This window comes from Ricinus communis, chromosome 6 (genome assembly GCF_019578655.1).
Source record: "Ricinus communis isolate WT05 ecotype wild-type chromosome 6, ASM1957865v1, whole genome shotgun sequence".
NCBI classification, from domain to species: domain Eukaryota; kingdom Viridiplantae; phylum Streptophyta; class Magnoliopsida; order Malpighiales; family Euphorbiaceae; genus Ricinus; species Ricinus communis.
In genome coordinates, this window is record NC_063261.1 from 3930116 (window position 1) to 4002204 (window position 72089).

At 36.9% G+C, this 72089-nt stretch overlaps 2 protein-coding genes and 3 non-coding genes across 5 annotated transcripts; 3 read left to right on the forward strand and 2 right to left on the reverse strand.

Annotated features, from left to right (window-relative positions):
• Positions 1-9306: 9306 nt before the first annotated feature.
• On the reverse strand, positions 9307-10439 carry LOC112534005. The gene is made up of 2 exons (XM_025156537.2): positions 10353-10439; positions 9307-10219 (listed from the first exon to the last, which is right to left on the reverse strand). Exons 1-2 carry the CDS (start codon positions 10372-10374, stop codon positions 9759-9761), a joined length of 483 nt encoding a protein of 160 aa, XP_025012305.1. The 5' UTR covers positions 10375-10439; the 3' UTR covers positions 9307-9758.
• A 2009-nt stretch (positions 10440-12448) lies between these two features.
• On the reverse strand, positions 12449-13720 carry LOC8285403 (cucumber peeling cupredoxin). The gene is made up of 2 exons (XM_002514387.1): positions 13543-13720; positions 12449-12921 (listed from the first exon to the last, which is right to left on the reverse strand). Exons 1-2 carry the CDS (start codon positions 13718-13720, stop codon positions 12449-12451), a joined length of 651 nt encoding a protein of 216 aa, XP_002514433.1.
• A 12982-nt stretch (positions 13721-26702) lies between these two features.
• On the forward strand, positions 26703-26808 carry LOC112534014. The gene has a single exon (XR_003078344.1). It is a non-coding gene; the product is annotated as a small nucleolar RNA R71 (small nucleolar RNA).
• Positions 26809-35218: 8410 nt separating this feature from the next.
• On the forward strand, positions 35219-35325 carry LOC112534007. The gene has a single exon (XR_003078337.1). It is a non-coding gene; the product is annotated as a small nucleolar RNA R71 (small nucleolar RNA).
• A 13814-nt stretch (positions 35326-49139) lies between these two features.
• LOC112534008 lies at positions 49140-49246 on the forward strand. The gene has a single exon (XR_003078338.1). It is a non-coding gene; the product is annotated as a small nucleolar RNA R71 (small nucleolar RNA).
• The last annotated feature ends 22843 nt before the right edge of the window (positions 49247-72089 follow it).

The window sequence follows — 72089 nt, forward strand, 5'->3', positions numbered from 1 at the left end:
CACATCACCTATATCTCTTTAATGAGAGGAAGAGTTGATATATATAGAGAATTGCTAATGTAGGAAATATCATGGCCTTTGGCATGTCTTTAGCCTTTTGATATATCATGATTAATTATATTTAATTTATGACCTATGGTAAATTATGATTAATTTATCATTAATTCATGACCTTTGACATATTATAAGACTCTTGGCATGTTGTAAGACTATTCATGTTAATACACTTTGGATATCATTTTTCGTTCATCCATAACTCATTTTGAGTGGGCGTTACTCAAAATAAGTCCTCATATATATTAGAAAAACTAACATTTTGAAGTTAAAGACCTTTAGTCAATTGATTTTCTTGCTTTCCCTTTCTTTCTTATGTTTTGATTTATTAACGGTAATATTATTTACTTTTATCCAATTTCTATGTCAATAATCACTTGGTACCATTCTTAATCCAGACGTCAATTAAGTTCTTGACACTTCAGTAAAGCGTAATGAAGTTAGACACTATAAAATAATTGCATTTTAGCAATGCCAAACAGCGACAGACATCTCCTGTAGCTAACTAGCAACAGAATAACAATGGCTCACTATTAGATTTAAGGTTGATGATAATTACAATGATTTAGTATCGGAATAGCACCAACAAGTTAGGGATGGACTTCAAGTCGTTGCTAAGAAATGTGCAAAATATTGGCGTTAATATTAGCGAACGACAGAGCGATAGTTACTGATGCTATTTAGTGACAGTACTTCATCCATCGCTAAATATTTGTGGTAACGTATTATGAGTTTTTGGCACTAAGGAATTGCATTTTGCGACAGCATCATTTATCGCTAAGTAAGTCATTTATCGACAACTATCATGCTATCTAGTTTGGTGCTAAGGAGTTGCTAAATTGATTCATTAAATACATTGTCGTTTTTGTGTATCACAATAAATGAAAAGCTGATAGCCATATCACTCAATTGTTTAATAAAATAATGCATTTACTAAATCTAAAAATTTAGCTACACACTCTATTCGTCGCTAAATTTTAGGCATAATAATGCAGCAATTCCCTTCCTCTTATTTTTCTCCTTCTACGTCTCTTTTCTCCCTTCTCACTCCCTCTCTCTCCCTCAATTTCGCTGCTTCATCACAACCATTGGGCTTCAGTTCTATCATCATTATTGGTAATTTGAATTTGTTTTATAAAGTTGCATTTTATTTTATTTTATTTTTTTTACTTCTAAAAGTCAAAATTAAAACCTACCCTTTCCTCCGCCCCTACCCCCAGCCGATCCTTTGCCGCCACATAAGTACTTCTTTTCTTCTAAATTATTTTAATAATATATTTATTGTTATTTACTAATTTATAGGTTTAGTTGTTTTTTATTGTGTTAATATATTCTTTAAATGAATCTTTTATTTAGTTAATTTATTATTTTTATCTATTAATATATCAGGTTTAGTATTGTTTCGTTCTCGATATTTTTATATTCTTGGAGGATAAAACAGATGCAGGTGTAGAGCACGTATAACTTCTTCATGCTCCCATGTTGCTTCCTTACATGAATGGTGACTCCATAATACTTTTACTAAGCGGATCATTATATTCCTCATCATACGATCTTCTTTAGCTAGAATAATAATAGGTTCTTCTTTAAGTTAAATATTTTTTCAATTCTATAGGTTGAACTTGTAGAATATGGGTCGGATCACTTCAGTACTACCTCAACATAGAAACATGGAAGACATCATGAATCTAGGAAAATTCAAGCGGCATCACTAATCTATAAGCTATTGGTCCAATCCTTTCTATGACTTGAAAAGGCCCAATAAATTAAGGACTCAACTTTTCCCTTTTTCCAAATCTCACCATACCTTTTCGAAGGGAGATCTTAAGAAAAGCTTTATCTCCAACTTCATACTCTATTTCCTTTCATTTTAAGTCCGCATAACTCTTTTGTTTATCTTGTACAACCCTCAACTTGTTTTTAATAACCTCTATCTTCTCCGTGATCATTTGAACAATATTTGGACCTGCCAGTTTTCTTTTCCTTATTTCATCCCAACATACAGGTGTTCTATACTTCCTCCCATATAATGCTTCGTACGGAGCCATATTCAAACAAGAGTGAAAGTTGTTATTATAAGCAAACTCCATCAAAGGCACATATTGATCCCAATGTCCTTTAAGTTCAATTATAGAAGCTCGAACCATGTCATTTAAAATTTATGAAAGTGCAGAATAAACGTCTAAGAGGTGAATTAGACTTCTCAAAAATTTTATGGCTTAGATGCCTTACTAATTGATCGATTATTTATGAGATAAAATTTACAGGAGTTCTATTGTGAGCTTGAAGCTACTGCACATATACTAACTAAGCTTGGAGAGCCCACTGTTAGATACCTACAATAGTAAGCCCACTATTTCAACTAATACCTCAACTGCAGTAGCTTGTCAGCTTTGATAGATTATATGAATGAGAGGATGAGAGGTAAATGTTGTCTAATGTTTATTTTAAGAAGTAGTTAGATGCCTAAATCAATGGTCTTCATGTTTAAGATGTAGTAGACAACTACTTCAACATGTATCAGAATTAGATATTTTATAAATTGCAAGTTAATAGAAATGAAGGCAAGAATTGATCCTCGTTCGGTACTATGACCTACACACAGTCCTTAAGGATTGCACTTGAAGATTATCTCCAGTATTTAACTCTATTAATTACTAGAGATAAAGTTTTACAAGGTTATAGTGCTAAGACACCTTATACAAGCTAAGATATCTCCTATTTGACTAACCAACATAAGTTAGTAGGCTTCTGTCCACCTCTCATTTGCTTCTTTAGGTGCAAATGGACCTCTCATAGACTTTTAGAAAGGAGGTTGTGTTACCCTACAAACAACAAGCTTTAATGCATGGTGCTTGAAACCTTACAAGAGATTTTCTCTTTTGAAAGTGATAAATATAATTAAATAGAATTCCTATATTGATCATATGCATTTCTAATGCAAGGAAAACTGATTTTGGAAGATCATAAATGCAAACACTGAAGAAAAAAATATGAAGATGATAAATGATAAAGCTTTTCGATTCTCGAGAGTTTTTGAGAAGTAAATACTATCTTTCATTTTTAGTTTGGTGGGTGAAGCCTTTATTTATAGACCAATGGAAGAACTAGTTGCTAGAGATATATTATAAAGAGTTTAAATATATGTATAAAGAAATCTTCTCAAAATTTGCTTTTCACTTTACAACTGTTGATTTAGACACCTGACACACTTTATACCTTTGTATCAGCAGTCAGTAGAAAACTGTTAGGAAATGCCTGTTATAATGACAAAAAACTAAAGTTGGTAGTGTGAGGCTGCTTTTACTTCACCCAATCCAAACTAGCCATTTAGACACAGGACTCAAAATTTTGATGTTGTCCTAATTGTATTAAGATTTGAACTTTTGCTTCTCTTCAAAATTCTAGATTGAGTCGCACTCTATGACTAGAGTCCTCTCAAGATACATTCTTGATATCCTTGATTTTACACATGTTTGCATGCTTGATCTTGAGTTATTTTTAGAGCAATTTATATGTTTTTAAGAGGAGTTGTACATGACGGGGTAGCAAAAGTAGGATGTGAAGTTAGAGTACTAGTCCAGGGAACAACAACAAGACCCAAGAATGGCATCCCAATATGCGGCTGCTGCTGCTGGATAAATGTAGGAGCCCATATACCACTTGTTGGAGAACTACTCTTTAGGGCATTGTTCTTGTTCTTTCCTGTATATATATCAATTCGGTTATCACCTGAAAGAAAGTCATAAATGTTTGATAGAAATTGAATATAATAGGACTTAATAGAAAAAAGAAAAAAAGAAGAATTAATTTATACCTTGCAATTGATAGTCCTCCCAGCTCAATTCATCATGGCTTTTGTTACCATAGACAGGCATGGCTGATATTGAATTCAATGAATAATTTCTGAATCCATTAGGTGAGGCATCAGGGTCTTGAGTTGGAGAGTAGGCTGCTACCCTACTTCCCAATTGCTGTTCCTTAAATGTATGCCCACATTCCGGGCAAAGGTATAGCTTGTGTGTCTGCTCCTGCAATATTATTGACCATATTGAATTTGAAAAAATAGAAAAAATAAATAAATAAACCAAGATGTAAATGAAGTCATTGCCTAAAGTAGGAGGAGAAAGTTGAGGAGGGTGGAGAGTTTGTAATGGTGGGAATTGGAAATTTGGAGTAGATTGCCTTCTCGTAGCAGTAGCAGTAGCAGTAGCAGTAGCAGTGCCAGTGGTGTTGGAGGACCCATTGATTGTGGGATGATTGAGATATGCAGCAGAGGCAGAACATCCTGAAGCGCAAAGAGAAGATAATGGATACCCGAATGCGGCCTGAGAGGATGCAAATACGCTTGGTCCTGAAACATGGCCCCCCAAAGAGGGAGCCCAATATTGTTGTTGGTGGCAAAGGAAGAGAACATGATAGTATTACAATCAGTGCCAAAACATGATGATGATGATGGCTTTGTGATGGGAAAAACAACCACAAACGGTAAACAAATAAATGCGGAATTAATCTCCGTTTGTCTAAACTTTCCCAACTTGAATGAACCCCTGAGGATGCAAACAAATAGGGTGTTCTTAATGCAATTAGAACACACACAATACCACTGCTATGCACCAAGATATTGAGCTAAAACAGTAAGCACACAACAACACAAAGACACCGAAATTTTAGCGTGGAAAACCCATAAACTAGGGAAAAACCACGGGACCATTTTGGCCGCTTAAATCCACTATCATCATCAAAGGAGCAATACAAAGTCTTCTCTAGATAATACTAGAGGCATACAAAATCATCATATCCTTGGAAGTAAGCACATCAAGGTGTATGGAATCAAAATAGAGCCAAGATAAGAAATATATCATCAGAAAATTAGCTACTGTCCAGACCAACGAAACCCGACCTCCGGACCTCAAAACCCGATCTCCACCGTCCAAAATATTGACCCAGATGCTGTGTAGCTGCTGTCTAAAAATCACGACGATCCAACGGTTCAATCTATCGGCGATGGAGCAACATACCTTCAACTTTTTCCTTGCTAGAACCTTTGTCAACATATCGGTACCATTATTATCAGTATGAACTTTATCAAGTTCAAATAGTTTGTCTTCAAGTGCATCTCTAATCCAATGATACCTCACATCAATATGTTTGGTTCGTTTGTGAAACATAGAATTTTTAACAAGGTGAATAGTACTTTGATTATCACAAAGAACCACGTAGCGCTGTTGCACAAAGTCAATCTCTTGCATAAATCTTTTGAGTCATAATAGCTCCTTACACGCTTCTGTTGCAGCCACATACTCAGCCTCGGTGGTGGATAAAACCACACACTTTTGCAGTCTCGATTGCCATGACACAGCTCCCCCTGCAAAAGTCATCAAATATCCAGAAGTGGATTTCATGTTGTCCTTATTTCCTGCCATATCAGAATCAGTATAACCAATAAGTATCGGCTTTCCATTTCCAAATGTTATACCCAATTTGGAAGTACCACGTAGATATCTGAGAATCCACTTCACTGCTTCCCAATGCTTCTTACCTGGATTTGAGGAAAACGACTAACAACACCTACCGCATGGGCAATATCAGTCGTGTGCACACCATAGCATACATCAAGCTCCCTACGGTGAGGCATAAGGGACTCTATCCATCTCTTCAATCTTCTTCTCGGAAGATGGACAATCTTTATCCTGTCAACTGAAGTTAGTAGTAAGAGGAGAACTAACCTCTTTAGCTTTATCCATGTTGAATCTGCTAAGCACCTTCTCGATATATTGCTCCTGTGACATGTGTAGCTTCTTCAAAGCTCTATCTCGAGTGATCCGAATGCCAAGAATATGTTTTGCTGGCCCCAAGTCTTTCATAGCAAAAGACTTGCTCAATTGTATCTTCAGCTGAGTAATTCTTTCTGCATTCTTGCCAACAATTAACATGTCATCAACATATAACAATAAAATGATGAAATCATCATCACCAAACCTCTGGAAGAAAACACAATGGTCTAAAGTAGTCTTTCGGTAATTTTGCTCCCCCATAACTGACTCAAACTTCTTGTACCACTGTCTTGGTGCTTGCTTCAACCCATAAAGACTCTTTTGAAGTCTACACACATAGCCTTCTTTTCCCTTAACCTGAAAACCTTTAGGTTGCTCCATGTAGATTTCTTTATCCAAGTCACCATGAAGAAAAGCTGTTTTGACATCCATCTGTTCAACCTCAAGATCAAGGCTGGCTGCCAAACCAAGAACAACATGAATAGATCCCATCTTCACGACCGGAGAGAAAATCTCATCAAAATCAATACCCTTTCTCTGACTGAACCCTTTGACCACCAATCTAGCCTTGTACCTAGGTTGTGCGGTGTGCTCTTCAGTCTTCACTTTGTAGACCCACTTGTTCTTCAAAGCTCTCTTGCCTTTAGGCAACTTCACCAACTCAAAAGTTATTCTCATGTAAGGAATTCATCTCATCTTGCATGGCTTCAACCCACTCCCTTTTGTGCTCATCTTCAATGGCCTCTGCATAACACTCAGGCTCTCCCCCATCAGTGAGTAAGACATACTCATTAGCTGAAAAATGAGTGGAAGGATGACGATCTCTTGTAGACCGCCTAAGTGGGACAAATGGTGGCACGTCTGGTACCGGTATCTCTGAATGAAATTCTTCATCCACCTCTAGCTATTCTGGAGCATCAATATCATCAGTATCATGTTGTTCATCATTCTGAACATCATCGTCAAGAGGTGGTTCTACATGCTGAGGAGGCACTGGATCCAAATCAGTAACATCATCATTATGTTGAGGAACTGTATCTTTCTTCTCAACATCTTTCAGGGTCTGATCTTCAACAAACACAATATCTCGGCTTCGAATAAGTTTCTTGTGGACAGGATCATATAATCTGTAACCAAACTCATCTTGGCCATAACCCAAGAAAACACATGGTTTTGACTTCACATCAAGCTTTGATCTTTCATCTTTAGGAATGTGCACAAAAGCTTTGCATCTAAAGACCCTTAAGTGACCGTAAGAAACATCTTTGCCACTCCAAACCCGCCGGTACATCAAAGACAAAGGAACACAAGGAGTTAGATTAATAACATGTACCGCTGTATTCAAAGCTTCTCCCCAGAATGAACTTGGCAGCCCTGCATGTGACAACAAACATCTGACACGCTCCATCAAAGTTCTGTTCATCCGCTCTGCTAATCCGTTCAACTGTGGTGTCTTGGGAGGACTCTTTTGATGTCGAATACCATGATCTCTACAATAAGCATCAAATGGGCCAATGTATTCACCTCCATTATCTGTCTGAATACACTTAAGCTTCTTTCCAGTCTGTCTCTCAACCGAGGCATGAAACTGCTTAAACACTTCAAATACTTGATCTTTAGATTTCAAGGTATAAACCCATACCTTTCTGGAGTGATCATCAATGAATGTGACAAAGTAGGAGCAACCACCAAGTGTCCTAGTCTTCATAGGACCACAAACATCAGAGTGCACCAGATCAAGTATACTCTCCTTCCCCGGAAGGAGGATGGCTCTTAAAGGAAACCACTGCTCATTTACCTCAAACAAGCGGTAAGAACACTTCTTTAGATGAATATCATGCACACCCGGTAACACATTTCTCTTCAACAAAAGAGACATCCCCTTTTCACTCATGTGACCAAGTCTCTTATGCCATAAATCAGTCATGTCAGTATTCACCACAGCATGGACCCTATCCTTGAAGATCTTCAGATGTGTCATGTACAACTTTGAGCATCTTTTACCTCTAGCCACGATCAAAGAACCATGAGTGAGTTTCCATATTCCATTACCAAAGTTGTTGCTGTAACCATCATCATCAAGTAGGCCCGCGGAGATCAAATTAAGTCTCATATCTGGAACATGTTTTACATTATGTAAAACCAACTCTATCCTAGTGTCAAACTTCAAACAAATATCTCTGATGCCTGCAATCTTTGATAGTCTATTATTACCCATCCTAACATTACCAAAGTTACCTGGAGTATAAGATGAATAAAAATCCCTTTGTGATGTTACATGACATGTAGCACCACTATCAACAACCCAGCTCGAATCAACATGTGCAATGTTGATCATATCAAGATCAGAACAAATAAGGAACTCATCGGTAGTAGTGTTAACTTCAGCATTGCCATTACCACCCTCATCTTTCTTATGGTTCTTTTAATTGCTGTAATCGCTCTTCTTCTTCTCCTTTTTCAATTGCCTGCAGAACCGTATTGTGTGCCCTTTTCTACCACAATGATAGCACTCAAAATCAGTAAACTTTCCTTTGGATTTACTTCGATGCTTCCCTTTGTTACCTGGACCTCTACTCTGACTTCTCCCCCTGCTTTCTATAACTAAGACATCAGAATGTGAAGAAGAAGCTTGTGACTTTCTTCTCATCTCTTCATTTAAAACACTGCCTTTAGCTAATTCCATGGTGATAATACCATCTGCTGCAGAGTTGGACAATGATGTTCTAAAAGTTTCCCATGAGTCCTAGGTAAAGTGCCCGGGGAGCCACAAGCCTTGTATCTCATCTTCAAACTTGATACCCATTCCTGCAAGTTGATTTATGATTCCTGAAAAGAATTCAAAAGATCGCGATGTGGAGTTCCATCATGGTATTTCAAGCTCATCATCTGTTTTATTAAGAACAATTTATTATTTCCGGTCTTTCTAGCATACAACTGTTCAAGCTTGTTCCACAAAGTGCGAGCATGAGTCTCTCCGTTGATATGGTTCAAAACATTATCATCAATCCATTGACAAATATACCCACAAACCTGTCTATGCAAAATATTCCACTCTGCATCTGTTTTACTCTCAGGTTTATCAGTATTAAACACAGACAAATAATAATCCTTCACATAAAGTAGGTCTTCCATCTTGCCTTTCCAAATATGATAATTAGAACCATTCAAATTGATCATCCTACTTGTGTTAGCTTCCATCATTCAAACAAGTTTAACCCAATACAGAAGAACCAGGCTCTGATACCAATTTGATGGGAAAAACAGCCACAAACGGTAAACAAATAAATGCGGAATTAATCTCCGTTTGTCTAAACTTTCCCAACTTGAATGAACCCCTGAGGATGCAAACAAATAGGGTGTTCTTAATGCAATTAGAACACACATAATACCACTGCTATGCACCAAGATATTGAGCTAAAACAGTAAGCACACAACAACACAAAGACACCGAAATTTTAGCGTGGAAAACCCATAAACTAGGGAAAAACCACGGGACCATTTTGGCCGCTTAAATCCACTATCATCATCAAAGGAGCAATACAAAGTCTTCTCTAGATAATACTAGAGGCATACAAAATCATCATATCCTTGGAAGTAAGCACATCAAGGTGTATGGAATCAAAATAGAGCCAAGATAAGAAATATATCATCAGAAAATTAGCTACTGTCTAGACCAACGAAACCCGACCTCCAGACCTCAAAACTCGATCTCCACCGTCCAAAATATTGACCCAGATGCTGTGTAGCTGCTGTCCAAAAATCACGACGATCCAACGGTTTAATCTACGGGAAACGGAACTTTTCTGCTGCTGTGTATTCTCTTCTCTTCTCCTCTCTCTTTTCTCTTTCTCTGTTATGTGTTTGTTATATAATTCTCCTCTCTTTTCTGTCCTTATATTTTAGATAGTGGCAGACCCGTTTTTTTTAATAATATGCTCCCAAAATAAAAAGTCTAAATAAGACTTTAATGTGCTCAATAGTTGGGCTTTCCTCATGGGTCAAAAACAAAGAAAAAAAAAAAACCCAACACTTTGATCCCAATGGAGCTAGGTGATTGGTTGTGCTGCCTGTACCAAATAGGCCTAAAACATTACCAAAAAGAGAATTATTGTTGTTGGTGTCAAAGATTGAAGAAACAGATTCTGAGTTAAAATTAACATTGCTGCTGCTACTGCTAAAAAGAGATTGATGGCTTCCATTAGTTATACTTCCCTCCGGAGGAGTAGCAAAGATGTTCGAAGGTGGAACAAAACCAACACTGTGAGGAATGGGGTTTGAAGAAGAAGATACACCAAAATCAAAACCTTGGGCGGCGGCGGACGGAGCAGCAGAGGTGTTTGAAACACCATCACCAAAAACAGACGGGGCAGTACTTGTCATAGCTTCTGCAGATGAACATAACAGACATACAAATTTAATTATTCATTAAAGCAAAATTACACATAACTTTTCTTTGACTTTACACATAACTTTTCAAACTACCCAATAATAGAAAAGCAAGAAATATTAAGAACTTACTACTAGAGGATCCAGGCGCCATTGCAATGCTGAAAGCAAACAAAAGCCTCGAGATTTTACTTGACCAACGTGCAACTGTATCAATCTTCTTATAAATGGCCTAAAAGAAGCAATGGTCTTCTATTTAGTCTCTGGATGGAAGTGGCAGCTTAGCTTAAACATTAAGCTTAAGCAAAAGCGTAAATCTTAAGCAAAAATCACAGCTTTTATCCTACTCATTTTTTGGTTATGGTGATAAAATTGCTGTAAATAATTGGGCTTCCACAGTACAATAATGTTAATTTTTAAGAAATATTTTAAAATCAATAAAAATTATCATTTTTATTGTATAAATTTTAAAAAATCGACCATGTACTTATTTTTTAGTTGTCTTAAAAAAAATTAAAAAAATTAATACGATATTTTTGAAAAAAATAAAAAAATTATATTTTAATATTTTGACACAGTAAAAATAAAAAAATTTATAATATATTTGTGATAAAAAAATATGAATATTTTTATTATTTTTCAAAAATAATTTAAATTTTTGAATATAAGAAATATATTTTTTTTTTCTATTCATGAGTTGTAAACTAGATGAGTGCATCATATAATTTGGAGCATATTACTAATTTGACATATTTGAAAATTAAATTTTATTGTTCTTAACTTTTGAAAATATGTACAATTTAGTCTTGACATTATATTTTATTCCTCCCATTTTAAAATATATTTATATTTTGCTCCCTCTTAGTTTAAAAATGACATTTTAGTTCTGTATTTGTCAATCTTTTCAAAGTTATTCAATAAACTAAAACACGAGCATGTCATTTAGATTAAAAAAAATTAAGGACCTTAAATATATATCATTTTGATAGACGGATTAATGTATACTGAAAGTGGAAAAAGAAAGGCGATTTCATTCATGTTTCAAATATGAGAGACACGAGCATAGATAAAGTTAAAGCTTAGGGAGGAAATAGTAATTTGTTCTATAATTTTTTTTGGTATGAAAGTTAGATGGATTATGAAGACAAAGTTTAAAATTTATTAGAATCAAAATTTGTTAAGCTACAAATTATGTAAACCACCTAATTACAGAACCACACTATATTAAACATAAATCTTATTTTTTTATTTCTTTTTCTAAAATAATAGCTACAAAGAGGGGTGACCAAAATTCCATAAGAAGAAAAAACCGAAAATTGAACTCAATTGATTTTTGTTCGGTTCGATTCGATTAAATCTTTTTCTTTTATTAATATATATTTTATTTTTAATATGAAATTTAATGTTTAAAATAATTTTAGATTTAATTTGATTTTATTCGATTCAATTAATTTAATTTATTTCTAAATTTGGTTCAACCGGATTCATTTCAAAAATGATTCGGTAAAACTAATTTAGTTGGATTTTGAATTGAACTTTACCCATAGTTGCAAGTGCTAATATCAAGTCTATGATCATACATAATACGATCAAATGTAGAGATTAAAGATGCATGGTCCAACGAGGAAAACATTTCTTCTAAAAAGTTATGATCTAATTCTTGAAATAAATGCGGTAGTCTCAATGGTCTTTCCCACACATATTCAAGTATCAATAAGTAATATACAAAACACTTAAGGTTTAGCTTAAATAGTAATATTATTTATTTTTTAGAGTTAGAGGTTTTGAGTTTGAATTCTCTCATTTATATTAGGTGTATGTTCGTCTTTATGACTAGTATAGAGGGACGAGTAACCCTATTGTGTAATCTATGGTTCATTGATTTTCTCAAAAAATATATAAAAGTAGAAAAATTCTTTTTTAAGTTTAGTATATACACCACAAGCAATAAGAGAATGACACATACATATGAATGTTTTACACTTTAGTATTGAATAATTGATACATATTTCATCATTTAAAACTAATAAATATGTGTCAATCATCCATCGGTTTTGTATATAGATGGGAATATACATCAAGTTTAGACAAAAAATTTTCTAAAAAAATAATATACACATAATAAAATGTAATTGATAAAGGTTACATGTTTCTAATAATAAAAACATATTCTATTAAGAATGACATTACTAAATCACACCAATAAAGATAATACCTCTAAACATAATTTACAAAGCCAAACGAAATGTCAGTCCACTAGAAATTATAATTACACCTAATGATCTCATTCTATTTTCACCGGAAACTCCATTAGAATTATCATTCATAACCGGCGATGGCGCTATAGTAGTATCAAGTACCATTGGCGATCCTGACATATTAGTCCCTTGTCCATTACCTAGAGATGGTTCTGGGGCAAGAGATGGCAGTACATGTGGTGGCGGCAACGGCAACGGGGACGGGGATGGGGACGGAGTTGGTGGATAATCTATGGAATGCTTGTGGACGACAATGGTAAGTTTTTGACCTAGGTCACAGTAGTTGGAGATGTTGCATATATAGTAGAATACACCTTCCTCATTTAATACTATAATAGCTGGACCTACAGTAAGGATCTTTGAGGGATTGTGAGTAATGCAGTTCTCATAGTCTTGTTTTGGCACTTGTATCACATTGGAAAGCTCTGATTCAAAGTCGAAAACTGCAAATTATTAAAGAATGAAATGATTATCGATTGTTCCTGTGAGTTATTTTGAAAGTGGACGAGTAATTGCAAAATGTAACATTTAAAAATGGACAGAATCCGTCTATATTTAGCCCGTAGTCCTTCGCTAATTACAGCTTCTTCTTCTTCCTTTTTTTTCTTTTATATAGTGTTATAACCTCAATAAGCATTTAGTTCTTGACATAAAGATAATATATATAATTTAGAGCAATTCTTGTACAGCTATACTGAATAATTTAAATGAGTAATATATATATACACAAGGATTTTATATTTTAATATTAAATGATTAATATCTATTTAATTATTTAAAATTAAAATTATATTATTTAATTATCAAAATTTAATATATAAATAGAGATATATACCGAATATAAATAAAAAAATCTTCTCCATAAAATATTTGAGAGAACCATTTGCATTGTGCATTCCAGATTGTATACAAGTTTTAACCATTGAATTGAGTTATTTAAAGAATAAAGATTATATTAGCTTTCATATACCAAATGGAAAAGCATTGCACTATACACATATGAGGCCCGTAAAGATGCAACTCAACTCCCATATACAAGTGAAAAAGAGGGAAGACTCACATACCTAGAGAATCACCAAGGTAGAAGACAATAGAAGAGGACCAGTTTGAGTAAAAATTAGCGGATATTGGGATGGACCAGACAGCGTCTCCTACTGTATATCGCAAACCAAAAGAGGCATCAAAAGATGAAATTGCAACAATTACATACAATGCAATGCTTAGTTCTCTTTGCAAAGCCATTGCTTTATTACTAGAAATTAAGAGAATGAGAGAGGGAGAGAGATTGTGTTGTGGGTTTATAGGAAAGCTGAAGAGGCATAAAGAGTAATTAAATAATGGGCTAAATTATTGATTTTTAAAATTAATATCACTAAAATATATTAATTTCAGTTTGTAATACTAAATCTTTTCAATTTTAATTTTAGTATCACCAAAATTCCAAACATTATCATCCGTTAAAAACTTAAACGGAATGCTGACATAATAGAACTAGTGACAAATCAGTTATTTATTTAAAAGAAAAAAATTACACATCATTTACTCTTTTTTATTTCCTTCCATTTATCTCCTCGCCTTTCTCTATTTCCTCTCTTTTATTCTTCTCACTCTCTCTCTCTCTCCTCTTAGACTACGTCACCACCATTGCAAATCAGCTCCAACCACCGGGGCATTATAACATCAACAACCAAGAAATATGCTTTAATCACCAATACTCATCCTACATCTTTGCTCCAATCAATCTAATTAAATTAATTTAAATCTATGATTGCAATTGCATTTCTTGCAGTTCATCAGATTTTCTTCAAATAAACTAATTACATACTCTTTCTTTTCCTTCTATCCTTCCCTAACCCAAAATAGTCAACTAGTTAATTATATTTTATTTTTAACAATCTCTTTTGTTATCTTTATAATAGTCAAATACAAAACATATGTAGTATCACAGGTACAAAAAATTGAAAGTAGTCAAAGACATAAAGAACAAGAGTTATTGGATGAGTAAGTGGGATTGCATACCCGCGTATGGTTGTTACCAATTAACACAATTATGAAGGAATTTCTTTTTATGATCATTAACAAAAGAAGAATTACAGTATATATAATCTACAGTACATGAAGCTATACAAGGAAAGAGAGGAAAAATCCCCTATAATCAAGGATTTACTCAATCATCTTTCTAAAAGAAAGAAATAAATAAAATTCCTACTAATTTGTCCCAATCAACTACTTAATTTCTATCACTCCCCCTCAAGTTGGTGCATGGATATCACACATGCTTAACTTGCATAAAGTTTTATAAAAAATTTTGCTAGAAATAGCCTTGGTAAGTCTATCGGCGAGTTGATCTTCAGACTTTACAAAGGGTAATGAAATAGTTCCAGCTTCCAGTTTTCTTTTATGAAGTGTCTATCAATTTCTATGTGCTTTATACGATCATGTTGAACTGGGTTGCGAGCAATCTCAATAGCTGAAGTATTATCACAATATAGTTTGATTGAGTCTTGAGAATCAATGTATAGTTCTTCAAGCAATTTCTTCAGCCACAACAATTCACATACTCCAAAAACCATGCCTCTATATTCTGCCTCTGCACTTGATCTTGCAACAACTGGTTATTTCTTGCTTCTCCAAGTTACAAAATTTCCTCCAACAAAAGTGAAATAACCTGACGTCGACCTTCTATCACCAGCTGATCCTGCCCAATCTGCATCACTATAAACATCTATTTTCAAATGATCATGCTTCTTGAAAATTAACCCTTTCCCTGGAGCATGTTCTAAGTACTTCAATATGCGCTCAACAGCCTCCATATGTGATTTTTGAGGATCATGCATAAATTGACTCACCACTTACTGCATAGGCAATATCAAGTCTAGTGTGAGATAAATAAATCAATTTTCTTACAAGTTTTTGATACATTGCCTTGTCAGTTGGAGATTCACCTAGACAATAGTATAACTTATAATTTTGTTCAATAGGAGTAGTTACAGGTTTGCAACTAAGCATTCCTGTCTCAGCTAACAAATCAAGAATATATTTTCGTTGAGATAAGAAAATACCATTCTTTGATCTAGCTACTTCAATACCAACGAAGTACTTCATATTACCATGCTTTTTCATTTCAAACTCACAGGCTAAGTATTTTTGGAGATTTTTGATCTCATCCAAACCATCACCTGTTAGCACCATATCATCCACATAGATAATCAAAGCAGTCACTTTCCATGTCTATGTTTCAAAAATAAAGTATGATCTGCGTTACTTTGCTTATACCCAAACAACTTCATGGAATTCATAAATCTACCAAACCATGCCCTTGGAGATTGTTTCAATCCATATAACGCCTTTTTTAGTTTGCTCACCATTATAGTCTTTGAGTACTTTTCAATTCCAGGAGGAGGATCCATGTAAACTTCTTCAACGAGATCTCCGTGAAGGAAGGCATTCTTGACATCAAATTGAAGAAGAGGCCAATCTTGATTAGCAGCCAAGGATAACAGTACTCTTACTATATCAAGCTTGGCAACATGTGCAAAAATTTCTTGATATTCAACTCCAAGACTGTGTATAACCTTTTGCAACTAACCGTGCTTTGAACCTTTCAACCGTTCCATCAGCTTTATATTTAACTGCAAATATCCATCTACACCCCACTGTCCTTTTTCCATTGGGGAGAGGCACCATATCCCAAGTAGCATTTTTTTCAAGTGCGGCCATTTCTTCTGCCATAGCTTAGGTCCACCTCGTGTCTCCTAAGGCTTCCTGCAATTTACTAGGAATAGAGATAGATGATAGTTGCAGTAGATAAGATGCACATGACTTTGATAAACGATGATAAGACACTTGATTAGTAATAGGATATTTTGTTTTGGTTTTAATATCAGGTTCATATCTAGCAGGAGGTATACCACAGTTAGCACGAGCTGGAATGTGGTATTCAAAAGTTACCTCAGGTGAAGATTGACATGGTTGGCCTGGTGGTGCAGGAGGATCAGTATTATCTGTGAGAAAATCACCTTGTAATTCATCACATTCATCCAGCTCAGTATCTTCTACACCTCTCCCTGCTATTTCCAACTCAGAATTTTCATCACCCGTCTTTGTAATTTCTAGAATATGTGAATCCTTTCTCGGTGCAGTAATATGCTTTTCATGCAATGGGAGAAATGTCTGCACATCAAGATTGATCCTTTCATTATGTTTCTCCCCCTGAAGTGAAGAATCCGGAGAGTAAAAAACTCATTTTCATGGAAGATAACATCCATAGAGACATGAAGTCTCTTAGAGGAAGGGTCATAGCATCTGTACCCCTTTTGATAATTACGGTATCCTACAAAAATGTATTTTACAACTTGAGATTCAAGCTTATTTCTCTGATGGGGATACAAATGAACGTAAACAACACATCTAAAAATTTTGGGGGGTAAATGAATAAGAGGAGGAAGACTGCAATGATCAAATAATACATCTAGTGGTCATCAATAATCACGAGTACTTGAAGGAGTTTGATTAATTACGTAAACTGCAGAACTTAAGGCTTCTTCCCATAAGTAAGAAGGGACATGTCCTTCAATTAGAAAAGATCGAGTGACTTCCAAGAGCTGTCTATTTTTCCGTTCTGCAATGCCATTTTGTTGCAGTGAGTAAGGGCATGTTGTTTGATGAATCATGCCAATAGATGCCATAAACTCTTTTAGTTCTTGGTTCAAATATTCTCCCCCATTATTTGATCTAAAAACCTTTATTGACATACCAAATTAAGTTAAAATCATATTATGAAAAAGACAAATAATAGACCTTACTTCACTTTTCTTTTTCATTAGATAAATCCAAGTCATTTTAGTGCAGTCATCAACAAAAGAAATATACCATTTCATTCCATTAAGAGTTGAAATAAGTGTTGGCCCCCAAACATCAGTATGAACTAAAGTGAATGGCTTACTTATTTTATTTTCACTTAAAGGAAAGTGAGTACGATGACCTTTTGCTAGAGTGCAAGTTTTACAAGTAAAATCTGAGACACTAAATCCAACAAATAATAAAGGAAATAATTTTTTCAAATAAAAGAAAGATGGATGTCTGATAGACTATTTACGTAGCTACAATCTACAGCAGTGAACCTATCGATGCAGACTAGCACAAATGGTGAGTATCAAGGTCGTATTCTCGGGAAAGGGTGAACCTAGACCTACTGTAGCGTCTTATGTTATATAACCTAAAGAAATCAATGAAGTGTTGTTTTATGATTAATTATGGACAAACAAGTAATTAAATATCAAACTATCTGAAAGGATTTAGGAAAACTCTCGAAGGAAAAGCAAACCCTAGGAAACTTAAGTTATTGGATTTTTGTGAAGATAGAGATTAAATTGAGTATCAATTGCAATTACCTGTGGACGAAGTCTTAACTGAATTCAGTCTCCCTCTCGAGATAACTGAATTCCTAAACCTAATAACCTAAAGTTGGAATCTCTTCCTAATGATCGATTATTCGATTAGCATTAAGGTTTAACCCGCCTCTATTAAGCTTTGTTAATTCTTAATCCAGCTAGTCAATTACCCTTATCTCTAAGTGTTTATTAACCAGTTCTTGCTATTCAATTTTTCGATTACTAAACGAATCTCTCAATTACATAAAGCAATTGAAATTCCACAATTCACAACATCTCATGAATAAAGTGACTTCTCATTAATAATAAAAGCAAGAAGAATCAAGAATTGAAAATCAAAATCTCATAACATTAAGATCAATCCAACAACATAGGAACCCCAATTGGGTTCAACAATTTAGCTACTCATACTAATAAGCATCACAAAATAAGGAATAAAATCAGAAAAGTAAATTAAAGGCATGTACACCTTTCTCTTTCAAGTTGGATGAGAAACCCTAATTTTCCAATTCAAAATATCAAACCCTAATTTGCCTCTTGAATGCTCCCAAATCTTGTCTTGATCTTTAAATCGATGTTGAAACAAGTGTAATCCTTCCTTCAATTGATGAAATTGATCTCCCAAAGTCGACAATTGAGATATGGAAACAAATGATTTAAGTTCTTATAATGGAAATCAAGTCAGAAAATCGAACCCTCATTCACCAAATCATTTTTGCCTATATAGTCCTTTCAGCACGGCCGTGATCAAGCCTGGGCTGGTCAGCACGGGCAGAGTCCAGGCCGTGCTGAACCTGGGCATTCAGTTCTGTTGACCTCTTCCAGGCCGTGCCCTAGCCGGTGCTGAGCCACCACGGGCCATGGTGGAGGCCGTGGTGGCTACGGAAACCGTGCCAAAATGGCACTCTTGGGGGCAGCTCATTGACAATTTAGCACGGCCAGAGTCCAGGCCGTGCTCAACCTCGGAATGCTAGTCCTTGCTCAATTTAATGGATTCTGGTCTGTAATTGCGCGTATTTCCCTCGATTATTGGCAATGTCCTTCGATAATGACCTGAAACGTGAAAAGAACCAAAAGACAGGTGATTCTAGCATAAAAAGAGATAATTATGCATAAGAATGTAAACAATTGGGCATGTAAATATGTATAATATGATGCCTATCAAATCACCCCACACTTAAGCTTTTGCTTATTCTCAAGCAATCAATAACTCAATACATGCACAAGCAACAATCATCCTTCAGGATCCATGCTAAAGTTCACAACTCAATCCTAGTCAACATATAAAGAATGAAACTCAAGTAACTAACAAGTTATACACCTTTAAAAAAGAACTATAATGATATAATTTCGAAACACAACTTACATAACAAATCAACATTAAAGACTAAGAACCATTGCCTCACAAGAATCTCTCAAATCACTCACAGTGTTTACAGGTAAATAAGGAAATTCCCTCAATATAGCTGCACAAAACCTGTTTACCATAAGCTTGCCCATAAATCTCATCTTTACTACCACGAATAATTGAATACCAAAATCAAAGGGTCTTTTCAAGGGTTGTAATGAGGCTGAGGTAAAGGTACGAATATTTGGATAGAAGTGTAAAGTATACTGAAAAATTATGCACTTAATTGAACTGAATGCTTCAGGAACTGAGTGCTAAACAATAAAAGTATTCACTAAGCCGTATTTGAAGTAAAGGATGCTCACAAGAGTTAGATTCAGAAGAGCTAAAAGCTAAGAAGTAAGTAATAAATTTTTTTCCCTTTTTTTTTTGAATATATACTATGTATATATATTACAACAGCTTATGTAGGGGCTGCTGTGGTTATTGACATAAATAGTAAGAATAAATATCCAATTGTGGATTGAAAGGAGCATCAAAGAATGACTGAAAAGATTAAGTGAATTAAAAATAATGTTAGGCACTATGATTCCATAAATAAAGAACAAAATACATAATTACTCAGTATACAGGGTGAAAGGAAAGACAGATGTAAAGAATGGTGTATGCATAGTGATTAGGTGTAAATTATGAAGAAAAGATTACGGCTCAAATTGGCTGACTAATGGAAATAGAGGGTAGGCTTTTGGCCAGATGTGGTGAAATCCTAAGTTGCACAAATCATCTAATGGTATTCAAAAATTCATGTAATCGCAACAAGCATTATAGAGCAAGTTCTAGAAATGAAAGTAAGTACAACACACACTCAAACAAGAAAATTCATGAGCATAATGTGCAATGGATGCTCAATTTTTTTGGTTCCAAAACTCACGTTTGAAGTGACTAAAATTTGCAATTGGTTCCCAGACTTATCAATTGAATCATCACATAAATTAAATACGAGATTGACATAATCGAAGGTCACAGTCTAAGGTTGTAAATTCACAAGGAACTCAAGTAACACCGGTTTAACCCAGCCAAATTGACATGTTGAATACAGTGAAATTGCTTTCAAGAATAGAAGATAAAGAGGGACAATTAAGTACTACTTTGTGAATTAAGTCATTAATTACGAAAGAATAAACTAAACTTGAATGTCATGCAAACCCTAGGTCCTAGCATCCTAAGAATGGTCCATTATCATTGCTTTTAAACAATTAAGGGATACCCATCCCACACTTGAGTATAACATTGTCCACAGTGTTAGAAAAATTAAAACTGGGTATAGCATATGACTCACACATCATAGTTCTTGAAGATCATACTTAGTGTTCATTTCAAAATGGGAAAGCATAGTGTTCTACTAAAACAAATTAACATGAAAGGAAAAATAAAAGGAAATAACATAACACTAAGCATGCAAAAAGCAAGAAAATAAAATAAAGGAAAGAAAATAAAAAGAAAAAGGAAAAAGAAAAGTAGCACAAGTTTTTGTTTCACTGCTGGGAGTCTGCTGATGGTGTATCCTCACTGGTTGGATCTGCTGAAAGATGAAGAGTAGGGAAAGTCGCTGAAGGAGGGGGTGGTGGTGGCTCAGGGTTCGTGAAGCATCCTGCCAGATCGAACTCCATATCATCGATGAACCACTGATTTTGTGCTCTAGCGTTTATCATCTTTTTCATCTGCTCCACTATTAAGTTTGTCTAGGTGGCCTGCCTCTCCAACCCTCTCATAAGCTGCTGAAGCATACTGTTCAAACTGCCAAACTGTGCCTTAGTCTTCTCTTGAAACTGCCCAGACTGAGTATAGTGCTACTGCTATAGATTGCAGACTCGATCTAGTTGGCATAAACACTCTAGCTGGGTTAAGAATCCTAACATCCGGGATCCCAGCCGACGGATCTTGGGCTCCTCTAGCCGCTACCTCTCTAGCCTCCCTGACTATTGTGTTCACAAGCCTGTATTATATACTATGTGGATGTTTAGTGGTCGTGATCATCTGCATGTTGATCATCTGTCTGATCCCTAGTGGTGTCATGTCACCAATATTTGAAAGCTCTGAGAGACAATCGTCCAATACATCCAGTCTCTTGGCTAACCTAGTCACATACGGGCCAAAACAATAATGCATCTTCTTCTGGGCGTCTACTATAAATGAGCAGATTTGTCGAGCCAACAAATATACTATGTCAAGCTTCTTCTAATGTTGCATAGCCCAGAGGATGAAGACATCAGTCTGTGTTACCGCTCCAAAACTGTCTCCTCTGCCCGTAATGGTGGAAGCTAATAGGGTATGGAGATAGCAGAGATGATTCGGAAGGCTAGACGCCTTAGACCTGCTTGGGTAGTACGATTTCGGCCTAAGCTCATTCAATAAATCGTATTTGCCTATATAAATCTCTCAGCATGGCCGTGGTCAAGCCAGTGGAGTCCAAGCCATGTTGGACCTCTACATCCCGCAACTCATGACTTCTTCCTGGCCGTGCCCTCGCCGGTGCTGAGCCACCACAGGTCGTGGTGGAGGCCGTGGTGGCTTCAGAACCCGTGCCAAAATGGCATTCTTGAAGGTCAATTATTTGATGGTTCAGCACGGCTAGAGTCCAGGCCGTGCTTAACCTTGGAATGCTAGTCCTTGCTCAATTTTGATGGATTTTGGTTCGTAATTGTGCGTATTTCCCTAGATTACTGATAATATCCCTCGATAATGATCTGAAATGTGAAAAGAACCAAAACACAGGTGATTCTGGCATAAAACAAGATAACTATGCATAAAAATGTAAACAATTAGGCATATAAATATATATAAAATGATGCACATCAAATCATCCCACACTTAAGCTTTTGCTTGTCCTCAAGCAATCAATAACTCAATACATGCACAAGCAACAATCACCCCTCAAAATCCATGCTAAAGTTCACAACTCAACCTTATTCAACATATAAAGAATGAAACTCAAGTAACTAACAAGTTATACACCTTTAAGGAAAAACTATAATAATACCATCTCGAAGCACAACTTACATAACCATTCAACATTAAAGACTAAGAATCATGGCCTCACAGGAATCTCTCGTGTTTAAAGGTAAACAAGAAAATTCCCTCAACGCAGCTGCACACAACCTGTTTACTATAAGCTTGCTCATCAATCTCATCTTCGATACCTCGAATAAATGAATACCAAAATCAAAGGGTCTTTACAAGGGTTGAAATGTGGCTGAGGTAAAGGTAAGAATATTTGGATAAAAGTGTAAGGTATACTGAAAAATCCTGTACTTATTTAAAATGAATGCTTCAGGAGCTGAGTGCCAAAGCAAAAAAAATACTCACTTAGCCTTATTTGAAGTAAAGGATGCTCACAAGAATTAAATTCAAAAGAGCTAAGAACTAAGAAATAAGTCAGAAATTTTTCCTTTTTTTTTATATATACTATGTAATATGTTACAACAGCTTATATAGGGGCTGCATGATTAGTGACATAAACAATAAGAATAGTTATCCAATTTGGATTGAAGGGAGCATCAAAGAATGACTAAAAAGACTAAGTGAATTTAGAACAACATTAAACATTATGATTCCATAAATGAAGAAGCATAACATATAATTACTCAGTATACAAGGTGAAAGGAAAGGTAGATGTATAGAATGGTGTATGTGTAGTGATTCGGTGTAAATCATGAAGAAAAGGTTAAGGCTCAAACTGGCTGACTAATGGAAACAAAGGGTAGGCTTTTGGCCAGATGTGGTGAAATCCTAAGTTGCCCAAATCATCTAATGGTATTTGAAAATTCATGTAACCCCAACAAGCATTACAGAGCAAGTTCTAGAAATGAAATTAAGTACAGCGCACACTCAAACAAGAAAAGTCATGAGCATAATGTGTAATGGATGCTCAAATTTTGGTTCAAAAACTCACGTTTGAAGTGGCTAAAATTTGCAATTGGTTCCTAGACTCATCAATTGTCATAAATTGAATACAAGATTAGCATAATCAAAGTTCAAAATCAAAGGTTGTAAATTTGCAAGGAACTCAAGTAACACCGATTTAACCCGGCCAAATTGACATATTGAATACAGTGAAATTGCTTTCTAGAACAAAAGATCAAGAGGGACAATCAATCACTAGTGTGTGAATTAAGTCATTAATTACGAAAGAATAAACTAAACTTAAATGTCATGAAAAACCTAGGTCCTAACATCTTAAGAATAGTACATTATCATTGCGTTAAACAATTAAGGGATAAAGCCACATATACCTACCCCACACTTGAGTATAACACTGTCCACAGTGTTAGAAAAATTAAAACTGGGAATAGCACATAACTAGCACATCATAAAAAATGAAGATCATATTCAATGTACATATCAAGACGGCAAAGCAAAGTGTTCCACTAAAATACAACATAACATTAAAGGAAAATAAAAGAAAATAACATAAAAATGAAAATGCAAAAAGAAACAAAAATAAAGTAAAATAAAAACAAAGAAGGAAAATATAAAGGAAAAGGAAAAGAAAAATAGCACAAATTCTTGTTCCACTGCTAGTAGTTTGCCGAAGGCGCATCCTCACTAACTGGATCTGCTGGAGGGTGAGGAGTAGGGAAAGGCGCTGCAGGAGGGGGCGGTGGTGGCGGCTTAGGGTCCGTGAAGCAACCTGCTAGATCAGACTCGATATCATCGATGAATCGCTGATTTTGTGCTGCGATCTCCGCCGTCTTTTGAATCTACTCCGCCATTAGGTCTGTCTGTGTGGCCTACCTATCCAGCCCATGCATAAGCTGCTGGAGCATATCGTTTAAACCCTAAAAATGTGCCTTAGTTTCCTCTTGAAACTGCCCAAACTCCTTTCTATGCTGCACAAACTCAGTATAGTGCTGCTGCTGTAAATCGCAGACTCGATCTAGTCGATCAGCCAAAGCACTAATCTGAGCACTCAATGTCCCTGCAGAATAAGAAGAGGAGGCTCTAGATGTAGGCATAAACACTCTGGCTGGGTTAGGAATCCTAACATCTGGAATCTCAATCGTCAGGTCTTGGGCGCCTCTAACTGCTGCCTCTCTAGCCTCCTTTACTATTGCGCTGACGAGCCTGTACCCTATGCCATGTGGGTGTCGAGTAGCCGTGATCATCTGCATGTTGATCATTTGTCTAATCCCTAGTGGTGTCATATCACCAATCTGTGAAAGCTCTGACAGATAGTCATCCAATACATACAGTCTCTTGGCTAACCTAGTCACATACGGACAAAACAACAATGCATCTTCTTCTGGGCATTGACTATGAATGAACGGACTTGCCGAGCCAATAAATATCCTAAGTCAAGCTTCTTACGATGTTGCATAGCCCAGAGGATGAAGACATCGGTCTGTGTGACCGCTCCAAAACTATCTCCCCTGCCTGTAATCATGTAAGCTAATAAAGTATGAAGATAGCGGAGATGATCTACAAGGCTAGACGCCTTAGATCTACTGGGGTAGTATGATTCCAGCCTGAGTACTAATGAATCCCACACGGTGTCGTATGAGATTGGGTTGACGTAGATGCATCCCTGATACTCCTCGCTCGAGGTCTCCTGCTCAGTCCATAATCCCAAATGCATGCCAAATTATGGAACTGACATTGCGAATTCCCTTCCCCTGAGTCTGAAGTAAATTGCATAAGGCTGATGCTAGTTTGTGATCTGTTGCTGTAGAAAGCAGGTGCTGAGGAATTCAATTGTGAGCTCGCGGTAGGTTGGCTCAATGATGTCAAAGAATCGTGCATATGGCAGAGTTTCGAACAGGGCATGCACATCCTGAGCCAATCCCACTCTCTCTAGGGATACAAAGTCGATGCAACGTCCAACCATCACTTGCTTCCATCTCATGACTTGGAAGCGGCTCTTGTTATCTGCATTCTGAAATATCCATAAGGGATGACGACCAGGTGCGGTTGGATTTGCATCTGGTGCTCTTCGTACTCAGACTAGTTGTTATTATGGTAGAGGTGCTGGTGCTAGTGTTAATGAAGGTGAAGTGGAGGAAAATGTTCCTTCGCCACATGGGCGCTTGCTGGTAGCGGCGCGTTGCGGTTGCTTTCGACGTGATTGATCGCGGTCCCTCATATTGCATAATGAAATGAATTATTAGTATTCGAACAAGAAATCAAGTTAACATAAATTATACTAAAAATTAAACATCATAACAACTATAATTTGACTAACAGAAAACTTTAGACTTAAAACTAAGACTAAAGCCTCAATCCTGTAGAAAACTAATTCAGGATTACATTCCAGCCCACTTTATCGCGCACCAAATAAATAAACTTTATGCTATTAATTGTTCATAATAAAATGCCATAAATAAACTTTATTGCTGCCAAACCCCACACTTAACATTTCATTATTCAAAATCACATAAACATAGCAACTAGTCTTAACTAAATCTAATCTAAGTCAAATTTAAGTAGTGTACAAAGCAAACTACTAAGCATATCAAAATGTCCTAAATAATAAAAAATGCATAAAAGAAAAATCAAATTTAATCAAATAGAAGCAAAAGGCGAAGAGACTTACTTAAAATTGTCGTGACAAGTAAGAAAAATCAAAGACAAAGAAGAAACAACACCTTAGAGCTTAGAGAGGGAAACTAACTTACCCAAACACAAAGTGATGGTTTTCACGTGCTCCCTCGGGTTAGACTCAGTGGTGCTGGGGAGCGCTCCTTGTTGCATCTCAGACAACATCTTAGAAATCTGCCCAATCTGACTTTCCAAGTTCTGAATGGACGCCTGCTGATTTCTAAGAGCACTGTTAGTCTGCTGGAACCTCGTTTCAGTAGACGTGACAAACTTCATCATCAGCTCTTCCAAGTTAGATTTCTTCTCGGCTGGTAGTGGAAGCTTTGATGGTCCAGCTTGCTGCTGCTGCTGTGGTGGTTGCTGATGCAGTCTCTGAAAGCCTGGTGGACCCTGGGCATTATTATTGCGCGAACTAAAATTGGGGTGATTTCTCCACCCAGGATTATATGTGCTGCTATAAGGGTTGTTCTGCTGTTCGGGTGTATTCCCCATGTAATTAACCTGTTCATGGTCAGTAGAAACAATATATGCAATAGAGGATCTAGCAAACATACCTCCCACATTACAGTTTGCACCATAGTGCGGGCCACCGCAAAACTCGCAACTTATTTGGGCTGCTTGAACCGGCATCTGAAGCTGGTCTAATTTCTTGGTCAGAAGCTCCACTGTCAAGGCTGCTGTGGAGTCTAGCTGGTTGACCATTCCCTGTTTAACTGGCCGACTCCTAGAGGATCGCCACTGGTAGTTGTTCATGGCCATCTCCTCTATCAGATTTTACGCCTACTTCGGCGTCTTACTGTTCAAGGCCCCACCTGCTGCAGCATCTACCATTTGTGTAGTAGCAAGGTTCAAACCGCTGTAAAAGGTTTGAACCTGCATCCATATTAGTAGACCGTGGTGTGGCAGCATCTCAACAAGTCCTTGTACCTTTCCCAGTCATCATACATGCTCTCGTCGTCCATCTGCACAAAAGAAGAAATGTCATTTCTCAATTTAGCAGTCTTAGCTGGAGGAAAGTACTTGTAAAGAAATTTTTCAGCCAAATATTTCCAAGTAGTGATAGTATTCGGTGGAAGGGACTGCAGCCATCTCTTTGCTCTATTCCTTAAAGAAAATGGAAATAATCTCAACCGGATGGCATCATTGGTAGTTCCATTTATCTTGAATGTGTCGCATATCTCCAAAAAGTTGGCTATATGGGCATTGGGATCCTCGCTTGGCAGCCCTCCAAACTATACACTCTGCTGTACCATTTGGATCACATTTTGCTTTATTTCAAAGTTGTTAGCTGCCATTGCCGGTCTGAGTATACTCGTCTATGTCCCATCCAATGATGGTCTATCAACAGGTATCTCAACCTCAATCTCCTCCTCTACCGATTGCAAACGCTTTCTTAAAAGTCTGAGGAATCGCTCTGGATTAGACAAAGGCTCTACAAGATCAGAGCTAGAGCTCCTCGTCATAAACTATCTAAGAATGGAAGGTAGTAACCAAAGAATAGAAGTAATTAAAAGAATAAAAGAATAAAATAAAGTAAAATAAAGACAGAACAATAAAAGTGGCTAAATTAACACAAGTACAAATTCACTCCACTTCACACAAAAAGTTCCTCGGCAACAGCACCAAAAACTTGATAGGCTATTTGTGTAGCAAAAATCTAAGGTAGCAAACCTATCGATGCAGACTAGCACAAATGGTGAGTATCAAGATCGTATTCTCGGGAAAAGGTGATCCTAGAACTACTGCAGCATTTTATGTTATCTAACCTTAACAAAATTGATGAAGTTATTATGCTATGATTAAATATAAACAAGCGGTTAACTAAGTGTCAAATAATATGAAAGGATTTAGGAAAACAATCGAAGGAAAAAGCAAACCCAAGGGGACCTAAGCTAGTTGGATTTTAGTGAAGATAGAGATTATATTGATTACCAATTGCAATTACCCGTGGATGAATTTTTAACTAAATTTGGTCTCCCTCTTGAGATAACCGAATTCCTAAACCTAATAACCTAAAGTTGGAATCTCTTCCTAATGATCGATTATTCAATTAGCATTAAGCTTTAACCCACCTCTATTAAGCTTTGTTAATTCTTAATCCGGCTAGTCAATTACCCTTATCTCTAAGTGATCATTAACCAGTTCTTGCTATTCAAATTTCCAATTACTAAATGAACTTCTCAATTACATAAAGCAATCTAAATACCACAACTAACAACGTCGCATGAATAATGTGATTTCTCATTAATAATAAAAGCAAGAAGAGATAAGCATTGATAATCAAAATCTCATAAGCATTAGAATCAATCCAACAACATAGGAACCCCAATGGGTTTGACAAATTTAGTTACTCATACTAATAAGCAACACAAAGTAAAGAACAAATTCAGAAAAGTAAATTGAAGGTATGTACACCCTTCTTCTTCAAGTTGGATGAAAAACTCTAAATTCCCAATTCAGAATGATAAACCCTAATTTGCCTCTTGAATGCTCCCAAATCTCCTCTTGATCTTCAATTTGATGTTAAAACCAACGTAATCCTTCCTTTAATAGATGAAATGGTCTTCTAAGGTCGAGTATTGAACTCTGGAAAAAGATGGCTTATGCTTGTATATGTGAAATCAAGTCAGAAAATCGAACCCTTATTCAATAAATCGTATTTGCCTATATAAATCTCTGAGCATGGCCGTGGTCAAGGCCGTGCTGATCAGCACGGGCGGAGTCCAGGCCGTGCTGGACCTCTTCGTCCCGCAACTCACGACTTCTTCCTAGCCGTGCCCTCGCTGATGCTGAGCCACCACGGGCGATAGTGGAGGCCGTGGTGGCTTCGGAAACCATGCCAACATGGCACTCTTGAAGGTCAACTATTTGATGGTTCAGCATGGCCAGAGTCAAGGCCATGCTCAACCTTGGAATGCTAGTCCTTGCTCAATTTTGATGGATTCTAGTCCGTAATTGCGCGTATTTCCATCGATTACTGATAATGTCCCTCGATAATGATCTGAAACGTGAAATGAACTAAAACACAAGTGATTCTGGCATAAAACAAGATAATTATGCATGAAAATGTAAACAATTGGGCATATAAGTATGTATAAAATGATGCGCATCAATGATGCTCGATTATCATTAGTTCCCCTCTTGCCTAAGAGTATTTATGCTTGGTTACCATGCTTGTTAGAGATCGTACATTTTATATGTGAATGAGCTTTAACATGGAGCTTCTTCTAAGAACGCTCTTGAAACTAGATCGGGGTATGCGCAGTAGGTCTGCTCGGCATAAGGTTTTGAATTTCAAATGCATTGTTAGGTAAAACACATGACATACCTTTTGACACTTTGTACCAGCGTTCGAGAACATTCCTTTGCTGAGTTTGAGGAAATTATCATCAACTAAAGTGGCTTATACATTTTCACTTTCTCCTCCTCTCCACCAATTTTCCATCTCTATAATTTTCATCCTTTTCCTATACTTCACGTTATCCTGAATCCTATGCTTATGTCTCCAAGTTTCTTTTGGCATCTAATTTCTTCTTACATTAGTAAGTACTCCTTTATTTATTTTTTTTGTCTTTTCGTTATTTCAAACTATCTTTCTATTATCAAGGATTCAACACAGACCCTTTCTCAAAATCCTTGTATCGAGTTTGTTAATAAGGAGGAACCTGATGTGTGCTATCTGTGTTAGCTACAATCTAAGGCAGTGTACCTATCGATGCAGTCTAGCACTAATGGTGAGTATCAAGGTCGTATTCCTCAGGAAAGTGAAAGCCCAGACTTACTCCTTTGTTCTTTGTTATATTAACCTAAAATGAATGATGAATAATTTCTAAACTAACTAATAGCTACAATCTAAGTTCTAAGGGAGATGCAAGAGTAATTGATAACTAAAATAACCAAGACAAGAAAGCAAACCCAAAGGGAATCTAAACTAGTTGACAATCAAACAAAAGATAAAGGATTGGTGAGTCTAATTATGCTACCCGTGGATGAATTCTTAACTGAATTCGGTTTCTCTCTCGAGATAACCGAATTCCTAAATCTAATAACCTAAAGTTGGAATCTCTTCCTGACGATTGATTCTTAAATTAGCATTAAGCTTTAATCCGCCTCTATTAAGCTTTGTTAATTCTTAATCCGGCTAGTTAATTATCCTTATCTCTAAGCAATTATTAACCAGTTCTTGCTATTCAAAATTCCAATTGCCAAATGGACTTCTCAATCACACAAAGCAATCTAAACACCACAATTCATAACGTCTCATGAACAATGCATTATCTTATTAATACTAAAAGCAAGAAGAATACAAAACTAACCCAAACAATCAAACAATATAAAACTAAGCCAACATAGTAAAGAAATCCCAATGGATTTAATCAATCTAGATAATCATGTTCATTATCAAAATCCACAAGAATTCAATTACAACAATGAGTAAAGGTAGAGAAACCCGATTACACCCTTGGATGAGAGTAAACAGCCCCAATTCCTCTTGCTCAAATTGAATCGATTCTTGTTCCTCTTGCTCGATTTGAAAACCAATCAACGAACCTCGCCCAATCTTCAATCCTTGAAGGGAATCCGATTGAAACCTTGATCCAAGTCTCCTTTTCCCTTGGTTCCAGCTCATAAAACCCTTAGAGAGAGAAATATTAGGGTTTGGGACGTTCTCCCCCGCTCTCCTTCTTTCTTTCCTCTCTTCTTTCTTTTAATTAATTCCCCCTGTCGTCACCAACACAGCCGTGTTGAGGCCCGTGTTCCCAACACGGGCTGGTGTTCATGCCCGTGTTACTCTCTATGGTCGTGCTCCCTAAAAACTTCTTTTTCTTTGATGTTTGATGCACCCCCACGACCGTGTTGGGAACACGGCCAGTGTTGAAACCAACACGGCCATGTTCCGCTTCCTCATGCGCATACTTAGCTTGTTTCGGGAGCTTTGACGTCTAATTATGCTCCAATTTTTCCCTTTATCATTCTTTGACTTCTTTTGGACCTAATGCACACAAACAGACGCATAGGGTGACTGTTGGGACCAATTCACATCCAAATGTCCATAAAATCAATCTTAAAAACCCTATTTAGATGTGTAAATTTTACGCACATCAAATAACCCCACACTTAGCTCATTGCTTGTCCTCAAGCAATCAAAACTAAAATAAGGAAAATAAACCACTAAGGAACAACACTTAAACTGACAGACAAGCTAGAGAACTCCTGCACATATCCTTAACAAGCGTAAGTCGAACAAAAAGAACTGAAGCAGTCAATTCAAGTATCACAACCAAGATGCCAATAATTTGCAAAATACTGTCTCAACAAAATTACCCAAGTCCTCACCAGATTCACTCTAAATCACTCAAAGTGTTTAAAGGGTAGAGTTTAATCACTTAATGCATCAACTACTGCCTTACTTACTATATGCTTGCTCTTAAATCCTACTCCTACCACTTATGGAGAGTCAACAACCATGTCAAGAGGTCTTTATAAGGGTTGTAATGGGGATTAGGTAGGGGTAGGTAAATTTGGTAAGAGTTGAACCTATGGTGTTCTGCAATGAAATACAAGACCTGCACACAAGTCACAATGATCATAAGGGGTAAACAGTGGACAATAGTCTAAGGTGGGAAACAGGAATCAAGTCAAAATGTTTAGCTCACTTACTTTCTTTCTTTTCATCACCTTTCCCTCTTATTCTTCTTTTTATATATTTTTCTTCTTTATTTTTTTTTCTTTTTTCTTTTTTTTTTTCATAAGGGAAGAACATTCACATAATAGAGTGAATTTCTTTTTGGATTGAAGTAAGTTGCTACAAGATTCCAAAGCTATTCCTAAGATAAAAATTCCCAATAAAAACAACTCATGTGCAAAATCATAACCCAAAGCAGAATAAAACTAAGTAGTAATGGAATATGATAAAAAAAATGGTGAAAGAAGGGGTTATCTACAGAATCAATAAACGAATGAAGGCTATTCGGCTAAAATGAAAAACCTAAGTGCCTCTATCATACCAAAGTGTGAAACTCTCCTTGTGGCCCTCATAAGCATTACCGTAAGTTCTAAAAGTAAAGACAGTAATTGGCACTCTCAACAAGAAATAAATACAAGCATATAAAGTGTATGCTTACAATTTAGGCTCAATTTCTCACAAGTGTGCTTTTGAGTAGGTTCCAAACAAAAATCATCAAAACAGAATTAAATAAACCAAAGCAACTTAGTACAAAACTCAAACTAATTATCTTACATTCTTCCACAAGACTCAACACTATCAGTTTTACCCGATCACATGGACATAAAAAGGATTTCCAAAGGGAACCTAAACTAGTTGGCAATCAAACAAAAGATAAAGGATTGGTGAGTCTAATTATGCTACTTGTGGATGAATTCTTAACCGAATTCAGTTTCTCTCTCGAGATAACTGAATTCCTAAATCTAATAACCTAAAGTTGGAATCTCTTCCTAACGATTGATTCTTAAATTAGCATTAAGCTTTAATCCGCCTCTATTAAGCTTTGTTAATTCTTAATTCGGCTAGTTAATTATCCTTATCTCTAAACGATCATTAACCAGTTCTTGCTATTCAAAATTCCAATTGCCAAATGGACTTCTCAATCACACAAAGCAATCTAAACACACAATTCACAACGTCTCATGAATAATGCATTATCTTATTAATACTAAAAGCAAGAAGAATACAAAACTAACCCAAACAATCCAACAATATAACACTAAGCCAACATAGTAAAGAAATCCTAATGGATTTAATTAATCTAGCTAATCATGTTCATTATCAAAATACACAAGAATACAATTATAACAAAGAGTAAAGGTAGAGAAAACCCGATTACACCCTTGGATGAGCGTAAACAGCCCCAATTCCTCTTGCTCGAATTGAATCGATTCTTGTTCCTCTTGCTCGATTTGAAAACCAATCAACGAACCTCGCCCAATCTTTGATCTTTGAAGGGAATCTGATTGAAACCTTGATCCAATTCTCCTTTTCCCTTGGTTTCAGCTCAGAAAACCCTTAGAGAGAGAAATATTAGGGTTTAGGACGTTCTCCCCCGCTCTCCTCTCTTTATTTCCTCTCTTCTTTCTTTTAATGAATTCCCCCTGTCGCCGCCAACACGACCGTGTTTATGCCCGTGTTCCCAGCACGGTTTGGTATTGCTGGCCGTGTTACTCTCTATGGCCGTGCTCCCTAAGAATTACTTTTTCTTTGATGTTTGATGCACCCAACATGGCCTTGTTGGTGCCCTGTTGGGAACACGGCTAGTGTTGAAACCAACACGGCCATGTTCAGCTTCCTCATGCTCGTACATAGCTTGTTTCGGCAGCTTTGACGTCCAATTATGCTCAAATTCTTCCCTTTATCATTCTTTGACCTCTTTTGGACCTAATGCACACAAACAGACGCATAGGGTGAGTGTTGGGACCAATTCACATCCAAATGTCCATAAAATCAATCTTAAAAATCCCATTTTGATGTGTGTATTTTACATACATCAGAACCCACTTCTCAACATAAGGAGGTGGATAATCCTAGTTCCTACTCGGAGGGGGACGAAAATGACCACCACCTCTATCCTTCAAAAGTTAACCTGATTTGCTTATGGTATGTTCAAAATAGATATAGAATCCCTACCGATATAGCTTTAAAGAATGCCCAACTGACTTTCTAGGTAATAACACACCAGAATCTGGTCATATCGTGCTTTACAAAGAATACCTTAAGGCTGGGCTTCGCTTACCTCTGGATCCATTCATTAAGTTGGTTATCTAATATATGAACATGTTCATTGTCCAATAACATCCCAATTCTAATTGTGCACTCGTAGCATCTAGATAGTTATGTAAAAATTATAAGATCATACATTTTCCATACTTCTTCTTTAGTTTCTTTTTTATTGCTCGAGCATCTGAGTATTCCTTTATCTATCTTCAAGGTTGGGCTAGGAATAATATTTTGGGTGAGCTCGTGTCCTCTACACATAACTGGCATGGCTGATTTTTCTTAGTTGTCCATTCCACCAAGTTCACTAATCTTCTAAGGAGACAACACGTTCCTCCCTTAAGAAGCCAACTAATCTTACCTTGAAAGATGATATAATGAATAGAAAAACTTCATTGAGTGTTCGGAAGAAAGAAGTCCCTTTTCTTATTTCTTCTTTGATTTCCCAATTCCTGGACAAGCTAAACACTATCGAACAAGAGGCTGAGTTAGGTGTCAACTCTTTAGATATACCTAATCGACATTTCTTATTTGGCATGCTTTCTTTTTCTAATGTCTGTAATCAATCTTATCCATGCTTTCTTTTATGCAGTGATTGAGTTAAAGAAACTTAAGAGAACCAAAGCCAACAAGGGTAAGAAGACTGTCGAGTCATCTTTTGCTCCGTCTTTAACTAATGTTGATAATGGTTGATAAGTGCTAAAAGCACTTACTATTGAGCCTTATTTTGTATTGATTTTAATTTCAATTAAGTTTGATTTGTTTGTTCAAGCTTGGATTTCAATAATCAATCCTTTGATTAAGTAGTAACTCATTAAGTTTTCTCTGCTCAACATTTGTATAAAGATTTTCATATTAGTTTTTCTCATCACTTGCACCTTAATGGATCTTATCCATTTAGATGGCTCCACCATAGTCTTCACTTGGTTAAATAATATGGTATTTATAATAGAATCTTATGGCTTGATGCCAACTCTAAGAATTAATGTCAAACATTAGTTCTTAATGTAGTAGTCTCATCAATAATGAGATATAATTACATATTTAATAAGAGATCTCCATTTCTTATAAATATGTTATATCCTACTACACATAAAAAATTGTGTATATGATAAGCTTAAGGTTGTGCATCTCATGCTAAGCACCTTCAAGCTTTGTTGCATTTTAATTTTAGTTTGTTTATCTTGATCTCTATCATGATCTATCAAACTCCCACTACTTCTTTCAGAGAACTTCTATTCTTGAAAGACAACATATCCCAAACAAACATTTTTGTTTCAAGAGTATGATAGTGTTGATATCCTAAAACCCTTTTGGATATTTTACAAACTTACATTTATTAGATCAAGTCTTTTAGCTTTGTATAATTCTGCATGTTTCTCTTAAACATCACAAACTAGTCTATATTTTATAAAGCATCCATCTTCTTATTCATGGCCTCTAACTTTGCATTTACAGCCACCATAGGATCTATTGCATGGATCCCAACACCTTTCACTCTAACATGTTCTCTTGGATTTTACCATTGATAGTTCGTGACTGCCATATCCTCAATAGAATCCATAGCCTATTCTGGAGGCTTATTATTCAATGATCCACCTGCTACTATATTAATAGATTATTTACTAGCATAATTCAATCCATTAAAGAATGCTTGAATTTGCAGCCATAGGGCTAAACCGTGATGTGGACAGCTCTTCAACAAATCCTTGAACCATTCCCAGTAATCATATAAAGTTTCATTCTCCTACTGAAGAAATCCTGCTATGTCATTCCTCAACTTGGCCGTCTTAAGAAGGTGGAAAGTATCTAAAAATTTCTCGGCCAATTGATTCCAACTTGTAAACGTTCCAAATGAAAATGACTTCAACCAGTTCTCGGCTTATCCCCTAATGAGAATGAAAATAGTCTTAACCTACTATCTTCATTTAATACCCTATTAATCCTAAAGGTATCACAAATCTCAAGAAAATCATCCAAATGAGTATTTGGACCCTCATTTGGAAAACCATCAAACATGCAATTATTTTGCACCATCTGAATAATATTGGGCTTAATCTCAAAATTGTTTGCCGCTACATTCGATCTAACAATACTAAAGGTGCCCCTATTTAGAGTTGTACGTGCATACTTTTGCATGGTTCTCTCCCTAGGTGGAGCTGCCATCCTTAATTGATCTTATCTCATATTTGGATCCTCAACAACCTCTTGATCTTGATCTTGTAAATCTGCCACTATTTTGGCTAAAATTCATTCTCTTTTCTTCTTTTTGTTGATTCCTTAAAGTCCTTTCTAACTTAGGGTTGTAAGCGAGTAGATTTGTAGAACTAGTACGGGTCATGCATAGATTAAAATACCTATATAAAACAAAAACCATAAGAACAAAAGATAATCAAATAAAAATAAAAATGATAAAGCACTAGCTTTTGAATTACTAATGATAAATCACTATCAATATAAAGCTCCTCGACAACGACACCAAAAGATTGATATGCGTTATCCGCATAATGCAAAGTGTACCAATCATAATAAGTAATAAAGAAAATAAGTACGAATATCGTTCCATTGAGACTTAATTATGAATACTATGTTCAAACTTGGACTAATGTTTAGCAAATAGAATGTTGGTTTATTGTAAATAAATAATAACTAAGTTGAAAGCAATAATAAAAATGATTAATGAGATTTATCAAGAAAAAATCTATTCACGCGTAGAATCCCATAAACAAGTTAAACAATCCAAGAAACAAATAGCAAAAAAATCAAATCCAAGAGATTAATTGGCATTTTACAAAATTAGGTAAAAATCTTTCTCAAGTGCTTAAACCCCTAAGTCCTAAGATGAGGGAAAGGAATCTCTTCTCAAACCCACTCAAACGAAAGAAAGCTGACCATGAGTTCCAATCCACCTTAGTATCTTCATCTTTATGAGAGAAACTTCTTCTTATTTGATCTTATTGGCTTAGCCTGAAGAGTTAGCTGATGCCCCCGCAAGCAAAGAGGTTTCAAAATATCAGGCGACCAAGTGAAAGTGAACAGCCCCGAGCAAATCTTCGAGTATAAACTTCTCTTTTCATACGTATTTCATACATTCCATATCTATGGAGTTAGGTAAAAATGCATTGGTAGGGGAGCGTTCCGCCTTAGAGGGAAGCACCTGCGCGAGCGGGGGTGGATGAAGCAGAAGCTCTAGCTTTGAAACAAGGTTTAGGTTGGTTAGGTTATGCATTAAGATCAATGAACTATTAAATCAAAGAATCTTGTAGATCTATCTCTAGTATCCCAATCAATTTTCAATCCTTAACAGTGATCAATACATAAAAGTTTTCTCTAATCAATTTATAGAAACAATACCCAATCAATACATCGACTTATCAATTGAGATAAACAATAAAACAATCAATAGGAATAAGACAACTCAAGAAAAAGATCTAATTGCATAAAACTTGAATCAATTCATGTAGAACAAGTTAGGATTCATCAACACCCAAATAGCAAAGAGATTAGTTCTTACACATTACAATAAAGAAAGAAGAAATCGGGAAAGAAGATTGCAAACTATTCGTAGATGAAAAGCAAGGGAAATCCTCAATCTTGAATCTTCAATTCTTAAAAACAAAGAAGGAAATTGATGTTCTTCCTTGAATAACTTTGATAGACAAAACCTTAGAAGTCGAGAGAATTTGGATTGCTAAAGCTTTCTCTCTCTAAAAATAATGTAAAAATCATAATCCCTAAAAATAAAACTCAAAAACCCTTAAATAGTGAAAGTAAAACATTCGACACGGGTACCACACAACGGTGTAGTGTGCATTCACTTTCGTAAAATTTGAGTGAATATCAAGTCACATGGCCAAGCCACACGAGGGTGTAAGCTCCCCATGTGGAGTCTTTTCGCTTCGGTCCCTTTTGGTTTATGTACACAGGAAGGCACACGGCGGGGTAAGCTTGTCATGTGGAGGCATCTTACATTCGGCCATTTTTCACAACTCACACGGGTAGGGCACATAGCAATGTGCTCCTCGTGTTAGACTAAACTTGGATAAATATGCTTTCCTTTACTCGATTCTCATGCTTTTTGATTCCATTTTACTTCTTGACATGTATTATCCTTAAAATGCCTAAAAATGTCAAATAGAATAAACAAGTGTATATGAATGGGTTAGTGGGAGTATAATAATGTTTTCTAATATTGTATGTTGTGGAAATGTATATAAAGGGAAAGTGACAAGTCTTTTATTGTGAGTCTACCAACACTTAAAAATTCATAAAGAGTTAGAACATGCACTTTACTTTCTAGGATTGATATCTATAGAGATAGATCTTCAAACTGCATGAATGTTCTAAACTTCATGTACATAGACATATATGTTAAAAGGTTTAACATGGAAGAATCAAATAAAGATTCTTGGTGATGTCTCATGACATATCTCTTTCCAAAGATACGTGCCATAAACATTCATTGAGAAAGAGGTGATTAATAGAATGATTTATGCGAAAGTATATTATGTACATATGTCATGTTATGTACTAGATTTTATGGTTATTCTAGATATTGGTTATGAATCACATAGAATAAACTCATAAGATAGGTTCATTTCATTTTTAAAAGGAAAGCATGACTTTTAGAAAGAGTTCTAAAAAACTCATTCTTACAACTTGAGCTGAATACATCTCATTATATTTGAGGCAATATATGAGAGATATTTGGATCTTTAATATTCTTTTTCAAAGAATAAGGTGTGGTTCTTAAGTACTATTAATCTAAATAGTTAGATAGACAATAGAGCCATTTTCAAAGAACCAAGGTCATTTGCGATCCAAAATATTATATTGAAGCATTACTAATAAATGACTTATTAGTAAAATATAAAGATAAAACAAATACCCATTGAGGATAAAAAGATTGATCCTCAAACAAATTCCTTTGACTTAGCAAGAACATGATCACCATAAGAAAGAGTTTGGTATTTGATGCCATGATGATTAGCTTTGATTGTGCTTTAATGCAAGTGGGAGATTGTTAGAGTATGCCCTAAAGACAAAGAGTTGTCAGATGATCTGTGTTAATTTATACATCACAATTGATGGCATACAATTATATTATTGTTCAACTCTAATGATACGAGTAGTCGAGTGTTATCAAGGAATAATCCAAACCTTTAGAGATGAACACCATGCAATATAAGCACAAATGTAAGAGAAATTATAAAGTGAGTTTATAATGATGAGGCTCTCATTACGTACGTTCCTAAACTTTATACATAGTCGATGTTTGATCAGTAATTAGATATTGATTAGTGATATTGGTCAAACGCTCGAGATTACCATAATGCGTTATCACTTACTTATGAAGTAGGCAATTTGTCTTATATGGTTGAGGAATAGGGATTCCAAGACAAGCATATGGGTGCTTGTTACAAGAACAAGTTTATTGAACACGATCTTACTGAGTAGTCCATATAGAATTTATCCCAAGTATCTATGGACAATACTCTTGTGACAATTATGTAAGACGTGATCCTTAGACTTAAGATAACAATATATTTTCTTAGATGAGGATTACTATATTTTAATATTATCTTATGTTCTCACATTCATGGAGCGCTCAAGGGATAGTCATTGGGTATAGTAAGAGTCATATGAAGATAATAAGTTATTAATAAAGAATTTATTGTCCAAGGTAATATGTCATAAGACCTTATCCTTATGATTCTTGATATGCTTTGACATGGAAATCCTTGGCCAATGTTGTATGAATGAAGATTATGGAAAGTGTTTCATAGATCTTATTCAAAATGTTATATTCAATTATCAAGAACAAATATGATTAGGTCAATTATAGAGTTGGCACTTGCATCCAAGCTCTATGAATCAATTGGGATAAAAATATAATGAAAGGATTGAATTACATTATAAGATTGTTCACTGCAAAGGTTGATTAAAGCATTTTGTCATTCCTACACATTTGGGTGGTCATGATGCATTGCTAGATGCCAATCCTGATATATGAATATGAATTAAGTTACATTATAGAATTAACATTGAATTAAAAGAGTTTAATTCATAATCCATATTCATCGCCAACATGTTAGGAATCTTATGGGTCACATACAAATAGGCTTTAAGTGAGGATTAAAATGAGGCTTTAAGCTTTGGGCTTAAGCTCATATATATTAGGCCTAATTAAAGGTTAGTTAATTAAGACCTATGGGCCTTATATAATGGGCCTATGATGGGTTTTATTATCCATTGATTAGTTCTTATATTAATTAAAGCCCATTTAGGATAATAAAGCCCGACTTAAAGTACGTTAGGATTTTTCAGAAATCCTAAACCTTTTAGGACTTTGATTAAAAGGCCATTTATATAGAAAGAGATGAATATGGGGCAATAAGGATAAAGGTTGACGAATGGTTGCACAACTAAGAAAGACAAATATTTTCTTTGAGATACATATGATAGGCTATTTACGTAGCTACAATCTAAGGTAGTGAACCTATCTATGCAGACTAGCACAAATGGTGACTATCAAGGTCGTATTCTCAGGGAAGAGTGAACCTAGACCTACTGTAGCGTCTTATGTTATCTAACCTAAACAAATCAATGAAGTGTTATGCTAATTAATTATGAACAAACAATTAATTAAATGTCAAATAATCTGAAAGGATTTAGGAAAACTCTCGAAGGAAAAAAGCAAACCCTAGGGGACCTAAGTCAATTGGATTTTAGTGAAGATAGAGATTAAATTGATTATCAATTGCAATTACCCATGGATGAAGTCTTAAATAAATTCGGTCTCCCTCTCGAGATAACCGAATTCCTAAACCTAATAAGCTAAAGTTGGAATCTCTTCCTAACGATCGATTATTCGATTAGCATTAAGGTTTAACTCGCCTATATTAAGCTTTGTTAATTCTTAATCTGGCTAGTCAATTACCCTTATCTCTAAGTGATTATTAACCAGTTCTTGCTATTTAAATTTTTGATTACTAAACGAATTTCACAATTACATAAAGCAATCTAAATATCACAATTCACAACGTCTCATGAATAAAGTGACTTCTCATTAATAATAAAAGCAAGAAGAATCAAGAATTGATAATCAAAATCAATCCAACAACATAGGAACCCCAATTGGGTTTGACAATTTAGCTACTCATACTAATAAGCATCACAAAATAAGGAATAGAATCAGAAAAGTAAATTAAAGGCATCTACACCCTTCTTCTTCAAGTTGGATGAGAAACCCTAATTTTCCAATTCAGAATAGCAAATCCTAATTTGCCTCTTGAATGCTCCCAAATCTTATCTTGATCTTCAATTTAATGTTGAAACAAGTGTAATCCTTCCTTCAATTGATGAAATTGATCTCCTAAGGTCGAGAATTGAGGTTTGGAAACAAATGATTTAAGTTCATATAATGGAAATCAAGTTAGAAAATCGAACCCTAATTCACCAAATCGTTTTTGCCTATATAGTCCCTTTAGCACGGCCGTGGTCAAGCCTGTGCTAATCAGCATGGGTGGAGTCCAGGCCGTGCTGAACCTATGCATTTAGCTGCTGTTGACCTCTTCCAGGCCGTGCCCTAGCCGGTGCTGAGCCACCACAGACCGTGGTGGAGGCCGTGGTGGCTACGGAAACCGTGCCACAATGGCACTCTTGGAGGGCAGCTACTTCACAATTCAGCACGGCCAGAGTCCAGCCTGTGTTAAACCTCAGAATGCTAGTCCTTGCTCAATTTGATGGATTTCGGTCCATAATTGCGCGTATTTCCCTCGATTATTGATAATGTCCTTCGATAATGACCTGAAACGTGAAAGGAACCAAAAGATAGGTGATTCTTAGCATAAAATGAGATAATTATGCACAAGAATGTAAACAATTTAGCATGTAAATATGTATAATATGATGCCTATCAAATCACCCTACACTTAATCTTTTCCTTGTCCTCAAGCAATCAATAACTCAATACATGCACAAGCAACAATCACCCCTCAGAATCCATGCTAAAGTTCACAACTTAACCCTATTCAACACATAAAGAATGAAACTCAAGTAACTAACAAGTTATACACCTTTAAGAAAGAACTATAATGATACCATCTCAAAACACAACTTACATAACAAATCAGCATTAAAGACTAAGTACCATTGCCTCACAAGAATCTCGCAAATCACTCATAGTGTTTATAGGTAAATAAGAAAATTCCCTCAATGCAGCTGCACAAAACCTGTTTACCATAAGCTTGCTCATAAATCTCATCTTCGCTACCGTGAATAAGTATACCAAAAAATTATGCACTTAATTGAACTGAATGCTTCAGGAACTGAGTGCTAAACAATAAAAGTATTCACTAAGCCTTATTTGAAGTAAAGGATGCTCATAAGAGTTAAATTTAGAAGAGCTAAAAGCTAAGAAGTAATAATTTTTTTCTTTCTTTTTTTTTCTATATATTTCTTCTCTTTTTTTTTGATATATACTATGTATATATATTACAATAGCTTATATAGGGGCTGTTGTTGTTATTGACATAAACAATAAGAATAAATATCCAATTTGGATTGAAAGGAGCATCAAAGAATGACTGAAAAGATTAAGTAAATTAAAAATAATGTTAGCCACTATGATCCCATAAATAAAGGAACATAACATATAATTACTCAGTATACGGGGTGAAAGGAAAGACAGATGTAAAGAATGGTGTATGCGTAGTGATTAGGTGTAAATTATGAAGAAAAGGTTACGGCTCAAACCGGCTGACTATTGGAAACAGACGGTAGGATTTTGGCTAGATGTGGTGAAATCCTAAGTTGCCCAAATCATCTAATGGTATTCAAAAATTCATGTAACTATAACAAGCATTATAGAGCAAGTTCTAGAAACAGAAGTAAGTACAGCGCACACTCAAACAAGAAAATTCATGAGCATAATGTGCAATGGATGCTCAATTTTTGGTTCAAAAACTCACGTTCGAAGTGGCTAAAATTTGCAATGGATTCCCAGACTTTTCAATTGAATCATCACATAAATTGAATACGAGATTAACATAATCAAAGTTCATAATCAAAGGTTGTAAATTCATAAGGAACTCAAGGAACAACGGTTTAACCCGGCCAAATTGACATATTGAATACAGTGAAATTGCTTTCAACAACAGAAGATAAAGAGGGACAATCAAGTACTAATGTGTGAATTAAGTCATTAATTACGAAAGAATAAACTAAACTTGAATGTCATGAAAACCCTAGATCCTAACATCCTAAGAATGGTCCATTATCATTGCTTTTAAACAATTAAGGGATACCCACCCCACACTTGAGTATAACACTATCCATAGTGTTAGAAAAATTAAAACTGGGTATAGCACATAACTAGCACATCATAATCGTTGAAGATCATACTTAGTATTCATTTCAAAATGGCAAAGCATAGTGTTCTACTAAAATAAATTAACATGAAAGGAAAAACGAAAGGAAATAACATAAAATTAAACATGCAAAAAGACAAGAAAATAAAATAAAATAAAATAAAAGGATGGAAAATAAAAAAAGAAAGGAAAAAGAAAAATAGCACAAGTTTTTGTTTCACTGCTGGTAGTCTGCTGATGGCGTATCCTCACTGGTTGGATTTGCTAGAAGATGAGGAGTAGGAGAAGTCGCTGAAGGAGGGGGTGGTGGTGGCACAAGGTCCGTGAAGCATCATGCCAGATCAAACTCCATATCATTGATGAACCGCTGATTTTATGCTCCAGCGTCCATCATCTTTTTCATCTGCTCCACTATTAAGTCTGTCTAGGTAGCCTGCCTCTCCAACCCTATCATAAGCTGCTGGAGCATACTGTTCAAACCGTGAAACTGTGCCCTAGTCTCCTCTTGAAACTGGCCAAACTCCTTTCCTCACAAGAAACTCAGATAGTGTCACTGTTGTACATCGAGACTCGATATAATGGCCGCCCAAAGCACTAATCTGAGCACTCGATGTCCCTGCAGAATAAGAGGAAGAGGCTCCAGATGTAGGCATAAACACTCTAGCTAGGTTAGGAATCCTAACATCCGGAATCCCAGCCATCGGATCTTGGGCTCCTCTAGCCACTGCCTCTCTAGCCTCCCTGACTATTGTGTTCACAAGCCTGTATTCTATACCATGTGAATGTCGAGTAGTCGTGATCATCTGCATGTTGATATTCTGTCTGATCCCTAGTGGTGTCATGTCACCAATCTTTGAAAGCTCCCATGCATACCGTCCAATACATCTAGTCCACATTAACCTAGTTACATTCGGGCCAAAACAGCAATGCATCTTCTTTTGGGCGTCTGCTATAAATGAATGGATTTGTCGAGCCAACAAATATCCCAAGTCAATCTTCTTCTGATGTTGCATAGCCTAGAGGATGAAGACATCAGTCTGTTTTACCGCTCTAAAACTATCTCCCCTGCCTGTAATCGTGTAAGCCAATAAGGTATGGAGATAGTAGAGATGATCCAAAAGGCTAGAAGCCTTAGACCTGCTGGGGTAGTACGATTCCAGCCTAAGTACCAATGAGTCCCACATGGTGTCGTACGATATTGGGCTGATGTAGAGACATCCCTGATACTCCTCCCCCGAGATCTCCTGTTTAGTCTATAGTCCTAAGTGTTGAGAACTCCCTTCCCCCAAGTCTGAAGTATACTGCATTAGGCTGATGCCAGTTTATGATCTATTGCTGCAGGAAGAAGGTGTTGAGGAATTCAATCGTAAGCTCACGGTAGGTTGGCTCAATGATGTCGAAGAATCGCGCATATGGCAGAGTTTCGAACAAAGTGCGCACATCCTGAACCAATCCCACTCTTTATAGGGATACGAAGTTGATGCAATAACCCGCCATCACTTGCTTCCATCTCTGACTTGGAATCGACTTTCGTTATCAGCATTAATGAATGTCCATAATGGATGACATCCAGGCGCAGATGGATTCGCAGCTGGTGCTCTTCGGGCTCAGACTAGTTGCTGTTGTGGTGGAGGTGCTGGTGCTGGTGAAGTGGAGGAAGATGTTCCTTTGCCACGAGAGCGCTTACTGGTAGCGACGCGTTTCAGTTGCTTTCTTCGTGATTGATCGCGGTCCCTCATATTACCTAATGCAATGAATCATTAGTATTCGAACAAGAAATCAAGTTAATAAAAAATTCTATCGAAAATTAAACAGCATAACGGTTATAATTCGACTAACAGAAAACTTTAGACTTAACAAAAGACTAAAGCCTCAATCTCCTGCATAAACTAATTAACAAATACATTCCAGACTACTTTATCATGCACCAACTAACATAAATTTATGCTAACAATTGTTCATAATAAAATGCCATAGATAAACTTTATTACCGCCAAACCCCACACTTATCATTTCATAATCGAATTCACAGCAAACATAGCAACTAATATAAATTAAATCTAACAGAGGTCATATTGAAGTAGTGTAACAAAGTAAAACTACCAAAACATACTAGCATGTCCTAAATAAAATAAACGCATAAAAGAAAAACCAAATTAAAACAAATAAAAGCAAAAAGTGAAGAGACTTACTTGAAATTGCTAAGAAAAAACAAAGAAATGGAAGAAAACAGCACCTTGGAGCTTAGAAAGGGGGGTAGGAAAATTTTGAAAACTCCCCTTTTTATAGGCACGGGGGTCAGCACGGCCAGGACTCGGCCCATGCTGAGCCCTAAAGCTTTAATATTGCACCATTTGGCATGGGTGGGGGCACGGCCATGCTGACCAGCACGGCCTGGTGTTGCTACCCGTGGTGCCTTCAGAAGCAGGGCTGAATTCCTAAGTTCCATATGTGTTTCCTTATCATGGGCTTCATGCAGCCCGTGATGGCCACAGAAACCGTGGTGAAAGGGTGGATTCCAGGCTTTCCTTCGGCATCTTGAGTTGCCAAACTTCCTACCTGTATTTGACATATATACGCACACATTTAGGCCGTAAATCAAGTAAATAAATCAAGCGGACTTCACCAGTTGCCAAAGTTTCGACTTAAATTTGTCAAACCTAGATTCATACAACTATGTTTAATTATTAAGTAAGTGTTCTAACTACTATCAAGCATGCAAACGACTCACAAAACAAAATTTTTAATAAAAGCATAAAATTAAAATTTTAGGGTGCCTCCTAAATAGCGCTTCTTTTTGGTTGAGTCCTTAGCTGGACTCTACAGCAGCATCCCTGCCCCGTTGGCAAATTGAGAAGGTGGGCCCATTGTAAGCTGGGGCCCGAGGCATATAACCACAAGGAGGCATTCCAATGGGTGTAGTAGATGGCCACGGAGGTGCTCTCCATGCCGAGTTGGGATGTCCAATCATCCACTCCTAATCCTATCTAGATGACCTGTCATAAACAAACTTGCAACTACCCTTCTCGGGTGTATCATAGCGCGAAGTTTCAAATTGATGCAAGTTGTTTTCTTTAAAAAAGTGACACACATCAATAGGCAAAGAAGCATGCAGAGCAGAATCTATTAGTATATCCTGTGGTGGTTTATCATATGCAAAACTAATCCCGTCAATAGCGCAAATGGCATGAACATGATTGGCGGAAGGACTCTTGAATGGGGGTAAACTGAAAGTAACACAGTCATCCCCTACATTAAGCTCTAACTTTCCCTCGAATGGCTCTAGCCGTGGCAAGGAAAGGTCTCCCTAATATCAAAGGCACACCATGCTTGATGGGTACTAATCGTGTTAGCTACAATCTAAGGCAGTGTACCTATCGATGCAGTCTAGCACTAATGGCGAGTATCAAGGTCGTATTCCTCAGGAAAGTGAAAGCCCAGAGTTACTCCTTTGTTCTTTGTTATATTAACCTAAAATGGATAATGAATAATTTCTAAACTAACTATTAACTACAAGCTAAGTTCCGAGGGAGATGCAGGAGTAATTGATAAATGAAATAATCAAGACAAGAAGACAAACCCAAAGGGAATCTAAACTAGTTGGCAACCGAACAAAAGATAAAGGATCGGTGAGTCTAATTACGCTACCCGTGGATCTATTCTTAATCAATTCGGTTTCTCTCTCGAGATAACCAAATTCCTAAACCTAATAACCTAAAGTTGGAATCTCTTCCTAACGATTGATTCTTAAATTAGCATTAAGCTTTAATCCGCCTCTATTAAGCTTTGTTAATTCTTAATCCGGCTAGTTAATTATCCTTATCTCTAAGCGATTATTAACCAGTTCTTGTTATTCAAAATTCCAATTGCCGAAAGGATTTCTCAATCTCAGAAAGCAATCTAAACATCACAATTCACAACGTCTCATGAATAATGCATAATCTTATTAATACTGAAAACAAGAAGAATACAAAACCAACTCAAACAATCCAACAATATAATATCAAGCCAACATAGTAAAGAAATCCCAATGGATTAAATCAGTCTAGCTAAACATGTTCATGTTTAAAACAATCTAGGAAATCAATTACAATGAAAGAATAATGAAAATAAAACATGTACACCCTTTTCTCTCGAATTGGATGAATACCCAAACTGGATCTACACTTTGATTAATCTCCCAAACTACCTCTTGGATTGCTTCCACTACGGTTTTGCACTCGGAACCTTGCGATTCCGGGATTCTTACTCCTCGCAACTCTCTCTCGCACTCAATACTGTGCAGAAACCGAACCAGCCGACAGGGCTCTATGTCACTCCTTTTCCTCCTCCCCTTTTCTAAGAAAAATTCATTTTTCTTATATATTTAACTCAAGACGGCCAAGTCCAGCCGTACGAAACCGTGGATCTCACTAAGTAGGGTTTCACCACTACCGCAGCATTCTGTTGGCCACCACGGGCCGTGCTGAAGGCCGTGGTGGCTACGAAAACCGTGCCCAAAGTGCCAATTTCAAGAATCGAAGCTAATGGTTGAGCACGGCCAGAGTCCAGGCCATGCTCAATGTATGCATTGCGGGCTCTTGTCCGATCTTGATGAATTCTCGTCCGTTTCCGCACGTATTGATCTATAATTGCTTAAACATCGATGATGGTCCTATAAATGTTCCTAAAATGAAAAAGAACACAAAACACGGGTGATCTGGGAATAAAAGCACAATAATTGCTAAGAACATACGCAATAATATGCAAGCAAATATGTGTAAAACTATGCTCATCAATGCTCATTATCCATATCCATAACCACAAAGTCCACAGGAAATATGAATTTATCTACCTTGACTAGCACATTCTCTACAATTCCCCTAGGAAGCTTAACAAAATGATCAGCTAATTGAATACACATCCTAGTGGGTTTTGCTTCCCCTAAACCTAGCTTATTAAACATACTTGTGGGCATTACATTTATGCTAGTGCCTAAATCAACTAATGCATCATCAACACACAAGTTACCCAAAGTGCAAGGAATAGTAAAACTCCCTGGGTCGTGACGTTTCTCTGGTAACTTGCTCTGAAACACTGCTGAGCACTCTTCATTGAGCTTTACGAATGCTACCTGTGACCGCTTGCTTTTGTTGCTAAGTATGTCCTTCAAGAATTTGGCATACTTCGGCATTTGCTTCAATACATCAACAAAAGGCAAGTTAATATGCAGTTGTCTAAAAATATCCAAAAGCTTATTGAACTACTCTTGTGCTTCTACTTGCTTCAGTCTAGTAGGATAAGGAATCTTGGGTTGATACTCCCTGACTAGGATTGGTTGCAACTTTTGCCTCTCAGGTTTCTTAACCTTACTGCTTGCCTTGATCTGCACATCAATAGTCGCATCATCAACAACAGGCTTAGAATGAGCTGAAACTAACTTACCTGAACGCAAAGTGATGGCATTCACGTGCTCCCTCGGATTAGACTCAGTGGTGTTGGGGAGCGCTCCTTGTTGCCTTTCGGACAACATCTTAGAAATCTGCCCAATTTGATTTTCCAAGTTCTGAATGGATGCTTGCTGATTTCTAAGAGCACTGTCGGTCTGCTAGAACCTTGTCTCAGTCAACGTGACAAACTTCATCATCAGCTCTTCCAAGTTAGATTTCTTCTCGGCTGGTGGAGGAAGCTTTGATGGTCCAGCTTGCTGCTGCTGATGCAGTCTCTGAAAACCTAGTGGACCCTGGGCATTATTGTTGCGCCAGCTAAAATTGGGGTGGTTTCTCCATCCAGGATTGTATGTGCTGCTATAAGGGTTGTTCTATTGTCCGGGTGCATTCCGCATGTAATTAACTTGTTCATGGTCGTTATAAACAATAGATGAGTAGAGGAACTAGCAAACATACCTCTTGCATTACAGTTTGTACCGTAATGCAGGCCACTGTAAAACTCGCAGCTTATTTGGACTGCTTGAACCGGCATCTGAAGCTGGTCTATCTTCTTGGTCAGAAGCTCCACTTGAGCTGCCAAGGCTGCTGTGGAGTCTAACTGGTTAACCATTCCTTATTTTACCGGCCGACTCCTAGAGGATTGCCACTGGTAGTTGTTCATGGCCATCTCTTCTATCAGGTTCTGCGCCTGCTCCGGCGTGTTACTGTTTAAAGCTCCACCTATTGCAGCGTCCACCATTTACCTCGTAGCAAGGTTCAAACCACTGTAAAAGTTCTGAACCTGCATCCATATTGGTAAACCGTGAGGTGGACAACATCTCAACAAGTCCTTATACCTCTCCCAGGCGTCATACATGCTCTCGTCGTCCATCTGCACAAAAGAAGAAATGTCATTTCTTAATTTAGCAGTTTTAGCTGGAGGAAAGTACTTATAAAGGAATTTTTCAGTCGAAGATTTCCAGGTTGTAGTAATGTGCGGTGGGAGGGACTGTAGCCATCTCTTTGCTCTATCCCTTAAATAAAATGGAAATAATTTCAGCCAGATGGCATCATTAGTAGTTCCATTTATCTTGAACGTGTTGCATATCTCCAGAAAGTTGGCTATATGGGCATTGGGATCCTCGCTTGGCAGCCCCCCAAACTGTACACTCTATTGTACCATCTGGATCACATTTAGTTTTATCTCAAAATTGTTAGCTGCCACCACCGGTCTGAGTATACTCGTTTGTGTCCTATCCAATGATGGTCTAGCAAACTCGTACATCGTTTTGTTGGCGTCTGCCGCGGCATTTCCGTTATGATTCTCCATTCCTTCTAGTTTATTAATAGGTACCTCAACCTCAATCTCCTCCTCTTCTAATTGCAAACGATTCCTTAAACGTTTGAGGGATCGTTCTGGATCACACAGAGGCTCTATAAGATCAGAGTTTGAGCTCTTAGTCATAAACTACCTACAAATGGAATGTAACGACCGAAAAACAAAAGTAGTTAAAACAATGAAAGAATAAAATAAATCAAAATAAAGTCAGAAAGATAAATATGGCTAAATTAATAAAAACACAAGTTCGTTCTAGTTCACACAAAAAGTCTTCCCCAGCAACGGCACCAAAAACTTGATAGGCTATTTATGTAGCTACAATCTAAGGTAGTGAACCTATCGATACAGACTAGCACAAATGGTGAGTATTAAGGTTGTATTCTCGGGGAAGGGTAAACCTAGACCTACTGTAGCGTCTTATGTTATCTAACCTAAACAAATCAATGAAGTGTTATGCTATGATTAATTATGAACAAACAATTAATTAAATGTCAAATAATCTGAAAGGATTTAGAAAAACTCTCGAAGGAAAAAGCAAACCCTAGGGGACATAAGTTGATTGGATTTTAGTGAAGATAGAGATTAAATTGATTATCAATTGCAATTACCCGTGGACGAAGTCTTAACTGAATTCGGTCTCCCTCTCGAGATAACCGAATTCCTAAACCTAATAACCTAAAGTTGGAATCTCTTCCTAACGATCAATTATTCGATTAGCATTAAGGTTTAACTCGCCTCTATTAAGCTTTGTTAATTCTTAATCTGGCTAGTCAATTACCCTTATCTCTAAGTGATTATTAACCAGTTCTTGCTATTCAAATTTCCAATTACTAAACGAATTTCTCAATTACATAAAGCAATCTAAATATCACAATTCACAACATCTCGTGAATAAAGTGACTTCTCATTAATAATAAAAGCAAGAAGAATCAAGAATTGACAATTAAAATCTCATAACATTAAAATCAATCCAACAACATAGGAACCCCAATTGGGTTTGACAATTTAGCTACTCATACTAATAAGCATCACAAAATAAGGAATAGAATCAAAAAAGTAAATTAAGGGCATGTACACCCTTCTTCTTCAAGCTGGATGAGAAACCCTAATTTTCCAATTCATAATAGCAAATCCTAATTTGCCTCTTGAATGCTCCCAAATCTTGTCTAGATCTTCAATTTGATGTTGAAATAAGTGTAATCCTTCCTTCAATTGATGAAATTAATCTCCCAAGGTCGAGAATTGAGGTCTGGAAACAAATGATTTACGTTCGTATCATGGAAATCAAGTCAAAAAATCAAACCCTAATTCACCAAATTGTTTTTGCCTAGATAGTCCCTTCAACACGGCCATGGTCAAGCTCGGCCGATCAAAGACGCGGAATCTAGGCCGTACGAACCTATGCATTCACTGCTGACCTCTTCCAGGTGCTGAGCCACCACGGGTCCTGGTGGCTACAGAAATCGTGCCAAAATGGCACTCTTGGAGGGCAGCTACTTGACAATTCAGCACGGCCGGAGTCCAGGCCGTGCTCAATTGCTCAATTTGATGGATTCTGGTCCGTAATTGCATGTATTTCCCTCAATTATTGATAATGTCCTTCGATAATGACCTGAAATGTGAAAGGAACCAAAAAATAAGTGATTTTTAGCATAAAACAAGATAATTATGCATAAGAATGTAAACAATTGGGCATTTAAATTTGTATAATATGATGCCTATCAACATACCCTCGATGAATCAATTAATAAGATTTATTGATTCATCCCCCTTGCTTGGAACTAGCATTCAATCTCTAACATCGCTTCTCAATCTCCTAAAAGTGGTTTAGTGAGATCTTTGCTTAGAAGCTTGTGTATATCAGCAAAAGAGGCTGGTAACTTGAGTAGCTTTAAAGTACATCAATTATCCTTGAGGAATCAAGAATCAACAAAGCAAGAAGCACTCCTTGGATTGTCCGAAAATTCTCTTTGTAAGCCTTCTCCATCTTTTGCTTGTTTTGTGTGTTATGACTATCTTAATCAATGAGATACTAAGTGGAAATTGAGAAAACTTTTAAATTACTTCTATTGTGTCTTTCCTTATGATTTTAATATCAATTCCCAAGAATGGTATCAGAGCCTCCATTGATGAATTTGGTCATAATGGTTGCATAATTACTAATTAATCATAAGCATGTAAATCTGGAATTTCTGGGCTATTTTCGAGACTTTGTTGGTTGCCATAGCTATACTTTAAAATTTTGGGTGATTCTTATTGCATATGAACCCTAAGGGATAGAATTTATAATCTAGAAGATCTTAGACTCTTTTGATCTTGTTTGATTAGGGTTTGGGCATTCAAAATTTATGTCATGCGCATAGACAACTTTGATGTGATCAACAACACCCAATCTCTAATCAAATTTGGATAGGCAAATTAATTGAAATAAAAGTATGGGTAATTGTTACAGTAAATATTCTTAAATATTTGATGTTCAAAATTCGTTCAAAATAATTAGGAATTAGATTCTTGTTGAGCAAACCAAAACTGCGCACATACTACACATCCTAAGGATTTTTAATGTGAATACGTGTATGGGTTTTGATTTGATTTGATTTTGAACAGCAATGAATATGATTTCTAGAAATTTAAGGTTTAATCTTCATGAACACCATATATGCACACAACATATAAATCAAGTGTTGATTTGATGAGTTATACGTATAGTATGGGTATTGCTTGTTAAAATTTGGCATATGTATGCTTTTTGATCTAATGGCAAGCCTTTTGAGGAAGAACATCAGGTCTAGATCATGCATAAGATAAGTTCTTGAAGCAATCTTGAAGGTTGATTTGAATCTTGATCATGTTCTTTGCATAGTTGCCTTGTCTCTTGATGATTGCCATGTAAATCTTGATTATTTTGAAAATCTTGATTATTTTGAATTGTTTGATAGAAAATTTTATTTTCTTGATGAATCTTGATGAACTCAATTAATTCTGAAATTAATGTGATTAATTAGCCTTGTTAGATATTTAAGTCTTGTTAATAAAGAGTGTCCTTATTTATAGAGATTTCTAGATGAAGTATCCTAATTGGCATATGACTCCTTGTCTGAAGCCATCCTAGTTGTCTTAGGATTATAATTGCTTGTCCTAATATAGTTAGGAGATTAATTAAAAGGTTGTTTTAATTAATACAAGTACTATTAATCTTTTAGGACAAGGATCTTATAATTTTATAATCCTAGTTGTACTAGGATGTTGTCTAGATTAAAACAAGAGTTTGACTCATGTCCTAAATTCTAGACATGGCCGAAAATTGCATTAATTATAAGAGAATTTTTATTTTTAAATTTGGTTTAGTTAATTTAAATTCTCATTAATTTATGTTATCCTATGACTTATGTTTTAATATCTTAGTATGACTAGATTTTTTATCTTAATTAAGACATAAGTTTGACTTTATGTCTTAATGTTTAACTTTGTATCCTAAAGGGCATAAAATTAAAATTATAGATATTTTAAAGGGAATCAGTTATTAATTAAATCTGATTTAGTTAATTTTAATTCATTACAAATTTCTTCAACTAAGATTAAATCTTGGTTTCCTAGTATGATTGGGATTAATAAAGTTTGTTTGGTCAAAGGTTGAGTTTATGTTAAAGAATAAAAAATCAATAAAGTAAGAAGCACTTCTTGGATTAGCTGAAAACTCCCTTTGTAAACCTTTATCTTTTGCTTGTTTTGTGTGCTATGACTATCTTAATTAATGAGATTCTTGGTGGGAATTGAGAAAATTTTAAATTTGATTCCATTATGCCTTGCCTTATGTTTCAAATATCAATTCCCAACAGCTGCTACCGCTACCACTGCCAATACTAAAAACCCTGCTAGGAGAAGAGTGCCCTAGAACCTATAGGACTTTGATGAGTTCGTGTTAGAACAAGCCAAAAGGGAGACTACCCTTGCCACTAATGAAGCTATAAGTGGCTTGAGTGCTAGACTTGACAAGATGCAAGGCATGCTGCAAAGCAAAGGGTTGGACCTAACCTATGATTTCGAGGAATTGGTACCGACAGGCGAAGATAAGCTGCCTGCAAAGTTCAGGATGCCTAAGATGAACAAGTTCAACGAGACTGGTGATCCGAAGGTTCATCTAAAGCAATATGTTACTATCATGGGAACTACTCAGCTAAGTAGGACCCAAATTGTCAAGCTATTTATATTGTCGCTAGAAGGACCTATTGTAAACTGGTATCATGGTTTGGAGAAATCCACCAAAGCTGAATGATGTGATTTGTGAATTCATTTGTTAAGCAATATGACTATAACACCAGTTGGAAGTATCAATTAGGGACCTCGAGTCCACTAAGCAAAAACCAAATGAGTTCTTCTCCCATTTCTTAACCAAGTGGAGGAATAAAGTTGGATTGATGAAAAACAAGCCCTCTGGAAAGGACCAAATTCGTATGGTGGTCCGGAATGTTCTTCCTGGATGGGTCGAAAGGCTTCCAATAATGTGCTCGAAGACTATCATGGACCTATACAATGATGGGCTTCAAGTCAAAGAAATCCAAAACCACAAGAGGAAGACTGTGCAAACTGGTGGAAGGTCGAATTATCAGGCTGGAAGGAGCAGGACTTTAGATGTGAATGTTGTCCAGCAATCAAGGAAGTTCTCCAACTTTAGGCAACTTCTCTCAAAGATCTTTGAGATGTTAGTACAGAATGGCATGCTCCAGCCAATCACCCTTAAAAACCCACTTAGATCTAATGCAACCGGTTACAAACCCAACACCTACTGCAAATTCCACCAAGCACCTTGCCACCATATAGAGAACTGCATCCAACTGAAACACAAAATTCAAGACTTCATCGATGCTGGAAAACTAACTGACCCAATAGTATTAGAAGAAACCCCCTGCCAAACTACAACACACCATCGCCAAACCAAGTGTCCATGATCACCCCTGACTTCTATGAAGAGGATGTCATGAACTCTTTCCAAGACATATCCCAACCCGAGCTAGAGTCGGAGCTAAGTAGCCCACAAAGAGCCTTCACCTAGTTGTGGGCACCATTATCTATGCTGTTCCAACATCTAAAATGGAGTGGGAAACTCAAGTTTCAATCATTGAAAAGCAATTCAACTCCTCAAAATGACTAATATTATGAGTATCACCAGGCTTTCGAACATGTAACAGATCAATGCAACCGTCTCAAGCACGAGATTCGAGACTTGATAGACTATGGAGAATGGCAAGTTGAGCAACTTTCTCTGTATGAATATGAAGAGCTATTGGGCAGCCCTCGAGCAAATTTCATTTTCAAGGTTCGCTATTTGAGGGCTCCTTCTACTAACAATGGAATTAAGAATATTGCGCCAAGTGGTTGGGAGTCAGATGATGATCAAGTGCGTTGTGAACCTTGTCTTCTAGAGGTTGGGAAGGAGGGTAAGAAGATGTCAGTTATGGCTATTGACATCTGGTACGACTCTAGGGGTGAGTGTGAAGTCTAAGACACTAATGGCGAGTATCAAGGTCGTATTACTCGGGAAAGTGAAAGCCCAGAGTTACTCCTTTATTCTTTGTTATATTAACCTAAAATAAATTATGAATAATTTCTAAACTAACTAATAGCTACAAGCTAAGTTCTAAGGGAGATGCAGGAATGAATGGATAAATGAAATAACCAAGACAAGAAAGCAAACCCAAAGGGAACCTAAATTAGTTGGTAAAGGATTGATGAATCCAATTATGCTACCCGTGCATGAATTCTTAACTGAATTCGGTTTCTCTCTCGAGATAACCGAATTTCTAAACCTAATAACCTAAAGTTGGAATCTCTTCCTAACGATTGATTCTTAAATTAGCATTAAGCTTTAATCCTCCTCTATTAAGCTTTGTTAATTCTTAATTCGGCTAGTTAATTATCCTTATCTCTAAGTGATTCTTAACCAGTTCTTGCTATTCAAAATTCCAATTGCCAAATGGACTTCTCAATCACACAAAGCAATCTAAACACCACAATTCATAACGTCTCATGAATAATGCTATCTTATTAATACTGAAAGCAAGAAGAATACAAAACCAACTCAAACAATCCAATAATATAATATTAAACCAACATAGTAAAGAAATCCCAATGGATTTAATCAATCTAGCTAAACATGTTCATGTTTAAGACAATCTAGGAAATCAATTACAATGACAGAATAATGAAAATAAAACATGTACACCCTTTTCTCTCGAATTGGATGAACAGCTCCAAATCTGGATCTACACTTTGATTAATCTCCCAAATTGCCTCTTGAATTGCTCCACTACAGTTTTGCACTCGGAACCTTGTGATTCCGGGATTCTTCCTCCATGCAACTCTCTCTCACACTTAATACTGTGCAGAAACCGAACCAGCCGCCAGGGCTCTATGTCACTCCTTCCTCCTCTTTTTTCTCTTTTCACCCTAAAAAATACATTTTCCTTATATATTTGTGCTGGTCAGCACGGCCAGAGTCCAGGCCGTGCTGAAACTGTGGATCTCACCAAGTAGGTTTTCACCATGGCCGTGCCCCCGCTGGTGCTGGCCACCACGGGCCGTGGTAGAGGCTATGGTGGCCTCAGAAACCGTGCCCAAACCATTATTTTGAAGACCAAGTTCCGATGGTTTGTCACGGCCAGAGTCCAGGCCGTGATGGTCAGCACGGCCTTGACTCAGGCCGTGCTCAATGTGTACAACGCAAGCTCTTGTCTGATCTTGATGAATTCTCATCCATTTCCACACGTATTGATCTATAATTGCTTAAACACCAATGACGGTCCTATAAATGCTCCTGAAATGCAAAAGAAGACAAAACATGGGTGATCTGGGAATAGAAGCACAATAATTGCTAAGAACATACGCAATAATATGCAAGCAAATATGTGTAAAACTATGCATATCAAATTACCCCACACTTAAGCTATTGCTTGTCCTCAAGCAATTAACAACTCACCTCATAAAACTGCAGTTAGCAATTCCTTATAGTTTATGCCCCTAGTCCACAACAGATAGTATCAGACACATCTCAAAGGATACTAAATCATAAATCAAATTGCAAATCATTAACAGATAATGGAAATAATATTAATGCATGAATAACTTAAATGATAACTCAATACAAACATCACGAACCAGTGCCTCACTGGGATCACTCAAGTCGCTCAAAGTGTATATTAGGTGAATAACAAATCCCTCAAAACAAATGCACAAGACCCGCTCACCATAAGCTTGCTCATAAGTCATATCTTTGCTACTGTGAACAAGTAAATACCAAAATCAAAGGGTCTTTACCAAGGTTATAATGGGGCTAAGGTAAAGGTACGGAGATTTGGACAGAAGTGTGAAAATGCTGGAATTTGTGCGATAAACAATAGTATATGCTCCAAGGATTAAATGCCTAAGATCACAAAAAGAATCATTCACTAAAATCCCTACTTCATAGAATAACGCACGCAAATGCTCTAAATCTAATAAAGAGATAAATAATTAAAGAATTTTGTTTATTATATTTTTTTTTCTTCTTTTTTTTTCTTTTTTCTTTTTCTTTTTGTTTTTAATAATGAACTAGCAGCTTATTAGCGACCGCTGCATACAACTCGAATAAACATAAAGAATAACAAATACAAATTGGATCAAAGGGAGCATTTAAAATATCAAAAAGATTTAGTGAATTTACCAACATAGCAACTGGCATTTTAATCCCACATAAAGTTGAACAAATCACAGAAAGAAATTCTAGCATAAGGGTAAAGGAAAGATAAATGTAAAGAATGGTATAATTGAAGTGTATAGGTATAGATTATGAAGAAAAGGTTAAGGCTCAAAACTGGCTAACTAATGGAAACATAAGGTGATAGGCTTTTGGTCAAATGTGGTGAATCCTAAATCGCCCAAATCATCTCATGGTATTCACAATATTCATGTAACTTCAACACGCATTACAAAGCAAGTTCTAGAAGCAAAGTCAAGTACAATGCACACTCAAACAAGAAATATAAAGAGCATAAGTATAATGAATGCTCAATAGGCTCAAAATCTCACTTTGAGGTGTGGTATTAGGTGCAATTGGTTCACAACATCATTAATTGAATCATTACTTAAGAAACACATGCATATGACATTATCAACGTTCTAAGTTAAAATTCGACAATTCAAAAAATAATTAAATAACACCAGTTTAACCCGGTAGGGTTGATGTGTAAAACACCATCAATTGTTTTCCAAGGACAATGAACAACAAAGAAAAGTAACTACAATTCTATAAATCAAGTCATCAATCAGCTCAAAAATAGCATATTCAAGTGCATAAAAACACAGTGTTTTAACATCCTAGCAATACACAACACCTAGTGATAGCAATTTCAGATATATCTAAGAATTATATGAGAGAGTAGGATTATAAGGTTTACCCACAACCACCCCACACTTGAAAAACACACTGTCCCTCGATGTAAAATGTCAGGATACCCCGCATGGGATGCTCAACTAAGAGAGCAAAGGCAATACAATCCAAGTGCATGACATGTATGAAAAATAAAGTAAATAAATATAGAAAAATAAAAAGATCTAGGGGACTGCCGTGATCATCCATCGAGGCTGATGTTGTGGAAATTCAGTGCCTCCTCGGTAGAATATGAAAATAATAAAATAAAGAAATAAAATCGAAACTGAAACGAAAATTAAATAAAACATGAAAACTAAAACTAATAAAATGTTTCAAAACAAAAGGTTAAAATATTAGAAATTAAAGATAAAAATTGGGGTGCCTCCCAAAAGCGCTTCTTTTTGATGTGATGAGTCTTCTTAGCTGGACTCATGGTGAAAGGCAAATGGGCATAATCAATGACCATCCATCCTTCTTCCAAGCAAATGGCTTCAAGTATCCGCTTAAAGGGATAATCATCAATTTCCTCTTCCCGACTATCAAGCAAGCTGCCAGTATGATGGGCAAAACTCGCTCCTCGTATAATTGCACGTAGTCATGATGCTCTAGGGGCTCTTCCAATTTGAAAGCTGAAGTTTCACCAATTGGAAGGATCGACAGTTGGGCAATTTCTTCAAGAGCGTCAATGGTTTTCTCTAGTCCTTGGCTTGGTTCACTTGCTAGAAGAAACTCGAGCTCCTCCAAGACTTCTTCATTGGATAACTCGTGCTCATCTTCCATCATCGATGGGACTTGTGGAAAATCCACCAAAAATTCCTCTAACTGCAACTCAAGATCATCAATCAGACGCTCCCCGTTGATAGTCTTTCAAAGGAATCATGTTCGCCTCTTCCTTTTCTGGTTCCATCTCCATGTTCAAGAAATCGTCCTGCATAGAAGCATCATCGTCAAACATAGTAGATAAACCAGAAAAATTCTCACCTGAATGCAAAGTGACGGCGCTCAAGTGTTCCTCGGATTCAGTAGCGTTTGATGGAGTTCCCAATTGCTCTTTAGCTACTAACTTGAAGATCAAGCCTACTTGATGCTCTATGTTCTTAATGGAGGCTTGTTGACTTTCAAGTACCCTCTCTGTTTGTTGGAATCTATCATCAAGACTTGTAATGAACCTCATCATCAGCTCCTCCGACACTAACTCTTCATCTTAAGTTGAAGGTGCAAGATTAGGCTGCTGATGTGGTTGCTGAGATTCTGGTGGTTCTGGGCCATCTAAGCTCCATCCAAAGGTTGAATGAGTGCTCCACTCTTGATTGTAGGTGCTTCCATACGAGTCATTTGGCCAACTTCCCGTATAATTCACCTGTTCATAGTTATAAGAACAATGAGCAACATCATTATACAATGGACAATCATTACTCAAATGTAAACCACAACAAAATTCACAAAAAACTTGAGATGAAAGGATAGGAGTGGAGAGTTGATCGGTAGCCCTGCAAAACGATTCCACTCGAGCTTCTAAAGATGCATGGGTATCCTAATTTTTAGCACTCTCTTGGTTCCTAATCCCATTTTCCAACGCATCATACAAAGAGTTTGAATTTAACATTGAACCTCCTTATCATTCACTACCTGAATCATAAACTTAACTAAATAAATATATACAAACAAAACATAAATAAAATAATAAAAAGAATGGCTAAATTAACAAATAGCAAATTTTACTCTAGTTTTCAAACATTCCCCAGCAATGGCGCCAAAAACTTGATGGGTGCTACTTTGTGTTAGCTACAATCTAAGGCAGTGTACCTATCGATGCAGTCTAGCACTAATGGCGAGTATCAAGGCCGTATTCCTCGGGAAAGTGAAAGCCTAGAGTTACTCCTTTGTTCTTTATTATATTAACCTAAAATAAATGATGAATAATTTCTAAACTAACTAATAGCTACAAGCTAAGTTCTAAGGGAGATACAGGAATGAATGGATAAATGAAATAACCAAGACAAGAAAGCAAACCCAAAGGGAACCTAAACTAGTTGGTAATCAAACAAAAGATAAAGGATTGATGAATCCAATTATGCTACCCGTGGACGAATTCTTAACTGAATTCGGTTTCTCTCTCGAGATAACCGAATTTCTAAACCTAATAACCTAAAGTTGGAATCTCTTCCTAACGATTGATTCTTAAATTAGCATTAAGCTTTAATCCGCCTCTATTAAGCTTTGTTAATTCTTAATTCGGCTAGTTAATTATCCTTATCTCTAAGTGATTATTAACCAGTTCTTGTTATTCAAAATTCCAATTGCCAAATGGACTTCTCAATCACACAAAGCAATCTAAACACCACAATTCACAACGTCTCATGAATAATGCTATCTTATTAATACTGAAAGCAAGAAGAATACAAAACCAACTCAAACAATCCAACAATATAATATTAAACCAACATAGTAAAGAAATCTCAATGGATTTAATCAATCTAGCTAAACATGTTCATGCTTAAGACAATCTAGGAAATCAATTACAATGCAAGAATAATGAAAATAAAACATGTACACCCTTTTCTCTTGAATTGGATGAATAGCTCCAAATCTGGATCTACACTTTAATTAATCTCCGAAATTGCCTCTTGAATTGCTCCACTACTGTTTTGCACTCGGAACCTTGCGGTTCCGGGATTCTTCCTCCCTGCAACTCTCACTCGCACTCAATACTGTGCAGAAACTGAACCAGCCGCCAGGGCTCTATCTCACTCCTTCCTCCTCTTTTTTTCTATTTTTACCCTAAAAAATATGTTTTCCTTATATATTTAATTCTACACGGCCATGGTCAAGGTCGTGCTGAAACTGTGGATCTCACCAAGTAGGTTTTCACCATGGCCGTGCCCCCGCCGGTGCTGGCCACCACGGGCCGTGGTGGAGGCTGTGGTGGCCTCAAAAACCGTGCCCAGACCATTATTTTGAAGACCAAGTTTCGATGGTTGGTCAGGGCCAGAGTCCAGGCCGTGATGGTCAGCACGGCCTTGACTCAGGCCATGCTCAATGTGTGCAATGCGAGCTCTTGTCCGATCTTGATGAATTCTCGTCCATTTCCACATGTATTGATCTATAATTGCTTAAACACCGATGACGGTCCTATAAATGCTCCTGAAATGCAAAAGAAGACAAAACACGGGTGATCTGGAATAAAAGCACAATAATTGCTAAGAACATACGCAATAATATGCAAGCAAATATGTGTAAAACTATGCATATCAAGGTCAGTTATGGCTATTGACATCTGGTACGACTCTAGAGGTGAGTGTGAAGTCTAAGACACTAGGGGAAGGATATCTATGTAGACAATGATTTTGACAAAGAAGCCGAGCAAGTGTGTAAGGGTAAAGATACAGGGGTACAAGAGTTGAAGCAAGTGGAGAAAGCATTTGAAGGATGGGATAATGGGTTATTAAAGCAGTTGAAGAAAGACAAGAAGATGGTCGACCTTTAGGAACTACTGATGCACTCATCAGATTACAAAAAGGCTTTAATCCGGGCCTTATCTGGTATAAGTATCAGCACATCAGCTACCGCCAATGAGATGATCAAAACGGTAACTGACAAGACCACCAGGATGATCACTTTCTCGGATTAAGACCTACCACTAAAGGAAAGAGACTACAACAAGACTCTCCATATAGCAACAAAGGTCAAAGGAAAAAAGAACTCCATGTATGAAGGTGGATGATGGGTCAACCATCAATGTGTGTCCCTCTCTCATACTCTTTAAGCTGGGGATGACTGCAGAAGTCCTGAAACCATCGAATATGATTATAAAAGCCTATGACGAGACAAAGAGAGATGTGGAAGGGACATTTATAACACTGGTGAAAATGAGTCCTATTGAATCTTAGGTGGAATTTACTGTCCTAGACATCCTAGTAACCTTTGGTTTATTATTGGGAAGACCATGGTTTCATGCCTTGGAAGGAGCCCCTTCCACCGTACATTATAAGGTCAAGTTCCCTCATGAAGGCGAAATAATGGACTACATGGAGCTGAAGGTGGTAAGGGTATCTCGGCTATTTAAGAAGTTGTTAAGGAGCTGGAAGCCCCTATTGGATTCCAAGTTTTTATTCTCTATGAGGACTACATGGATCCTAAAGTAGCCAACATGTTCAAAAAAATGGACTTCAAGCCTAGAATGGGGCTGGGAAAGAACCAGCAAGGTATCACAGATTGTTGGACTTCAAAGGTCAAAAGACTCGACATGGGCTGGGTTACAACCAGATCATATTCATTAACAATATTTTAGGAACATTTTAGGGCACACACAAATAGACTTTAAGTGAGAATTAAAATGAGGTTTTAAGCATTAGGCTTAAGCTCATATATATTAAGCCTAATTAAGAGCTAATAGGCCTTGTATAATGGGTATATGATGGGTTTATTGATGTGCGTAAAATACACACATCTAAATGGGGTTTTATAAGATTAATTTTATGGATATTTGGATGTGAATTGGTCTCAACACTCACCTTATACATATGTTTGTGTGCATTAGGTCCAAAAGAGGTCAAAGGATGAAAAAGGAAAGAATTGGAGCATAATTGGACGTCAAAGCTGCCGAAACGAGCTAAGTATGAGCATGAGGAAGCTGAACATGGCCGTGTTGATCTCAACACTGGCCGTGTTCTCAACACGGTCACAAACATGGGCCGTGTTACCAACACGGGGACAAACACGGCTGTGTTGTACATCAAAGAAGAAGTAGATTTTAGGGAGCACGGCCACAGAGAGTAACACGGCCAGGAACACCATCCCGTGTTGAGAACACGGCCAGGAACACGGCCGTGTTGGAGGTGACAAGGGGTATTAATTAAAAGAACGAAAAGAAGAGAAGAGTAGGAGGCTAGGGTTAGAACGTCCCAAAACCCTAATTTTTCTCTCCCTAAGGGTTTTCTGAGCTAAGACCAAGGGAAAAGGAGACTTGGATCAAGGTTTCAATCGGATTCCCTTGAAGGATCGAAGATTAGGCAAGGTTCGTTGATTGATTTTCAAATCGAGCAAGAGGAACAAGAATCGATTCAATTAGAGCAAAAGGATTTGGGGCTGTTTACTCTCATCCAAGGGTGTAATCGGGTTTTCTCTACCTTTGCTTATTATTGTAATTGAATTCTTGTATATTTTGAGAATGAACATGATTAGCTAGATTGATTTAATCCATTGGGATTTCTTTACTATGTTGGCTTGATATTATATTGTTGGATTGTTCGAGTTGGTTTTGTATTCTTCTTGTTTTCAGTATTAATAAGATTATACATTATTCATGAGACGTTGTGAATTGTGATGTTTAGATTATTTTATGAGATTGAGAAATCCGTTTGGCAATTGGAATTTTGAATAGCAAGAACTGGTTAATAATCGCTTAGAGATAAGGATAATTAACTAGCCGGATTAAGAATTAACAAAGCTTAATAGAGGCGGATTAAAGCTTAATGCTAATTTAAGAATCAATCGTTAGGAAGAGATTCCGACTTTAGGTTATTAGGTTTAGGAATTCGGTTATCTCGAGAGAGAAACCGAATTCGGTTAAGAATTCGTCCATGGGTAGCATAATTAGACTCACCGATCCTTTATTTTTTGTTTGATTGCCAACTAGTTTAGATTCCCTTTGGGTTTGTCTTCTTGTCTTGATTATTTCACTTATCAATTACTCCTGCATCTCCCTTAGAACTTAGCTTGTAGTTAATAGTTAGTTTAGAATTTATTCATCATCCATTTTAGGTTAATATAACAAAGAACAAAGGAGTAACTCTGGGCTTTCGCTTTCCTAAGGAATACGACCTTGATACTCGCCATTAGTGCTAGACTGCATCGACAGGTACACTACCTTAGATTGTAGCTAACACGATTAGCACCCATCATTTATTATCCATGGATTATTTTTTATACTAACTAAAGTCCATTTAGGATAACAAAGCTCAACTTAAAGTAAGTTAGGGTTTTGTAGAAATCCTAAATCTTCAAGGACTTTGATTCAAAGCCATATTTAAAGAAAGAGATTCATATATATAGGGCGGCAAGGGGCCCGGTAGAAGGATGGTAGCAAATCTAAGAGAGAAATTTTTTTTCTTTGAGATACATACCCTAGATGAATCAATCAAGAATATTAATTGATTCATCCCCTTTGCTTGGAACTAGCATTCAATCTCCAACATCTCTTCTCAATCTCGTAAGAGTGGTTTAGTGATATCTTTGCTTAGAAGCTTGTATGGATCAACAAAAGAGGCTGGTCACTTGATTAGCTTTAAATTACATCCATCATCCATGAAAAATTAAGAATCAACAAGGCAAAAAGCACTCTTTGGATTGGCGAGATACTCCCTTTTGTAAGCCTTCTCCATCTTTTGCTTGTGTTTGTGTGTTATGACTATCTTAATCAATGAGATCCTTGGTGGGAATCGAGAAACATTTTAAATTGCTTCTGTTGCACATTTCATTATTTTTTAATATCAATTTTGAACAGTGACTTGGTGCTAAAGCACACAAGACCTACTGTATTTAACCCAAAGGGGAAGTTCAAACCTAATTAGGAAGGCCCATACTTGGTGGAGAAAATTTTGCCTAATGGTGCTACTAAGATCTCGGGCTTGGAATGGAACGAGTTCTTTGAGCCAATTAACTTGGATCTTCTCAAGAAATACTATGTATAAAAATAGTAAAAATAGCCTACTAATGAGAAAATCTGAAAAGACTAGTTAGGTAAAAATCAGCAATGAGAGAAAATGACCAGCTAGAAAATCTAAAAGGACTAGCTGATGACAAGAGTCGTATCATGAGAAATCAAAATATACCCATTTGGGCCTTTACTAAATGAATAAATTGTTTAGAATTTTTATCAAACATACATATGTCTGTTTATTACTCTACGCACTAACTAAAAGAAAAACTAAGCTAAAAGTCCTAAGCAAAATAAATGAGATCTAAAAAGAAGCATATTTTCATTTTCTTCTCCTTTTTACATTTGCATCTGCATTCTTAGAATCAGCAGCTAGCTCTCGAGTTCGCCTTGAACTTTGAAAATTCAGGAGAAGTGGTAAACTGAAACTCGACCTAAGCTTTAAAATTGTCATCTGTGGTTAGATCACTAAGCTTTAAAATTGTCATTTGTGGTTAGATAACTCTCAAAATCAAGATAAACTCTATATCTCGATGGGGCGAGAGTCTCTCCATCTTATCTAAGAAATCCTATCTCAAGGGGAAGCCTTTGAATTCATGAGGGAATTCCAAAATCTATTGCTTCTGCTGTATTGACGATAAAGCTTTACAAGTGTGTAGAAGGTGGATGCCCGCAATCTAGGTAAAGGTATGCAGTTGCTGTACAGCATGAGCTTGACATGCTTGATTCTCCACTAGGGGCAAGACCAGCAAATAAGTCTGGCCGGAATGCCCTTCATCTAAGAAATCTAGTCATCTTTGCTCTATCCCTCAAGGAAAAAGGAAACAGCCTAAGCCGAATGGCATTATTAGTAGTTCCATTAATCTTGAACGTATCACAAATCTCCAAGAAGTTTGTGATGTGGGCATTAGGATCTTCATTGGGCAAGCCCCCAAACTGTACACTCTCCTGCACCATCTGAATGACATTTGGCTTAATCTAAAAATTATTTGCTGCAACAGGTGGCCGCAATATACTAGTGTGCGTCCCCTCCAAGGAAGGTCTAGCAAAGTCGTACATCGTCCTGTTTGCTTCAGCAGCGTTGTTGTTGTTGTCTTCCATGTCTACTGGTATATGGACAGGAATCTCAATCTGCTCCGCCTCCTCCACGTTTAAACGCTTCCTCAACTGCCTAAGGGATCGATTTGGTTCAGGCAGAGGGTCTATTGGTGCAGGATTAGAACCCCTGGTCATAAACTACCTGAAACGAACAAGGTAGCAACAACCCAAACAAATAAATAAATGAATAAAAAGCAATGATAAAAATAGAAAAGAAAAATGGCTAAAGTAATAAATAGCAATTTCACTCTAGTTTTGAGACAAAGTTCCCTAGCAACGGCGCCAAAAACTTGATACGATGCTTATGCAACTACAACTAAGGCAGTGAACCTATCGATGCAGCCTAGCACAACGGCAAGTATTAAAAATATTGTATTCCTCGAGAAAGTAAAATCCTAGAGTTACTACTCATTCCTTGTTATTTAGCCTAAAACTAATAACGAAGGTTTCTAAATTTACTAATGACTAAAAGCTAAATTCTAAATGTAATGCGAGAGTGAATGAGAAAAGGGAATAATCAAGACAAGAAAGCAAACCCAAAGAGGACTTAGACTAATTGGCAACCAAACAAAGGATAACAAATTGTTGAGTCCGATTATGCAACCCGTGGATGGATTCTAAACTGAATTCGGTTTCCCTCTCGAGAAAACTGAATTCCTAAACCTAAGAACCTAAAGTTGGAGTCTCTTACTAATAATTGATTATTAAGTTAGCCTTAAGCTTTAATCCACCTCTATTAAGCTTTTTTAATTCTTAATCTGGTAAGTTAATTGACTTTATCTCTAAGTGAAAATTAACTTGTTCTTATAATTAAATTTCTGAATCTAATTAGAATTTCTCAATTACTAAAAGAATTCTATGAACAGTAATCAACACATCCAATGTAAAGAAAATTAGGTTTTTATTATTAATTACAAAAAGAATACAAGAAAAAAAACTCAAACAATCTTAACAATCCAGTACAAAAGCCAATAAAGGAAGGAACCCATTGGGGTTCAATCAATCTAGCTATGCATGTTCATCTCTAAAACAAATAGAAATTCAATTACAATGAGAGAATAAAGAAATTGAAACATGTACACCCTTTTTCTTAGAATTGGATGAACAACTTAAAGCCTTAATCTACACTGCAAATGATCTCCAAAATGCCTCTTGAATTGCTCTAAAACTCCTTTCCAATCTTTAATTAACTCCCAAGAGTCACGAGTCCGACGTCAAAAGGGTGAATCAGTCTCCTGGAAGCCGCCTCGTGATGTCTAAAACACATCTAGAGAAATTACAGAGGAAGATAAGAGTCAAAATCGCGGAACCTTTTCTCTTTACTGGCTTGTTCAGTTTTATACTGTGCACCAACACGGGCATGTTCTAGCCTGTGCTCTTAAACACGGGCCTCGTCCAGGCTGTGTTGGTGTCTAAATGACGAAATGAACTAAATCTCGCAAGGGCGTGTTTTGGCCCTTGTTAGACAACACGGGCCGTGCTCTAGGGCGTATTTGTCTCGGGAACCGTGTTGCTCCAAAGTGCATAAGCACACGGCTTGGGAATTTCTACACAGCCCGTGCTCAGGCCGTGTTGACTTTCCAAAAGTCAACCTAAGGTCAAACACTTCTGATTATGTCCTTTTTCGCCCGGAATTGATCTAAAATTGCTCGAACACTGATGATGGACCTATAAAATCTCCTGCAATACAAAAGGACACATAACACGGGTGATCTTGGAATAAAAGCGCAATAAAGGCTAAGAAAATGCACAATAATATGTAAGCAAACATGTGTAAAACTATGCACATCAGGCTCATACCTGTCTGTGTTCCGCGGATGGTCAGTATCTGAAGCTTCTCACGCAACCAAATCTATAAAGAGAAAGGAAATAATAAAAAAAAGAAAGAAAAGCAAATAAAAAAAAAAGAAAAATCAAAGTTGCAAACACGAAAGGGCAGCTTAAGCAAAAATAAAGTCTGCTAAGTTGAAACCCGAAAGAGCAGCTTAGGCAAAAGTTATGACATTAGGTTACTAAGTTGAAAACTCAAAAGGATGAGTTAAGTAAAAGAAAAAAGGCAAAAATAATAAAAGAAAAAAGAAAGGAAAGTTGGTTGCATACCTACAAGAAAACAAGGCTGCCAGCAAACCATTGATGGGTTCTGTACATGTCTAACCCAATGATGGTTTCAACTAAGATGACTGGAACTCGATCTGCTCCATGCTCCACTTGGTCAATGATGTCAGCAATCATGATTTCTCCCCTTCCTTGAGGAGCAATTATTAGAAATTGGGAATAAAGGCAAAAGCCTGGCATCCTAACCCAAGCATGTATACCCCTTTCTTTATTCTCACAATAAGAAATCAAGAAAGTGAGAGTAATATATTCAGCAATAGAATCAGAAAGTACCTTAGTAGGGGGCATATCGAATAGCTCTACCAATTTGCTAGGAAAAGTCATCAAGCCTTGGCAAAGCAATTGGATGAGTAGAATCCATAGGATCTCCAAAAATAGTAAAGAATTCTTCAATCATGGGACATAACTCATGGCCATTTAATCGAAAAATATGGTCTTTTGGGCTCCAAAAATTGACAACATTGTGAAAAAACCCATAATCAAGCTTGTTATATTGCATAGCTTTGAAGGAAGAAAGGTGAAATTTCCCAAGTTTGATCCATTCATCACCAATCAGGGTTTTGAGAAGAGTTTAGAGGGCTTTAGTGCTTTTTTGAGTCATATATTTTGAACTTTAGGGTGGTGAATCATGTATGAGAATGTGTGAGAAGTGTACATATATTTATAGGCCTCGAATCAGTGTTTAATTTAGACTTTCCGATTGCAGAGTCCAATCGCCTAACCATACGGATGATCGACTTAGCACATAGCCGAATGGGCTATGTGATGTTATCAGGCCATTTTGCAGCTCTTTGAGGGATTTTCAGCATATTTTCTGCCCGGTCATATGTACACCCAAAATATACAATGTTGAGAAGAAAATAATGGCAATGCATGGATTTAATATGAAAGTGCAAGATTTTATATATTAAGAAGTCGAGTTTTATAGAAAATCGGTAAAAAGCAAACGTACATAATGGCAGAAAGATCAAAAGTCGAGGCTCTCTCCTGAGTCTCCCATCCCCTCATCGGAGTTGGTGTCCATCCCCTAGGTCTGCAAAGTAGATAGCTAAAGTGTCAAAGTGTCAATCCTGTGCTGCTGGGCCTCGATCTGATGTTGTCAATCATCTACCTGCCCTTGCATACTCTCATGGTCCCTCTGAAAGACTACCAACAGGAACGTACAGTTGATGATGCTGAGTTGCAGTTAGAGGAATTTTTGGTGGATTTTCCACAAGTCCCTTCGGTGATGGAAGATGAGCACGAGTTATCCAATGAAGAAGTCTTGGAGGAGCTCAAGTTTCTTCTAGCAAGTGAACCAAGCCAAGGACTAGAGAAAACCACCGACGTTCCTGAAGAAATTGCCCAACCGTCGATCCTTCCAATTGGTGAAACTTCAGCTTTCAAATTGGAAGAGCCCCTAGAGCATCATGAGTATGTTCAATTATACAAGGAGCGAGTTTTGTCCATCATACTGGCAGCTTGTTTGATAGTCGGGAAGAGGAAATTGACGATTATCCCTCTAAGCGGATACTTGAAACCATTTGCTTGAAAGAAGGATGGATGGTCATCCATCCCCACCGTTTGCTTTTCACCATGAGTCCAGCTAAGAAGACTCATCTCATAAAAAAGAAGCGTTTTTGGCAGGCACCCCAAATTCTATTTTTCAATTTTAATAATTTACCCTTTCATTATGAACTTAGTTTGATTAGATTTTACAGTTTTTTTTTGTTAAGTTTTATTTATGTTGAGTGTATGAGTTGAGGACTTATTGGTTGTGTAGGTGAGAAAGAGTGAGAAAGTGCTGAGAATCGCAGGTTTTGCATTTTTTGGAGCTCAACACAAGCGTGTTTAAGACTGTGTTCATTATCACAGACCGTGTTCTAATTGAAGAAAATCAAATTAAGATGAACACGTTCACAGAAGGCAACACGGGAATTTATGCCCGACCGTGTCCCCAACACGTTCCCGTGTTCCATAAACACGGGTGTGGTCTCAGAAGTTGGTAAGTCAGCATGTTTAAATTCTCTTAACACGGCCCGATATCCAGACCGTGTTCATGAACACGGCCCCTGTTGGTGAACACGGGCGTGTTCCGTACACTGCTATATATACCACTTCATTTTAAAATGGCCAAAAAATTTTCTCTCTCCCTTTAGTTTTTGCAATTCTCTCCTCTCTTACTCTCTCACTTCTTATTTCTCATCTTGAAGGCTTTGGATATTGCGTTTGTCAAGTAAGTACCCTCCAACATCATTTTCCATTTTTTTTTATTTTGATATTAGTTCGAATTTGTGTTTTCTTTGTGTTTCAATTTTTTTAGTTTATTTCCTTATTTTATTATTTGGTGCATGCATTTACATTCATGTTTGTGCTTAATTTTCTTTTGTTTTCTTTATTTAGTTTATATACTTAACTTGCTCATATTTTCCATTTTTCTTTTCTACCATTATTCATGATTGTGATTAATTCTTTATTTTCCTCTTTATTATTTTTGTTGGCCACTAAACAATAGGCTCTGTCATATATAGTCGACTCTGTTGTATCTGTTTTATATTAGCATTTTGGTTTGCCTTGTGATGGATTATGGCGAAGTTAAACTCCATGTGAATGAATTGAAAACTTAATTGGTTAGCATTGGTTGGCAGTGTTGTGGATTGAATTTTCTTTGCAGGACATTGAGCGGTTTAATTTTATCAAGTTAAATCATTCGATTTGTCCATTTTATGCCGTTATGCTGCCAGAATTTCGTTGATCCTTAGTACTAAAAATTCCTTTTTCAGGTACCATGTCCACCAGACGAGGATCAGGAGTTTACAAGAGGAGGCGGACCGATGGTTCCTCTTCCTCTCGATCGTCAGGCGCTGCACCGACTAGTTCAGGCCAAATTAGACCACCGCAGCGCCATCGATTCCTACTTTTCCAAGGGCAGCCCACCTTTGAGCAGAGATATCAATCAATGAGGCACAAAGATTTGGGAAAGGGGCATAGGATAGATCGGCCAAGATCGGAGACCGTCGGACTTGCAACAATTCACCGATATTTTAAGACGCCCCCATTTCAAAGATTTCTTTGAGATAGTTGAACCAACATATAGGGAGTTGAGTGTGGAGTTTGCCAACACTTTCTTTCTATAGAGCCAGTTGCGGGACTTCCAACAACCGGATGCGATCAGTTTCAGACTAGCAGAGCAGACTTTCACGATGAGTGTACAGCAGTTTGGGGTACACTTGGGCTTGTGGACTGACGAGGATGCAGCTGGGGAGGTTTACAATCGCTGTATACACACGCCTGGTGTATCATATCCGCAGATATGGACCGAGATTTCTGATGACACTGAGGGGTACAGTGCCAGCCAGTCCAAGGCGTCTAACTTGCCTGAGGGACTGCGGTACTTGCATGCATTGCTGGCTAGGACCATCACTGGCAGGGGAGATAGCAGTGGTGTAGTTACCCAACCGGACCTATTTATACTTTACAACATGCATCAGCACCAGTCCGTCGACATGGGATATTTGTTGGCCAGACAGATCAGTGCCTTCTGCAACAACTCAAAGAAGGTATTTTTCTATTTTGGGACTTACATTACTCGACTGGCTAGGAGCTTAGGAGTTTTAGAGGAGGCGATACCACATTTGACAGAGCTGGGGGTGATGGAGACTTTGGGACTTCCCCAGTTGATTAGTATAGGGATGGTGACTCGTAGGCAGGGTTGGCAAAGGAGCAGCAGTAACATTTCATTCGACAAGAGGCTTTTCAACAGGACCTTTTACAGCATCAGGTTGAGTTTCAGAGCCAGATGATGGCTCAGTTTGAGAGGCAGAGGGCCATGCTTCAGGCCCTGATTGAGCAGGGAGGTAGGTTAGAGGCCTCTATGGCCAATGACATGTTTGATGATATTTTTGCTACAGACTTTGCACCTACCTATCCACAGAGCCGGGTTTAGAGCAAAGCCATTTTGACATCCCTCTAGCGGATGATCCAGCTGACCCTCCCTCTCCGACTGAGCACCCTTAAACATAGCAGCCTGACGAGCCTCCTATTGACGCTGCTCCTGCTGATCCACAGCACCTGCATGTGACACTACTTTCGATCCTCAAAGAGCAGCCACTCCCCCACCACAGACCAGCCAACGCCCTGATATACCTGCTGATGCACCTCTTTTCACTCCG

Excerpts from the sequence above, each read along its gene's own strand:
- LOC8285403 (XM_002514387.1), bottom strand. The coding sequence starts at position 13,720 with ATGGCTTTGCAAAGAGAACTAAGCATTGCATTGTATGTAATTGTTGCA. Across the intron at positions 12,922-13,542 it reads CTACCTTGGTGATTCTCTAG|TTTTCGACTTTGAATCAGAG; the intron begins GTATGTGAGTCT and ends AATAATTTGCAG.
- LOC112534005 (XM_025156537.2), bottom strand. The coding sequence starts at position 10,374 with ATGGCGCCTGGATCCTCTAGTA. Across the intron at positions 10,220-10,352 it reads GGCGCCTGGATCCTCTAGTA|AAGCTATGACAAGTACTGCC; the intron begins GTAAGTTCTTAA and ends GTTCATCTGCAG.